The 63,297-nt window shown below is 44.7% G+C and overlaps 5 protein-coding genes across 5 annotated transcripts; 3 read left to right on the plus strand and 2 right to left on the minus strand.

The window, feature by feature from the left end:
* Window positions 1-5,149: 5,149 nt before the first annotated feature.
* On the minus strand, window positions 5,150-11,493 carry PIF1 (PIF1 5'-to-3' DNA helicase; the record flags this gene model as incomplete). Its single annotated transcript, XM_082287550.1, has 11 exons — window positions 5,150-5,206; window positions 5,516-5,707; window positions 6,652-6,797; window positions 7,337-7,424; window positions 8,213-8,319; window positions 8,997-9,136; window positions 9,530-9,636; window positions 9,711-9,825; window positions 10,381-10,534; window positions 10,631-10,937; window positions 11,011-11,493. 11 exons carry the CDS (start codon window positions 11,491-11,493, stop codon window positions 5,150-5,152), a joined length of 1,896 nt encoding a protein of 631 aa, XP_082143676.1.
* A 187-nt stretch (window positions 11,494-11,680) lies between these two features.
* CFAP144 (cilia and flagella associated protein 144) lies at window positions 11,681-14,767 on the plus strand (the record flags this gene model as incomplete). Its single annotated transcript, XM_082287393.1, has 4 exons — window positions 11,681-11,810; window positions 12,536-12,595; window positions 13,521-13,624; window positions 14,649-14,767. The coding sequence occupies 4 exons, from the start codon at window positions 11,681-11,683 to the stop codon at window positions 14,745-14,747; spliced, it is 393 nt and encodes a 130-aa protein (XP_082143519.1). The 3' UTR covers window positions 14,748-14,767.
* A 38-nt stretch (window positions 14,768-14,805) lies between these two features.
* Window positions 14,806-20,198, minus strand: EBNA1BP2 (EBNA1 binding protein 2). Its single transcript, XM_082287617.1, has 9 exons — window positions 20,095-20,198; window positions 19,928-20,011; window positions 19,513-19,670; window positions 18,261-18,384; window positions 16,952-17,041; window positions 16,638-16,713; window positions 16,285-16,375; window positions 15,791-15,971; window positions 14,806-15,446 (listed from the first exon to the last, which is right to left on the minus strand). The coding sequence occupies exons 1-9, from the start codon at window positions 20,173-20,175 to the stop codon at window positions 15,396-15,398; spliced, it is 936 nt and encodes a 311-aa protein (XP_082143743.1). The 5' UTR covers window positions 20,176-20,198; the 3' UTR covers window positions 14,806-15,395.
* Window positions 20,199-20,266: 68 nt separating this feature from the next.
* On the plus strand, window positions 20,267-42,499 carry CFAP57 (cilia and flagella associated protein 57; the record flags this gene model as incomplete). Its single annotated transcript, XM_082287394.1, is given in 23 exon segments — window positions 20,267-20,423; window positions 20,498-20,814; window positions 21,710-21,993; window positions 22,162-22,327; window positions 23,278-23,430; window positions 24,459-24,598; window positions 25,277-25,442; window positions 25,842-25,955; window positions 26,451-26,663; window positions 27,307-27,480; window positions 28,710-28,871; window positions 29,314-29,469; window positions 31,528-31,621; window positions 32,291-32,481; window positions 33,468-33,641; window positions 34,755-34,913; window positions 35,320-35,463; window positions 36,559-36,675; window positions 37,736-37,870; window positions 37,953-38,096; window positions 41,871-41,997; window positions 42,281-42,417; window positions 42,419-42,499. Coding segments are annotated over 23 exon segments (3,705 nt in total).
* Window positions 42,500-51,675: 9,176 nt separating this feature from the next.
* On the plus strand, window positions 51,676-52,338 carry TMEM125 (transmembrane protein 125; the record flags this gene model as incomplete). The annotated part of the gene is made up of 1 exon (XM_082287632.1): window positions 51,676-52,338. The coding sequence occupies one exon, from the start codon at window positions 51,676-51,678 to the stop codon at window positions 52,336-52,338; it is 663 nt and encodes a 220-aa protein (XP_082143758.1).
* Between the last annotated feature and the right edge of the window lie 10,959 nt (window positions 52,339-63,297).

Consider the following 63,297-nt stretch of genomic DNA (forward strand, 5'->3'; position numbering starts at 1 on the left):
GCTTCCTTCTTTATTACTAAATTAGATCTGGTAACATCTTTGGTGTCATGCATTATGCATTGACATTCTGGCAATTAATTACTAGCTCATTACTCAAGAATCAAGATCTGTTTTTAAAATTTACTTTGTATTGCCAAGTGTCTGTTGAAAGTACCTGCCTGGTGTTATTATGGTCAAATATTTTATTACAAGATGTTCTAATAATTCAACACAAACAAGAAAGTAACTTACCTGGAGTGTTTTTATGGAACAACTTTAAAACAGGCTGATCACTACATACTCTCTTCCCAGATGAAAGCTTTAGAAGTTGTTTTTTAATCCAAGTTATTCTCATTAATTCACATAAATTTTTTCCATATTTGATTTATTACATTCAGTAAGTCTGTCCAGCCTTCACTTGGAAATACTAAAAGATATGTGATGCCTCACTTTTGTGAATTATTAGCTACTGGAATACCCTTAATAACTTTTACTTATGTTTTTACTTTAATGTCTAGCATTGTCTTCAAATATATCATACCCTCTCTAACCTGGTATTTGATTAGAGGGAGTCACAGATCTTTCAATAAACAAAACAGCATTCAGAATCGTTAAAGACCTGGACCAACTCCTAACCTCCAACTGAAAGTCTGTGCAAATCCCCCTGTAATTCTCAGGGTCTTTATAATAATTTGGGAAAAAAAAAAATTCTGTGTCCTATAAAAAGCTGATATATAGATAGCCCAGTGGCTTAAGAAGAGTAGATGGAAGATGTGGTTTGTGTACACATTCACCTACCTGTTGACAAAAAACATACATTTTGAGAAATAAGAGGGGAAAAAAATATTACGAACTCCATAGCATAAAAAAAATCTTAATTAAAAAATCTTAAGCAAATTTCTCAGAGGCATTTTTATCATAGCTCTCATGGCAGAAATATTGTAATAAACAATTTAGTAAAAACATGTGTTACCTTGGAACCCAGTCCCCATTAGGAAGCTGTTAGTGCCTGCCCAGCTGCCACCCCAGAAGAGCTCTCATGTTCTTTGGAACATCTGACAGCCCCCTGTATCAACACCATAACAAATTCACAAGAAAAAAAAAATCAGATAGTGCAGTATTCAATATTTATAAGTGAAAAACTACTCTTAGAGTTATCAACTTATTTTGCCTCTATAACCAGAGTTCATAAATTATATACTAGTCAGTAGCTCAGCTAAAATATTCCATCCAACATCTTATGATTTGTAATAGAAAGAAGCATAAAATAATCATATAGGAAACAGCAAAATAGAAATTTTACACATCTAAATGCAATCTCTAGCAATTCAGGTCTTTTCTCATGCTAATAACAGAACTGCTTAGATTTAACAGCAGAAGACAATTATATGTCACAGAATGGCCTAATATAAAATGAGAAACTTGTAATATCTGCAAGAAAAATGACATTATTAGCATTCATAGCACAACCAATAATGTACTATATTTCCATTACTTAAGAGTAGCATTTTTTTGATGTATTCAGAGCAATTCTGGATATGAAGGTCTAATTCCTGGACACAATCTTATTACAGCACCCGAGACCTACAGGACTATTGCTGCCTTTCCTGTGCTCACAGGACTTGTGGGCACAGGCTGTGAGGACACATTCATGTTTAATTATAATGAAAATGTCACATAAAGAACAAGAAGGGTGTTAAATCACCATAAAAAGATTTAAACTGGAAGCTGGTAAGGTTTTAATAATATTCTGTTTGTGAATTATGCTTCCAATAACACATAAATGCATTATGGAGCTTTAGCTGGTATAGAGCCGTTTCTTATGGTTTAATGTATTTGAAAAGAGAATGGCTGTACTTTGTGGTAACAGAAATACCAATTATGAATCAAACTCTTAGTTTAATTCACTTAATGATAGCTGCAGTTAAGGCAGATGTTTAAATGCTTAAATGCTTTCTCTTCAGTTTGTGAAGAGAGACAATATTCATTCCCCGTATTTATGGGAGTAGAGTAATAGAATCCCTCTTTTTCCACAGGGATACGACCAAGCCATCGCTGCTCAGCCAAGTGCCCTCATAGAGCCTGTTCTGTCACCTGGGCTCCAGCTTCAACAGGGGCCAGCTCCTGCCTCTGCCCTCACCAGAGAGGCTCCAGCCTTTCCTCTCATCCCAGGACATCCAGCGTGCACTCTGCAGGCGAGGGTAGTGGGGCACTTCGAAGGGTGCTCCCACTCCTGGCTCCCGGTGTTTCAGCTGTCCGAGCCCAGGTGTTGGTGGGAATCTCTGTGAGGAGCAGTCAGGGCTGCCCCATGCCCAGCCTGGCCAGTTCTGGCCAGTGCCAGCACAGCTGCACCACTGAAACAACAGACTGAGGGGGGAAACTGCAGGGTGTGAGGAAAACCGTGGGAGAAATGAGTACCTCGGAGCACCCAGGCTGGAGGGGAGGAGATGCTCCAGGTCCCTCTGCAGTCCCCAGAGAGACCATGGCAGTGCAGACTTTTCCCGAAGGAGCAGAGCCTGTGGAGAAGATCCATGCAGGGCAGGGGGGAAGCATGAGCTCTCAGCTGTGCAAGATGAGGATGGCACAGGTGCTTGCTGACAGTTTCACGGGAATTGTTCCTGCAAAAACCCAACCCGCTGAGCCCACCTTGTCTCAGCAGGTGAAAGCTGATGGCCTCAGGCAGCCTCATGTAAAAAGCTACGCAGTCTTCAGATTCTTCTTCATTTGACTGACTTAACGAAGAGAGGAAGAGGAGCAGCTCTGTTCTTCCAGTACAATCACCACAATAAAAACTTGTGGGTTTTTTTTTTTTTAATCCCATGGTGATGTACTGAGTTCTAGCTCTAGACAGTACCTCTGCAAGAAAAATTAATATGCTATGGAGAATGTGGAAGAAGGGATAATTATTGTATCAAGGGAAGCATTGTTCTGTTAAAAAAAGGCCTCATCATAAACCCAACCAAAGGAGAGCCATGAGAGAGCCTGACAGCTCGGATTTATCCTGACTGCTTCTTTTAGGATTTAAATAGCAGCCTTCAAACTCAGTACCCGTTCCTGTATCTGCTTTAGCTGGAAGTGAGAACATCCAAAATTTACACAGATGGACACCTTTTGGCCTCAGAACCACTGCCAGCCCTTCAAAAGCCACAGCTATTCTGCTCCCACAGTTCCATCACTGAGAAGGCATCCACAATATTTCATGTAGATTTAATACTAGATGAAATATTGATTAACCTTTTCATCTTTAAATTCTGTTTAGCATTTTATCTCAAATTGGCACCAACCCCCCACATACAACTGGAAAGATTTCAGTCACTAAATCCATGAAAGCTGCAGTTAAGTAAGTTGCCTCACAAAATCACAATTAAAAGTTTATTTGCATTGTACATATTCACCTCTCTTACACTCTAAATTATCCTGCAATTACAGGGGTACAGGAACTTTTTAAGAGGTATTAAAGGATTTGAACCTGCATTATCTCATCACTCTTACCTAATCAGTCAATAAATCAATGCATTTTGTATGACTGGGCATGCCTGGCATATTCTTCATGGCTGTCTACCCCAACAGTAAAACTCACTTTAACATCCTGGGCATTTCGGATCCCACACTTAAACCTCCAATGCAAAACACAGCCCTCACACTGCAGCATCCCATCTTTAAAAGCCCACAGGAGTACTAACTGAAACCAGCCCCCTGGCCAAGCACATGGTTTGGGATTTGCCTTCCATAGGCTCCAGCTCCACCTCCAGGTACTTTAATCCACTCCCCACCAAACTCCTTTGAAGAAACAATGTGCTGATACATTAAGGACCTCTCTGAATAATAGTCACACTTCTGTCTTAGACTATTGCTTCCTCCAAGACTCTGCCTTCTCAAGCCCACAAAAAAAAACAACACAACAAACACACAAACAAAACAAAAATCCACTAAAAAATACACTTAAAAATAAATTTTGAAATCTTATCAAAGTCTGTTTTCTGTTATGTTAACCACTGGCTAGTCAACGTCCTTTCCTGGCTTTAAGGAGAGCAGCTGCCAAGAAATGGCCTTCAACTTGCTTACACTGCAGAGGCTTTTTTAGAGACATTCCCCTGCAAGAGACCAGTTCCAGCTGGATGTTATTTTATGTTATTCCCATATGTAAAACATCATAAAATACACAAGTTACTTTAGCTTTAAGCAAAGTGCTAAAATACAAAGACCAAAACTTCTCCTCTATTAAGAGGGCAGTATATTAGTTCTGCTCATCTCTGCTTTTACTGAAACAAGTGAAGTTACAGCTCACTTCACATGTCCTTAGTCATTATTCTCTATTGCACATTCAAGTTCCACCTTATTAGTCCAACACATTTTTTCCAGGAGAAACTCCCATCTGAATGGGAACCTCACATGTTTAAACAAGAGGGAGTCCCACCAGCACCCATCTCCTCTCACCCCCTTCTTGCTCATGGAGTAATGAATCCTCGCAGTTCTTATAGTTCCATAATTATGGGTATAAGATGTAGGACTTCCTCCTATTTTTAGATAGTGACAGCTCATCTCAAAAGGTTAAAAAAAAAAAAATCACATCTTATTGTATGCAACACCCTAATAAAAATGCTATGTATCAGCATAACAGGCAGTGTGCAACTCTGACAGTTCTGCTTGTGGAAGGAGTTATGCAAAGCCTCCTGGTGTCAGGCAGCAAGAACAGCTCTTCTCTTGCAGGAGAATCAAGTATTCCAGATATTTAGCACTGCTTTCCCTTGTGTCAGCAGCTTCTGTGAACAGTCCATGCAAGCAAAGGAGACATACACTTTCCATCTCTCAGCAGTGGTATACTTGAAGAAAGGCACACAGGTTTCAGTCTGTATGTGCAGAGAATAAAACACAATTAGCAGGCAGGAGAGAACTGTAGAAACGTCTCTCAGGCATATCCTTGTTCAGTCATTTTGTTTACTAGAGTTGCATTTGTGACACAGGAGTACTCAAGGCTGTGGGCTCTTCAGAAGCCTTCCAAATTCCAAAGGCATGAGATGGGGATAGTTCTACATGTCCAGAGTTATCTGAATGAAGCAAACATCTAAAAAATTTCCTTTGACTTTGTCTATATCATCAAATATACACAACAAGATCGCTGCATCTCAGCACTCTGTGCTGACACTTCACAGAGACCAGCAGAGCATTCTCAGTTGCACTTCCAGTTCTCCTTCTCATCAGCATCTGAATTGGTGTGTAGTGAATCCTTTGGGGAGTAAGAAGAAAAAAAAAAAAAAGGCAACAGATTTATTTTGTGCTCACTTCTCTTTCATTCCTTCCTGCAAGAGGAGGATCAAAGAATCCCAACCCATCCTTTCACCCAGAGGGCCCAGCAAGTGTTACACAACCCCAACACTACAGTAGATATTTTGTCACCAAGAGCTGCTCTGCAGTTTCATCTCTCTTGCCACTGCAAGTGTTGATCTTGCTTAGGAAGAAAAAGAAACACCTCGGTGCGAACATGTCTATCCTGGTTGCACAAGGCAGGCTTTGCTAGTGTGAGATTTTTCTTTACCTGGCTTAGAAGCTGATGACGTCTCAGCTGTCTGTAGAATTGCAGCACAGCAGGATCAGCTCTCACTACTTTTGGGTCAAAATCCAGAACACGGAGACCTGCAAGGCTTCGGGCTCGGGAGAGGGCTACATAAGCCTGCCCACTTTCAAAGACACGAGACAGGGAGATTTCCACACAATCCAAAGACATGCCCTAGCAAAGGCACAAAGAGCTTTGTTACAGAGCAAACAAACAAGAACATTGTGCTGTACTAACACTAACCTAAACCGTGAGTCTGTACAGGGTACCATCTTTGGTATAAGGTTTTGATTTTAAAAAAGGGAATCAGTAGAAAGCAAAGGCAGTTTTCCACTGTCAGGAAATTGCTAGTAGATAGTAGGATCCACTAACTGACTCCAGTGAGCCTCTTGTTGTGTGAAACTCCATAAATCCCATCTAATCAACACAGCAGGGAAAGAAATCCTGCTGGTTTCACTCCTAGTAGTTAACTGGAGCAGGCACCATTCTCAAGCAGTCCTCAGACAGACCTGAGAGAGTTTGGGTAAGGCCTGGCCAGCCCTGTCTCATGGGTTGTCCCAGGTGCAGCAGAATTTACAGAATGGCCTGGTTTAAACTGTGGCATGGGAACAAACTCGCAGGTCTCTAAGACCAATCATGAAGTCTTCTGGAAAGGAAGGAACTTTGAAAACATTACACTGTTACATTGAAAGTTATATTGAAAAAATCCCCACAGCACAGCGCCAGAGGGCAAGTCCAGCCCAAAGAGCACAGCTGTGGCACCAGCAGCTTCCTCAGTTATGCTGCAGAGCTCAGGGTCTCTAATGCTGGTGACTCTCAGGGAAACTCTACTGTCATCAGCCCACAGTGGTAAATAATGCTGCTTTATAGTCCAACACCAACTCTGCAGATGGCAGTGCCCTTACAGAAACCCCAGTAGTACTGACAGCCCATCTGTGACCCTACAGGCAAGCATCACAAGCAGAAGAGATGCTATCTCTCTGCAGCTAGACACATATTCTAGAGTTCCCCTCCAATAAGGGCCTTTCAGCTTTCCCTCCTGTTTCACCAGCAATGCAAGCTCACCCAGGAAATAATGTTTATAATGGTGTAAAAGTCTAAAGACAGCTGACACCCACCTGGCTCTTGTGAATGGAAATGGCCCATGCCAATTTTAAAGGCAATTGCTGACGACTCAGATGAATTCCTGAGGGTCCTTTGAAGACCCATTTCTCCATTTTTATGAGCTGTGTGACCCCACAGAGAAACCTCACTTTAGGCAGCCCTGTAGGAATGGGAGCAGGAAAGAAACAGGGATGTGTTCCTGATGCTCAACAGCCAGGATGTCAGCATCTTAAGAACACCTTTTTTCTGCCTAAACCAAACCTAAATCCACAGACAGTATATAGCATGTCCTGAAATGATGTTTGACACCTACTTAAGCAGAAGAATTTAAGTCAGGTATTTTAGCAGTTGAGATGCAGAGAAAAATATGTTTTCCAGGTACCAGAACATTATTCTTTGAGAAAAACAAACAAAAATCCATCAAAACTTGCTTCAACAGAACAAACAGGAAATTGAAATGAGCATACACATTTACATACAGAATACAGAAGAGAGAACACAAGAGGCCTACAGATAGCTACAGCTGATGCAGTGCATGACATCACAGCTCGTGAGAGCCCCAAGCTTGCAGAGATCTCCCTGCTTTCCCTCAAATTATTACCAAGCTGTAAACAAAATTAAGAAGTCATCAGCCACCAATGACAAACTGTTTTGCTATTTTCCCACTTCCTTCAACAAAAGATCAAAAGGCTTACTTACCCTTCTGTTCACTTTCAAATCCTGCAACAACACCTCGTGCCCCATTCACCAGCCCTCGAGACACATCCAAATTCTTTGCTAGCATCACCTACAGCAAAAAAGAAAAATCTTTAATGCACTGGTTTTACTGCCTGTTCAGCCACCTGCAGCTAAACTTCTTGCCAGAAAGCATAAGCACATCAGGCTGATTTGGCCAAATCATCCTATCCTGCCTATTGCAGCACCATCTCCAATTTGATTGAAATTGTTTCACAGCCTTTCCTTCCTAGGATTCCTAACTATATCATTTTACAGCACTGAACACTTTACTTGAGCTATTTCTGTCCACAGCTGTGAACTCAGATCCAGGGAGCAGTTTCCCCTTCCCCAGGCACCAACCAGCCTATGCATATATAGAGTCTGGGAACAACTAAGGAGCAAGTTTCCAAAGCAAACAGTGCTATTGCTAAGTACAATCCCACATCCTTTCCACTCTGACAGCCCTAGCTCAGAGCAAGGTGCCCAGTCCAGCAAACATGGCAAGCTGTGCTATACCTTTACAGGCTGGGACTCCTGCTGTACCTGGAGCTGAGACTGCAGGCAAGGACTACTTGTGCTCTCTGCTACTGGAAAGCTTCCAAATTTGATGGGACATGTCTGTCAAAGCCACAGCAATCACCACTGTCCGCAGGACATGGACCTGTACTCATCCTCTATCTGGGTAAGATTCTAAGCAGAAAAGATACAAAGATTGGGAGTCTTCTTTTGGCCTGGCACAGACATTCTAGATTGAATTTGCATTCTATATATTAATCTACTCTATACATTTCTCTGACATTCCTTTATTTTTCTTATGCCATTTGATCTGGTCTATCATACATGTATGTACACACTTACCTGAGCTCCGAGCTTTAGCTCAACTCTACCACCCACAGGACACTGAGCATCGATTAACTTCCCTAGCATTGGGTCACTATCCAAAGCCTCAAACACATGCACTTCTCCTGTTAAGGAAAGAAAGACAGAAATTGCAACCATTGAACATATTCTACACAGCATTTCAGGAGGTTCAGCATTTATTTCTAACAGCAATTCCTCTTTTAATATCCATTTTGCTCTGCTGCTAGGACATCCTCACACAAACCTTGTCACATCTAACAGCAGAGAGCTCACTATTGCCTCTCTTCCCTATATAACTTCCAGAGCACGAGAAGGCACAGGAATCAAAGGTCAGCAGTAAATAAGATCTGGGCAGACAGCATTTTGGGCAGTTTCACTTACTACCAACACCAGATCTCTAAAGCAGAGTAAGGAAGAATCCAAGAGCCAGCAAGGGAGGCAAAAAATTAAGTAGCCCTTAATTCAAGTCATGGCTGGAAAGAGCATGGCCTTTCTAAGATGCTATAGAAAGAAAAAGCAGGGGTGTGGAGGCAATAAATTACCCACCCCTACCTCAAAGCAAGCCATGAGATTGCTGTCTGTTACAAACCAAATAGTGACATTGTGGATTTTTAAACAAAAAACGGTGAACTTTTTCCCCAGACCGCTCAGCTCCAACGCACAGAGCTTGGACTGGTGCTGTTGTGCATGACAGAACACTAGTTCCACCTGACACCCAGGACCCCCATTGCATCCACGCAGAGCTCAGCCCCAAAGCCAGCAGTTTCCTCACAGAGTTCACCTGGTAGCTGGTGCAAGCGTCTCTCATTGGTTATTTCTACATCATCTTTATGGGTGCAGAGCCGCGTAGCCAGGATCCCATCACGCTCAGACCTGTGAGCAGCCGTCTGCATCAGCTGTCTGGTGACCTCCTCTGTGCACCTGGTAGGCAGGAAAAGGGAATTATTCTTTAAAGTGAACAGATTTGAGCAGCAGTAACCTCCACACAGCTGGATTAGTCTGTGCAAGCTGCAGGCCTCCAGAGAGGAAAGAGAAAGATACCTGCATAAAGTCAGACAGCAGAGCCAGAATGTGCCCCAGCCGTGTCCTGCCAGCTCAGGATCCTTTGAACTCATAGAAATTGTAGAGATACCCTAAGAAGAGTCTTTGCTTACCAGAGCAGCATATATGAAACCCATCTACATTAACTAAAGCATTTATAGGTTTTGCCCACAGCTACACATTCCTGATGGAACACATAAAAGTGACAAACTGCTCCTTCCTCTGCTCCATCAGTGGAGAGCAGGGATTACAAAGAGAGGAGCTTCCCCTCACCTGCCCAAACGGACTGCATTCAGGAGCGAGACAAAGGTCTTGTCAGTCTGTCTCCGCACTTCAGTCAGCTCCATGTTTATGTGGATGCATTTTCTCCAGCTTTTTGCCTGGAAAGATCATTCTCTTGTTAAGAAAGAGGCAGATGTGAAGTACAAGAATGAGTTTAGGAACAGTTTTGTACCTGGAAGCAGAACTTGGTTTCTTCATTAGCCTTGCAGACTGGGGGTAGCTGTAAGAAATCCCCACAGATAATTAGCTGAATTCCTCCAAAAGGTTCATCCCGTTTTCTGACTGCCCTGAAAGGGATGGAAGAAAAGTTTTGAATGTCCTCCAGAACCTGGACATAGTCAGGTCCCAGAAGTTACTTCTTAATCTATCAGTATATTCAAACATAGACCACCTGCAGTGAAAGATGTTTATCCCCAGTTGTGTCAGAAGAGCTCAAATAATTAAGCAATGCTAGTAGTGCAAGACATTAAACTTGCTTTGCTTACCTACCCCCGAGGTCATTTACCAGACTTGGTTGCTTAGTGGCTGTCATACTACAGCTACTTCCCTCTACAAGAGGGACCTTCTGGGCACAGCTGTATATTCTGGACTCAGCTCTATAGACAACACTTAGCTCACAAGATGAGGAGAGCAACCCAAACAGCCACAGCTGTGAGTGAGGAGGGGACATGACCAAAACCTATCTCATGGTAAAGGTCTGCCCAGATACTATGATTTCATACTTCGTTACAGTCCTGTACCAGCAGCTGCCTTGTATCCATTCACAAAACTAAAGAAAGGAAGCAGCCTGGAAGTTTAGGGAAACTCATTTCCACTAGTTGTTTGACCTGACAACTGCTCACCTTGCCACTGCCTCCAGCTTGTCAAAGAACTTGCCATCCACCATTGAGATCTCATCGATAATTAAGTGCTGGCAGGCCAGCCAGTGCTGGCGCACCCCCGGCCTCTCTGCCAGCTGAATGCACTGTTCCAGCGGTGCCTTCCCAGAGCCAATCCCTGTCAGAAGAGAAAAAAGTAATGCTTTAGGATGCTCCTGATTCTTTGGGAAGGGAGTGAGAGCCCCCAGCCCCTTGCTGTCGGGCAGGCCATCACCTGCAAAGGCATGGAGAGTAGTGCCACCGATGTGACAAGCCGCCACTCCCGTGCTGGCTGTGGCGTAGGTGATGTTCGGAGGGAGGGAGCCCACGATTTTCTTTAGCAGGAACGACTTCCCAGTCCCTTCGAGGGAGAAGCAACAGATCAATGGCCAGGACTTTCCCCGGGGAGCCGATGAGAGTCTCCAGGGCCCCTCACCTGCAGAGCCGGTAAAGAAGATGCTCTTCCCGCTCCTCACGGCGCCCAACACCGCCTCCTGCTCCGCCGAGAGCCTCGCCGGGGGCCGCCTCTCCGCGCGGGGCACCTGCGGGACAGGCGGGGGTGCGCTGTGAGGGCAGGGCCGCTACCCGGGGCGGCCCCCTCGCCCCGGAACTCACCTCCGCCGGGCGTTCCCCCGGCTCTTCGCCGGCGCGGCGGCGGCCGGGGCCGCACAGCAGGTCCCGCTCCTGCACCGGGCTGATGACGGAGAAGGACGGCGGCGGCCGGTCCAGCAGGCGGGGACGGCGCGGCTCGTCCCGCGACCCGGCGGCCACCTTGAGCCGCAGGAGGCGGAGGAAGCGGCGCAGAGCGTCCGGGGGACAGTCGGACAGCAGCACCTGGGCGCCGTCCGGCCCCACGCGCACCGCCGCCCGCCCCTCGCCCGCGAACCGCGTGAAGAGCCTCACGGCGTCACCGACCAGCGCGAAGCTCAGCACCGCCGCCGCCGCGCCGCTGCCGCCGGCCACCCGCAGCACGGGCTGCCGCAGCTCGTTGCGGCCCAGCAGCACGGTCGCATCCCGCATCACACGGCGGCGCGGAGCGAGTCCCCCCGGCAGCGGCTGCTCCACGGCCGCCGTGCAGCGCAGCTCCGCCGCCTCCATCGCCCCGCCGGCCGTTCAAACGCGCCGCGTGCGCCGCCGCCAATCAGCGCCGGGGCTTTAACTCGACGGCCAATAGCAGGCGCGAAGAAAGGGGCGCGAGGCGGAGCGCCGGGCGGGCCAATCAGCGGCCTCGCCGGCAGCACGTGGGCGTTGCCATGGGCGCGGGACGCGCGGCGCCGGCGCGGCCATGGCCGATCGCAGCAGCGACAGGGGACCGCCGGACGCGCTGCAGAACCGCTTCCACAGCGAGCGGGCCAACAAGGAGCGGCAGTGGCAGCTGGTCTTCACGAAGTACACCGTGAACCCCCTCCGGCCCGGTGAGGCCCCGCGGCCACAGGGAACTGGCGTAAAGCCCCGGGCAATACAAGCGGTGAGGGGAGCAGGGAGGGCGAAGGCAGGCCCGCAGCGCTCAGCTGCACGCCGGAGACAAGCAGCTGCACCCAAGCACGGCAGCAGTGGCCAGGGAGAGGGGTAAAGCTGCAAAGGGCAACTGGTGGTCCTTCCTGTTGCCTGAGGAACTGGTCTGCACACTCAGAACGGAGACATGACCCATTTGCCCAGATGGTGCCTTTAGTAACCACATAGACGTGAGGCAACTGTTTAGAATGTGGAACCTACAAATTCTGTGTAAATACAGAGCCAAGATGGGGTAGAGGACCCCAACACTATACCATGTTCCTTCAGCTCCTGGTCTGCTTCCTCCCTGCCAATTCACAGTTTGTGCTAGTACAGACAGGTGATGTGAGTATTCTTTCAGGTCTAGGTTTTGCAATAAATCAACAAAGGAAAATAATTTCCTGAGACTCAGCACTCTGCAGGCCACCCCTTGGGTGGGGCGGGACTCTGATGTGGTGAGCACAGGCAGCATCCTGTAAAAGAGCCTTTAGCACGCTTAACGCCATTCCCTTCCTACAAGTTGCCATTAGTCAGTATTTGTAACTCATTATCTTCTATTCACATGCAGTTCAATAATACATATTCTACACCTGGCTGTGATGCCAAATTCACATAGAAGTAAATCACCTGCCTAATTTCTTTCCAGTTCACATGGTTGCTAGGAAGCCAATGTCTTGGCATGAAAACGTACATGAGCCAACAGATGGTAAGAAGTCTCTCAAAAGCTTGTGATAATTACATAAGAAAATTAACATGTAAGATTTAATAATTGTAATCAGTCTAAAATATCATGTATGTTTAAACGCCTCTGTGATCATATAAGTAAGTTAAATGCTTTTATGATTGTTGTTTATAAAGCAGGTTTTTTTCCACCTTAAGGCCTTTTCCCATTACTTTCCATTTTCAGCACAAGTTTGCATTCATGCAATTATGCTTTTATTTTTGTTTTTAATTAAAATAAATATATGCTGTAAAATACATTTAATTCCTTACATTCATACTATAAAATTTTGCTTGAGAATCTAAACCTCTCAGGGGAAAACAAAAATACCTAGAAGCATGTTCTATATGTACATGTTGCCTGGCATTGCAGAGTCTACCTAACCACCACACAGGTTAAACTGCTGAAATGGCTGCCCAGTCTTTGAGTACTGTAACGAGAACCCATTTAACAGTTGCTCCCTTATTTCTAACATGCTAATTTTGCCTAAAAATCTTAATGGGTCAGGTAAGGTTGGCCTGTTCTAGTCAAGGACTGAGGAGGGTAGAAAACCAAACCAGGGAAAGACTGCAGGCAACTGAAAAAGTCAAGAGCTGTCATGGAGCACTGGTTTGTACTAGATGTGGTGTAGGAAAAGTAAGATGGTGCAGTACAGTAGACAGGGATACCAGAATTAACAGGACAGTATTGTCAGGCAAATCTTGAAACTTCCTCAGGAGATATTCAAGTAGAAACGTCACCATGCATTCTGACAATATCATCACAGCAGCACAGAGGCTGCCTCTACCTTGGCTTTCTTGTTATGGCTTGGAGAGCGTTAAGATTCTAACACATTCTAACACAGGTGCACAGGTGACTGATTTTTAAACACGCTTTCTTTCATTTGTATCTGTGTCTCGTAAAACAACAGACGAATTCCTGAATCTTCTTCACCGTGCAGTACTGGTGCCAAGAAAGAAATATGCAGAGCCACAAACTGAAAGCCAAGAAATTGGCTGGAACACAACACCTTTGGTGAGTAGGGTGCTTAAAGATACAGCTCGTTACAGGATTCAGAGATGTTAAGCCTGTCACACTGAAAAATACTCATGCAGGAAAACAATTTGTGACAAACAAGGAAAATAAGAATTATTAGGAATCAGCAGAGCCATTCACAGGTAACAAATTTTTAAAGTTTACACCTAAAAGGACTCTTCACACTGGCACAGACTTGTGAACAGAGAAGCAGTACACTTCCCCTGAGAAACCCGAATGCAAAACATCTACGGTGACAGTGACAGCGCACTGCCAAATGCCACAGGTGTACTCAGGGCTGTTTATTAAAGCATTCAGCCATGAGAAATGGTGTAGTGAGCAATGTGAAGTAATGTACAGAAGTACTGTGAAAAGAAACGTGCTGCTGCACAGCGTCTTTCAAACAAATTGCAAGCAGAACCATAAAATTAATAATCACATAAGTATACCCAAAGCAGATACACCAGCGAGGATTCATCTGGGGAAGTGTGAATAAACAGGAAGAAAAGAAATACGATTAACAAGCTGAGACATCAATCATATCTGACAAACAGATGATCACTGACTTTGTAGATTAGTGTTTTGAGAAAGGCAAATTTTGGCCTGTTACAAAGAAAACTAAGATAAATAAGAAAATAAGACAGTCTTCACCGACTTCTCATATTACACATCAAGTAAACTAGTTACTCATGACAAGGGTAGAGACAGACATCCCCGCCGGGCTCTATGATATTAAGGAACTGCTGGTAGGATTAGTCTGGCAGGGAAGCTGCAACTAAAATTGTGTGTAGGGGAGCAAGTTCAATTTTTAGAGTCAGGACTCATGATGTTGTTTAATTTGTTAAGTTTTCCTTTTTCAGCAGGTTTGACCATGACAAAGCAGTGAACAGCACAGTGGTACCCTGCTCTTCTGTCATTTGGACATTTCTCAGCAGCAGAACTCTGTGCATCACTCTCCTCAGGAGGGACTACTACTATTAATTTTAGTAAAAGCACATGACTGTTTGTCATTTTTGTTTCCCAGGTTCCTTTGGACCGTACTGACCGCAGATTCTACTTCCCACGCCGGATAACTGAGATTACGATCCATGGCTACCCTGCGCCACGGGGAGAGAAGTCTTAAGGACTACTGTGGGGAAAAAGCCACAGATAGAATGTTAATGACATCTAGTGTGTTAGGCCCTGCTCATTATCTAGCCAGTCTGGCAGATTTCCGGTGAGAGACAATAGAAAAGAGAAAGGAAAACCTCAATCTGTCCAGATCTGCAACCTGACAACAGTGACACAAATAAACCTATCTGCAAGGCTCTGCATTCGTCTCACTGCTGTTTCTATACCCATCTACACAAATAGTCTAAAAAACCACTCTAACATCTCAAAAATTTTCAGACTTCTTTCGACATCGGCAACATGACCCAGAACTCAAGGTCACCAGCTTCATCTTAACAGTAGTGGTGGAAAAAAGCTGTCAGAATGAAGGGAACAAAGGGCAGGCTTCAGCCACCATTCACAGAACAGCTAAATATGAGTTACACATAGTTCTGTGCAAACCATTTAATGCATTCACACACCAAAGATTTAAGTAGAAAACAATCCTTCAACAAAACACACAGTAAGAAGAAATTAGTGATAAGGCACTGGTTTCCACTGACTTCTTTTCCTTGCCATTGTAAAGCATCCAGCTTGCTCCAGAGTTAGTTGCTTCATGACAGCAGAAACACATCTTGCAACACAAAGATACACAGGAACCACACTGGGGAGCATAGTCCTCTTAACGGGCTCGATTCTTCATTTTCTGCCTTGCTCTCTTTCCAGGTCTCTTCTGCAAAAAATAGGACAGATTCAGATCTTTATTTTCATGTTCTCCATCTTTGTTCTAGCTCTATAGCTTGGGGAGGATACCCAGGAGAGAATATTTGTCAGTACATCTGGAGAGGGAGGTTTTGGCATACCAGTAGCAAACAGCACTTTTTAATTCCCCTTCTCATTTTCCTGCTGATACCAAACCAGTCCTCAACTCTGTTAGTAACTGAATTATGCTTAGCTCCCAAAGACAGGCATCACTTCCAGATGCTGGAGGCACCCATCTTGTGCTCATCTCTCCCTGCCAGACATGGCCTGGCTTCCTAGCCAACCAGGATTATGTTCATGAAACATTTTACTTACATTAAGGGCTTTTTTCCCTCCTTTTCCTCCTCTTCCTCCTTTCCCTGGGCCTTTGTTGTGAGCCACTTTTGATTGGAAGCTGGATACATCATTAAAACTCTCCTTTGTGTTCCATTTTGAGCCCTTCTTCTTCCCACCAAAACCAAACTTCTGATTTTTGTATCGTCTTTTGGCATTTGGTCTGAAAAACAACCAACCAGCATCACTGCCTATATTCCTTGTTGCAGAAAGCTCTCGAAACAGACATATATATTCATGGTCTCCCATCAACCATCATAAACCTTTCCCCTCATAACAAAGATGATGCAGAAATTAGCACATTTCAGTCTCTGTTCCATTTTGGCCATAGTTTTCTTCTCTTTAGGGGCAGAAAGCCACCTTGGACTTATTTTAACACTAAGCAGAACAGTTTTCTTGTTCCCCAAAATTATCCCCTGAGAAGACTGAAAAAATCAGACATTCTGTGTTTAACTATCTTTTGTTTCTGGTCTCACCCCTTCTTTGTCCGTTGACTTGCATTGCCTTTCTTATTTCCCTGAGACGATGTCTGCTCTTCATCTAGAAAGTCCAGCTTGTCAGAGAGACCTGCAAGAGTGAAGACATCACAGCTACACCTCAGAAAATACTAATTTTCAATCTAAACAAGTAATAGCAACAGGTCACCCTCACTGAAGAACAGCTGCTTGGGAGGTTTTTTACTGCCACTGGCACACGATTCTGCACAGCAGCAGCTGGCCAAGCTCAGGGCCAAGAAGTAGGGATGTAGTGACCACATCACACTGCCCTACACTGCTCACACACCAATACTGTCATTACACATTTGCTCTCTTAGACAAGCTGACTTTACCTTTCTGGTATTTCTTGACTGCATTCAACATATTTTTCTTCTCTTTTTGTCTCCTCTGCAGAATCTCAACTTGCACCTGAGATTAGAAGCAGAATGTTAGTGTTGTTTCTTGCAGTATCCCATACTTTTTTTTAAGGTATCCTATCTTTTGCTCTGTTTTCCTTCAGAACAGCTAGACAGAAGACTAGACAGATTCTGTATGTTTTAGCCAGACTCCTGTCTGGCTCCTGTGGTCTCGCTTTTGCAATTCCTCACTCAGGCTCTAAATTCTTGTCACAGATCCTTTTGTACATGTCCCTTTTGTAGCTCCTCACCTTCTTGCCATATTTTCTCATTGCACGGAGTTGTTTTGCTTTCTCAGACCTTTCCATTGCTTCCTGTTTACTCTTAAGCTTCTGTCGAATCTGGTAAGGGAATAGAAAAAACAAAATTTATCAGTAACACAAAAGAAAAAAAGGTAATTTTATGATTACTGTACAGTCCCAAAGTCAGGATTTGTGAGCTATCTATGAGTGTAAAAAAGAAAACATCTCTCAATCAGATAATGCCTATAGGCATAACATCCTTTCAGCTCAAGGAACAATTACAGAAATTCCTGAACTGATCTGTAGCCAAAATCTGGCTAAAAAGACAAAACGCACACAAGAGAAGACAAAGCTTTATAATGGACTCTAATGGAACTGAGAGTATCTTGCCAGTCTACTTGGGTGTATAAAGAAGACTTGCGTGTTTCTTTCTTGTCATTATTAAAAGTAAAGCACTGAAGAAAAGTCAACAATCCTGTAGAAAACATCTTTTCCATTCCCTCCTTGTTCACAAACATTTTTCTAAGGATGCTGCATTACGAAGGATTACAAAGATTTCAACACATCTTCATGATTCAGTATGTGACTCCACTAGGAGATAAGAACTGTTCTTCAAATGGAAGTCAGCAAAAGAAGAGAACAGTAATGTGCAAGATTGACTTAAGCCTTAGCACGACCTAATTATTGTTTTTCGTCTTCTCTAGAAAGGTTCCATCAGAAAGCAAAAGTGACCCAGTCATACATGAACCTTTAAACTAGACTCCAGCTCATGTTTGTTTAACTTATACAATGTAGTCTTTTTTCCAAATCTAACCCAAAAAAACAGAGTTCCATTTTGAGCAAAGACTACAGTCAAGAAGCAAGTGTGTGAAAGTCTTATTTCCTACACCAGTCTGATTCTCCAAGACAGATTCATTCAATAACATACAGTTTAAAATCACAGAAAACGAGAACACACTGACAATAAACAAAAGGTGATACTTAAATAGGAAAAAAAGATTGCATTAAAGCCACAGTCAAGTGCAAGTCTTATGACAAAGAGCAAAAACACAGGAAAGTTTACATCCACTGTTACACATACTAAGAAAAAATCTCCTTTTCTAATTTATCATCCAACCTGTTATAAAAATCCCCACATTGCACTGAAATACCTAAACAGAAAGAAATCTCCTGTCACAAAGTTTCAAACACAATCACTGTCACAGGAATCAGAAAAGAGATGAAGGCCACTATTCACACATTACACCTTAAATTTACTCCCTACCACAGGCTAAAACACACACGTAACACAGGAAAGAAAGACATTCATTGCACGTACCTTCTGCATCTGTTGGTCTGATTTGGCCATCTCGGCAAAGTAATCATCCGGCCTCCTCGTAGGAACTTGGAGCTTATGCAGCCTTGGGAGGGCTTCCAGGACAGCTGCCTGCGCCTGCCGGTAGCTGGGAGAGAGCACAGCACAGCTGTCACTGCAGCGGCTCTGTCACTGCACTGACTCTGTCCCCACACCACTCTGTCACTGCACCAGCCCTGTCACCGCACCGGCCCTGTCACCGCACCGGCCCTGTCACCACACCAGCCCTCTCACCACACCGGCCCTGTCACTGCACCAGCCCTCTCACCACACCGGCCCTGTCACCGCACCAGCCCTGTCACCACACCGGCCCTGTCACCACACCAGCCCTGTCACCACACCAGCCCTGTCACCGCACCAGCCCTGTCACCGCACCGGCCCTGTCACCGCACCGGCCCTGTCACCACACCGGCCCTGTCACCGCACCAGCCCTGTCACCACACCGGCCCTCTCACCACACTGGCCCTGTCACCGCCCTGGCACTGTCACCGCACCAGCCCTGTCACCGCACCAGCCCTGTCACCACACCGGCCCTCTCACCACACCGGCCCTGTCACCGCACCGGCACTGTCACTGCACCAGCCCTCTCACCACACTGGCCCTGTCACCACAGTGGCACTGGCACCGCACCAGCACCACTGTACCTGCGTGTCAGGCACCGCACAGTGCTGACACAAACTGCTAACACAAGCAGGCTGATACTGGGATCTGGCAAGCATGGGTCCAGAATTATATCAACATTCTGTCCATGTCCAGTGCTACTGAAAGCAGCTCAGGTGGCAGTACAGTATTAACACTTATATCTTGCACATATACATTTACCTTATTTCCAGCTAAAGTTTTACATGTTGGAATATAAAAGGCTAAGCAAAACAAGAGAACTGTAAGAACACCAAAACAAACCCACAAAGAAAAATCCGTATCTTGTGTTAAAGTCCTGCTATCAAGGAGCTTTTAAAATAAACTTCTCAGCAAAGGATCAAAGTCTGCTATGAAGAGGGAAATTCTTTATTTTCAGTCACACGGCAGCTAAATATACTAGCACTAATTCGTAGTTATTCTGGAAAACATTCAGAGCCATCGAATGCAAAGTAACATAGCCCAAGAGTGCCACAATGACAGCCAGTGTAGCAGTCTGTAGCACACTAGTGAAACATAACTCCAAAACCGAAGCAGCACGCTGGGACACTACATGAATTTTCTCTTTGACACTTACAAACTCATCTCTCTCTGGAAATCGTTCTCAGGGTCAACGGCAGCAGACGTAGAAGCACTCTGAGAGACGGGGTCCGCGACCGGGCCCAGAGTCACGTCCAGCCTTTCCACCCACGCGAGCTGCTGCCTGAATTCGGCCAGGCACTGCTTCAGGCCGTCCTGTGAAAGAAGCACAGCTCTGTACAGCACCGCACGGACCGGTCCGCACGGCTGGCCCGGCTCAGTATCCGCGCCACACCGCGGGCTGCTCTCGGGGCCGCCGGGAGAAACCCGAAATCCCCAGCAGTGCAGGGCACCGGAGCCCGTCCGGCCCCGACTCCCGCGGCCCCGCCGCGCCTCCTGCGCCCCGCACCTGGCGCTGGGCCCGCGGGCCCGGGCCGGGGTTCCCACGCCGCAGCCCGCGCATCCCCGCTCACCGTGTCATTGCGCCGCTTCGGCCGCTCCTCCAGCACCACGTTGAGCCCCGGCTTCAGCGCGCCCCTCGCGAAGGCCTCCTGGAGCTGTGAGAGAGTTCGGTCACTCCGCGCCGCCGGCACCGGGCGGCCCTTCCCCACCGCTCCCGCCACCGCGGCCACGGGCTCACCTCCGAGTCCGAGAGCGAGGAGTCCTCCGAGTCCGAGCCGGAGTCCGAGAAGGACCCACGCCGCGCCACCGCTGCCGCCATCGCTGCCGCCGCCGCCGCTTCCGGCCGCGTGCGCCGCCGCTTCCGGGGCCGCCGGGGCCGCGGTCACCACGGCGACGGCGGCGGCGGCAGCATGGCGGGGGCGGCCGTGCTGCCCGTGGCCGTGTTCGGCTGCCGGCCGCGGGTGGCCGGCGGTGTCTGCTTCTTGGAGGAGCGGGTGGTGCTGCACGCCGCGGGGGCGGGCTGCCTGCGGCTGCACCTCGAGCACAAGTGGCACAACTTCATCTCAGGTGGCACCGACCCCGGTCCCAACCCTGATCCCGGCCCCGATCGCGGCCCGCCCTGACCGCTCTGCTCCCCGCAGGCACGGAGAAGAGCCGGGGCGTTCAGGCGCTGGCCGTCAGCACCAGCCGGCGGTTCCTGGCGCTGTCGGAGGCGGCGGGGGAGCAGCCGGTGCTGGCGGTCTATGAGCTGACGGCGGAGCGGGCGCGGAGGCGGAGGGTGCTGGCCGCCGCCGAGCTGCCGGCGCGGCAGGTGGTGTCCCTCGCCTTCTCCCCCGACAGCCAGTTCCTGGCGGCCGCCACGGCCCCCCCCGAGGGACACCTCACCTTCTGGCTGTGGGAGAAGCAGCAGCTGGCTGCGTCCGTCCGCGTCCCGGCCGCGGGCGATGGCCCCTGCCAGGTAACGGCTCCACCTCCGCCTGCTTCCAAAACTTCCAAACCCGGGCTGTGCCGGCGTCTCGGCGGCTCATTATGAACACTCCCGTTCACAGTTGACTGGTTCTTCGGGAGCATACTTCACTTTTCAAAAAGGTGCATAAAAGGATCAAACTTTAGTTCAACAAGTAGCAGGTGCGAGGTTGGACATACGTTCATCCTTCAGGACATGTGCACAGTGCATTTTCCCGTTGCCACATGGCTTTTATCCAGGGCAAAAGGAGGAGAGGGCTCCATACTGTAGATTTCAGTTTTTCTGACCTCTCTTGCCATCTGCTGCTGGCCACCCTCAGCAACAGGACACTAGGCTAAATAAAGTTTTGCATTGACCCATAATGGACATTCTCACATTTGTATCTGTTGTATCACATGAGATTCTCTTTTATCACATGAGATCTATGTTACGGGGCCAGTACAACAGGCCAGTGAGTGTGCAATGTGCCCCTCATATCCCTGCGAAAGCATACACTTAATATGTTGGCTGTGCTCCGTAGTTGCAACACACTTCTTGGAAGTTCTCAGTGCACCTTTTCCTTCCTGCAGTTTTCTGTGTGTCTTCTGATCCTGCTTTTCAGGAAGCTTGCTACTGGAAAAACTTGCTAATCAGTAGTAAAGAGGTATTTTGGCCTTCCTTTTGTAATTTAATTTTGATAGATACACTTTTGAAAGGTGAAAAACTGCAATATGTAGTTGTGATGGTTAATTCTTGGTCTCTTTGGTATTCCTGTGTGTTTCTATGAACCACCTTCCTTTGTTTGTTTTCCTGTATCTGGTATAGAAAGTCTTCAGAACAGGTATAATACTTGCTTATTTTTGAACATAGTTGAAAAAAAATACTTCGTCTCTTTTTTGTTCCTTAGGTGAGCTTTAATCCTCAAGACAATACCCAGGTTTGTATCACTGGAAATGGCTTTTTTAAACTTTTCAAGTATAGTGAAGGATATTTAAAGCAGATGAATTTACAAAGGGGAGAGCCAGAAAACTACTTGTGCCATGCCTGGCTGTCCGAGGAGGAAGTTATATGTGGCACTGATAAAGGCAAACTTAGCTTGTTTGAAACTGGACAGCTGCACTGGGAAATGAGTTTGGAGTACAGAAAACCACCCAAGGAACTAAAAGAAGATAAAATAAAAGAATATGAGAGGTAAATCTGTTAAATATTATTAGTAACAGTTCCATGCTTTTGCCTGCAGATTAGTTACTTCCTTCTTGTCCAGTTTATGATGTTGACTGCTGCCTAGCCTTTTTTGATTCGTGCTTCTTTATTTTTAAGTCTTTATGTATTTCCTAATTGCATTTCTGGTTTTTCTAGTGGCCTGGCCTTTGAAGATGATGGTTTACAACAGCATTCTCTGCCTCAAATATCTGCAGTTGCAGCATATTCCAAAGGGTTTGCATGTTCACCTAGCCCAGGAGTTGTTCTTCTGTTTGAGAAGAACGAGGAAAAGGAGGGCTATGAGGAGAGTCAAGAAGTCTGGGTAAGGAGGAAACAAGCTTTTCTAAGCAATTATTCAGCGGAGCCTTGTTTAGAGAACTGTGAGTGCTTCTGATTCAGTTATTAATAATAGCACATTGCTAAATTGCATTGTAAGCATTAGCTAACTGTCCTGGTGATGTCGAAAGGAGTTGCCAAAGGTCACACTGAAAGTCAATGATTGATGACCTTTTGCAAGGTAGTTATGTATGTTCCCTTCCCACATGTAAAATGTGCTTTGGGGCTGCTAAACTTCAGGAAACCTTTAAGAAACTTTTATTTGTGGAGGCTTTTGAGACTAAGAAGTAGCTTACATCAGGTTTGAAGAACTAGGCTGCTTGGTTTTTTTCCAAGAAGAAGCTCTTCTCCCCTCAGGTATTTATTACAGCTGTCATGAGACTGGTGCACTCTTAAATAATCCTTCTAACTGTTCTATAGCAAACTGTGTGCATTGATTTACTGCAATCCCTGGATAAGAACGTTAATGAGCTGGTCAAGACTTCATATTCTGGTTCTAAAAGGTCAGATCTTCCCTATGCATGGGACCCTCTAATAAGACTTATCTACCTTAATGATACATTACAAAGAACTGTTTTTCTGAAATCACAATTTTTAGGCAGTTCTCATTCTGACACTTGTTAGTTTTTGTCTTGATATTTTTCTACTACCATTTTAATTCTTGTTTAGTGCAGTACTTCAGATTACTGCTGAAATGTCCTCTGATGTTCTCTGATATAACATTTCATCCGTAATGTTATAGATACTGTTAGGTTGTCCTCTTGTCCTCTATTTCCTGCCTTGTAGTAGTTATGTGCTATTAAATATCCAAGCTGTCTTGCTGATATTATGTATGTGTTTGTTAGAGGAGCATTACAAGGAAAGTTTGTGTGTGTGCATGCCTACTACCAAAACATGGAAACCTGGCACAACCCACAGGATGCCTTTCTTGCGCAGCTTCCTCAGGACCTGTTCAGCACTGAGCCAAAAGAGTCAGGCAGGCAGGACATTACATGTATATGCTTCAGCCCCTCTGAGGAAACGATGGTCGTTAGCACAAATAAAAATCAGCTCTACATGTTTACCATGTTCTCCACCAAACTTGTAAGGGTAAGTGCAGTTCACATTCACAGCTTTCATGCCCAGTATTGTAACGACGGAGGCTACTCAGTGTTGTTTTCTATGATGCATGCTCATAAAATCCTTCAAATGAACCCTTAAAGCTCAAGATATGAAGAAGTGCTGGGTGTGCATCTCTGAGAGTGGTATTTCTGTAGCCCCTTGCTCAAGCATCCCCCCATGTGAATACCTGATGCTATTCAGCAGAATGATAGAGGACACTTAAGACAATTTAAGGGTGCCTGTTACTGCTGAACCACTTCACTGAGGCTTGAACTGAGATATCCTCAATGCAACTGTAGTGCTTTGTGCTCCACTGTAATATGCAGAAACTTTAATGCAATGGTAAAGCTGGAACAGCCATGGGAATCTCATTTGACTGTAAAATGATAGTTGTTGAAGTCTTAGCTAGAAGCGAAACCTCTTTGTGAAATACACACACAATAAAAAACCTTCCCTACTCTGTAGGAGTTAAATAATACAAAGACAAGTGAAAAATGTATTATCATGAAATAGACTTATATGGAATTGAGCACCTAACCTGTGTACAGGCATATGGAAAGATCTTCACAGAAAGAGGGCTTGTAGCTAGGGGTCCTGTTTCCACATGCAGCCTAAAATTTTATTGGTGCTTCACTTCCAGCATGTGGTAGCTAGACATCCTGGTGAAGTTTTCTATCACTCAGCGCTTGACTTTTTTAAAATATCTGCATGACCAGAAGGTGTTAACTGAATTCTTGCAGGTTTATTTATTTATCTAACTTGCCTTTCTTTACATACATACAATATGCTCTCACTGCTCTGCCCTGCACCACTTTTCCTGATGATTAATTATAAACTTAAAACTAACACAGTTAGGTTTTTAACATTATGTTCAGACCAGTGCAGTGAAAGGATTAAGTGGTTCCCTCAAATCTATTCTACAACTGTACGCAAAGACCCATGATAGATTATTTTTATCTGACTTACTCGCTGCAATGAAATATTTGTGATTTCCTTATGTTCTCATTCCTTCTCAGGAGAAGACAGCTTATTTTGCATATATGAATTTCCCATTGCATTCTAATTCAGTCACTGGTCTGGACATGTGTACTTGGAAACCCATTCTTGCTACGTGTTCCCTGGATAGATCTGTTCGCATCTGGAATTACAAGACAAAGTAACGAGTTGTTTGGATTTGTTATTACCTCTCGCTTTTTTGTATATTGTGTTTAGCAGGCAACAGCAGCAATTTCATATGAATGAGAGTGTTGTTCTGGTAAAATTCTTGTGTGGTGTGGGATGTAAATGGTATTACTGACATGATTTGGGGAGTGTGAATATGCAGTGCCTTTAGAACAGGTGCCAAAAGAATACAAAGCTTTTTATATTAAGCTATTTTTGTGTCAGACTTCTTGTGTTTTGGAAAAAACTCTTCAGGAAAGTTTCATTCAGCTTTGTCTTATGATACTGTTGTCCCATCTCCTTCTTCTTAGCCATAGTTCTTAAGAAAAATTACTCCAGCTGTTGAGGTTCCCTGGAGAGAAAAACAAATTTCAAGAGATGTTTGTGTAGGATTGCAATCAGCAATTCATTTGCCTTCTTCATTGTATTCCAGTACACAAGGATTTGCTCTTGCATCTTCCACACTTCTCTGTGAATCAGAAAGTCAAATTTACTTTTGTTTCCTGTAACATCTGTGTGATGATTACTTAACTGAATAACAACACACTTCCTTAAGGACAAGGCAGAGTCAGACTGTAGCTGCAGATGTCCTTGCTGGGCCAGATAATGTCCTGTCAGGTGTGCAGTCGGGAGTTTGTCCTGTTCCATACTGCTCAATGGTTTTCTCTTTCAGCACTTTGGAGCTGTGTAAGGAGTATCAGGAGGAAGCATACACAGTATCACTTCATCCCACTGGCCTTTTCTGTTTGGTTGGGTTTTCTGACAAACTACGATTCATAAGTCTGCTGTACGAGGACATGCGTATTTTCAAGGAGTTTGCTGTGAAAAAATGTAGAGAGGTAAGGAGTGGTACAAAAATGAAATTGGGCAGTTATGGGGAGCAGAGTGGTGAAGAACGTGACAGAAAACAGAAACTTCTCCAATATATCCTCGTAGGATATAGGATATCCTATATCAAAGCATTGAGAAATGGATTCTGACTATTGGAGAACGGGCCCAGAGGCTTATGTGTAACTGTGGACTTGGGAAGCAGCAGAAGGGATAATTTGCTCAGAAATACTCAAAAACTGAATTTTACAGGGCAAAGCATTGATTAAGAAAACTATAAGTGGCTAATTATGTCAGGGAGTTTTCTTTTCATGTAACAATTTGATATTAAAGGATGTAATTGAAATTCAATGCAGGAATGTTTTTATCCATTCCATCTACAGTAATGGGTGGTTATGTTCTTTTTGTAGTGCTCATTCAGTAATGGAGGCCATCTTTTTGCTGCAGTTAACAGAAATGTGATTCAAATTTATTCCAGCATCACCTTTGAGAATGTTACTAATCTGAAAGGACATACTGGGAAGGTTAGTAAACAAATCTTATACAGTACAACTTATTAACATATTAACTAGTTGATAATATGCACTTTGAATAGGTAAAGTACAATTTTGGATCTTGAAATTGCCCCAAAAAGTAACAACAGAAATAGAAAACCCCATTTTCTTTGGTCAGAAGGCAAAGTGTTCATGCACTAGATACATCTGAAAAGTCTGTCCTTAAACTAGAGGTGAAGGATTGGCAGCTGGCTGAACAAAATAAAATATCCCAATAATAAATTACAAAAATAAAATCTACTCAGTATTGCAATGAACTTTTTCCTGACAGTGTGTTCATAAAGTAGTTCTTACTGTTGTTTTTTTTAGTGCTAAAATAGAATTGGTTGAGAAACATCTAGAGGTTTTGCAGTTAAGACTTTGAAGTATGATTCTGAAGTTGTCACAGATTTACCAGTACAGTGACTCCATGCTGTATATCTATAACCTACACATCAAGCTCCTTGGTGTGTTTTGCTTTTGCAGGTTCATGCAATTAAATGGAGTGCAGATGACACTAAATTTGTCTCCTGTGACACACATGGTGCTGTGTATGAGTGGAACTTGTTGACAGGTAAAAAGGAGTCAGAATGTGTGCTCAAGACCTGCATCTACAGCAGCATTTCCCTGACTTATGATGCCAAAATTATCTTTGCTGTTGGATCTGACCAAACTCTCAAAGAGATTTCAGAGTCTTCGGTGAGCTAACAAGCACTCTGGATTTTGTTAAATTCTCTGGGGAGGGTACTGGTGCTTTGGTTTCCTTGGCATCCATTTGGTAAATAGGAATCGGTCTGGTTCTGAGAGCTATGATATTTACTGACAGTTTTGTGTTCTTATGTCCTTTACAATGAAACCTGAGATTTTGTTGTAGTTTTATATTTTTGTAATTTTACTTGGATTTACCTAGAAATTTTCTAATCCAGTTACCAAACTAAATAGGCAATATTGTATCAACTGTTCTGCTGAAATACAAGTGTATCACATCTACCACTGTATCTACAGGACTTTTTCTTTCAGAAAAGTAGTAAATTGTATGTAATAACCATTACATCTTTCAGATCACACCAGCTTGGCTTGAAATTTTAATACTGCATATCTATAATAAATACAGAAGTTTTATATCTAAATATTTCTTTTAAATCTTTTTTTTTTTTTTTTAATGTATAAAGCTTGATACTAATTACTATTCAGGCTATACTTCTATAGGCATATAGATTCTTTTAACTGCATCATTGGCTGCAGGCAGAGGTATAACAATTACTCATGCAATACATAATCAAATACTTAATGTAATGTGAGGGTTTTGTGTGGTGGTTTGTGTTGTTGGTTTATTTTTTAGATCCAGCAAGAAGTGCCTGCTTATGATGTTGTTTATACGACTGTCGCTGTCTCTCGTTCCGGGAGCATGATATTTGTTGGTACATCCCTGGGGACAATTCGAGCTATGAAGTACCCATTAACTCTGAAGAAGGGTTTCAATGAGTACCAGGCCCATGCAGGTGCTGTTACAAAGGTAGCACAGAGTTCTTTCTTTTCCCTGTGGTACCAGCTGCACACAGCTCCTTTAGGGCTGATTCTCCTTCCCAATTCATAGCATAATACATTAAAATTAAGGCTGAGTCTGCACATGGAGAATGAATATTGCAGTATTCGTAGTAGTCCTGTCTCTAGATATGTCAGGGAATAAGCTGTTGGCTAAAAATTGGCTTGCACCAGGTTACAAAACATGGCATATTGGATGAAGAACTTTGATACAGCTCCTTGTGGAAAGAGGAAGGTAATTTTGTCATAGAATTGTTTAGGTTGGAAAAGAGCTTTTAGATCATCAAATCCAACAGTTCACCCAGCACTGCCAAGCCTGCAGTAAACCATGTTCCCAAGCACCACATCTACACGTCTCTTAAATACCTCCAGGGATGGTGACTCCACCACTTTCACTTGTAGATGGGCATCACATTTGCCCATTCCCAGACAGCTGAGACTTCCCTAGTGAGCCAGTACTGCTGCCAAATGACTGAAAGGGCTTGGTGAGCACTTCTGCCAGCTCCCTCAGTGTGCTTTGGTAGGTCCCCATGCTCCAGGAAGCCACATGTTCTGTGTTTTTAAAACTGGTCATAATTTTGGCGTTTTAAGTATCACTGTCAAGTACAGCACCTTGACTTATCCTTGCACAGTCCAACATTAGAATACAAACTTCAGTTACTGTAACTCCACTTTCCCCTCATTTGCAAGCTGCATCATCTCCCAGGTACTCTATGCCAGATCAGGCAGCCACAGGAGGTCTGGAGGAGGTGACAGCAGTTATTACTAGATAGTTCTTGGTAAGCCTAGTTGTAGTTTCAAAAGAAAAAATTTAGCCACCTGTTGCTCATGCAACTTCTCAAAGAAAAACTCTGGAGACCTTTGGAATTGTAATATAAATTGCCTGTCTGAGCTGTAATTGTCTAGAAGGTCTTTTCCGTTTCAGGTTTTTAAAAATCTTCTCTGGCTTTGAGACCAGAAGCAGATCCAGTGTCTACACATATTCTTTCCCTTCCCTTTGTTGTTTCAACCAGGGTGGAACAGAAGTAGAGGATATAATCAAAATGTTGGTAATGGGGCTATGTTACTATTTCAGCTGTTGACTTTCTGTGGTAGAAATGAAGGGAGTATGTGGGTGGGGAGAAAAATGTGGTGTAAAATAAAACCGTGTCTCCATTCTTCGATGTCTTGTCTATTATTTTGTTGTCTCTTCCTTCTAAGATGACAATAACAAATGATGACCAATTTCTACTGACTGCTTCAGAGGATGGCTGTATATTTATCTGGAAAGTGCATGATAAAGAAGGTGGGGGACTGAAAGGGGAACAGGAACTTCAGTATGCTGAGGAAGTGTTGATCATGAGATCAGATATAGACGAGAAGGTAGGAGGAGCAACTTGCAAACATCAGCCATAGGATTTCTGTGAACTGCATTTGCATGATGCTTGTTACCAGCCAGTCCTATATGGCTTGCATGGCTTTGGTCAAAGAGGTTACAGCAAGTTGCTGCAGCAGCTTGTCAATATGCAAGCAGCATTATACAAACAGGGAGTGTGGAGAAAGGTTTAGACTTTTCTCTAATACTTTCCCCAGTCTCTTGAAAACACTTTTAATGGAGTAGAGAAGTAAGAAGATGCATTTTTATAAACTGTCTTGTAAGATAGCAAAGGAACCTTACTTCTGGAACTTCTTGGTCTGTCTGAAGATTCTCTGTAAACGCTGTTGTTCATAAATACATGCACGTAAATAAAACATCCTTAACAAGCTGTTGCCAATGGCAAATATTCTCTCTCTTAAAACTGTTTTCTCGTCCATGTCCTAACAGACTCAGGCAATACTAGACCTGCAGATTTGTGTGAAAGATCTGCAGACAGAAAGTGATTACGAGCTATGTCTCAAGGACATGTACTGTGAAGGAAAAATAAAAGCATTGGAAGAGAATTTCGCTCAGGAAGTAGACTCCCTTAAAACCAAACACCAGGTATGATTCATATTGCAGAACCAAATACTAAGATATCTTTCACTGAAGAGTTGAACTCAAGCTTGCATTACATATATAGAAATGCCATACAGCATCTGAAGTTATTCCTTTCCAGTAAAGATGTTCTTGATATTTGTAAAGCATGAAAGTACCTTGGAGTCAAGCATCTTATAGGTACAAGGGGATGCAAGAATTGTCCTAGGTGGCCTGTAAGTATCTTCACATAAAAACAGCACAGTAAATACTGCCTGAGACTGAGGATCAGTAGTAGAAATGGGAGTGTGCCTTAAAAGCTCCTTTGTGTATAAGGTTGCCTTAATGCTGCCTTCTTCATGTCCTGTCTGCTTAGAACTTTTTAAGAACATCTGCTGAGGTTTCTTGTATGTTTTTTGAAAATAAAAATATATTTTGAAAATAAAATATATTCCCTGGATGTCTTCTGTTTTTGTGCTTATTGACTTCTTTGTGGTTGTGAAGCAGGACTCCCCTGAAAAGCAAAGGCTGTGATAATTCTTCCCAGCATCTTATTTGTCTGTGTCTGATAATGCTATTCTGTCCATCTGTCTGGAGCACACACTGGATTTCTGACCTGTAATTTGTTATATTTCTGGACTTCTTTTAGATGTAGAAGGCAAGGGATCCAGTAGTAATTTCTCTGTCAGTAAAACAACTTGAAGTAAGAGATTATATACACATGATCCAATCCTGTCAACCTCATGTTCTTTTTGAGCTTTTGGGTGAATATTGTCCTGTTCTGGTGATTTGTCAGTGCTTATTTTGTCGAGTTCTGCATAGTCCCTTCAAGCAGTATTTCTGTTTGACTCCATATAAAAGAGTTCACTATGAAAGCTTGCCAAGTTACTTATTAGTTGTAATATTTTACAGGCTTGTAATTTTGAAGTGCTCTTTTTATGCCTTTCTTGTCTTTTGGCCCTACAGTTGCTCTAGCCGGTTTTTGATAGTTATTTTTTGAGGAGGTTTAATTATTCATTTTAATGTTTTCTTCAAGTATTTTTTCAGACTCTTTGGCTTGTCTCACCGTGTTTTTTTCATCTAAATAACCTGAGTTTCAACCTTTCTATTTTTCCTCTCTTTTGTAGAACCTAACCTTGTACAAGAAAGCCATTTCAATTCTTGTGGATCCCTCTACCTCTGTTTTATCTCTGCTGGTTTTTTTCTGAGGTTTTCAGGTCTTCTGATAAGTAGTGCTTAGCTATAAAGTTATAATAATCTCAGCTACACTGAAAATTCTTTAGACTTGTTGATTATTGCAAGCAAGTGCCTTTGAAGGTGAATAAAAGTTCTCTAGGCGGGCAAATGGTACTTCCTGTCCAAGTATCAGTACATGTTAGGATTAAACTGAATGACAGCTTTAGACTTGGGGCTAACCTTTCTGGTTGTATCCATCAGACAAATGGAATATTTCTGCTTATGCAAGACCCATGCAGTTCTTACAAGAAGAAAGTGAAAATATTGTAACTATGTTACAATTCCTAGCTTCTCTGGAAAATTTCTCAGCTGTTTTCTTGCTCCAGTTCTTTGTGCTTTTGTAGAAGGTTAAGTAATTTGTAGTGGCAGTCTGACATTCCAAGCAAATAGCATTCAAAATTCACTCATGCTCAGCTTTATGTCATACTATGCAAATGTCAGCATTTTAGGACCTCAAGGTTGCTTCAAGTGAGACAGAGAGCAGCTTGAACTTTAATATCTGGACAATAATTTATGGAACCACAAATTCTCCTCAAGCAGACATACATAAAGGAGTGGAGGCTTTTGTCACTCACAAACTTTTCTTGTTAGATTAGGATCAGTACCCTGTATTATATGAACTCTGTTTGCTGCTTTTCCTTAGTTTTCATTAGCTTAACTTGTCAAATCAAACTAATACCTGGGAAAACTTGTTTTAGTGACATACGGCATCTCAGTTTTGGTGAGAGATTTCACACATATTTCTGTTGTGTATGTATTCCTCACCAGGGGCAAGCACACAAACATTTTGGACATTACTTTGCCTAGTTTCAAATTAAAATATATTTTTCTTTTTTTTTTCCCCCCCAGATTTTACAGGAAGAGAAAGAAAAGCAGGAGCTACAACACCAGGTTCAACTGTCTGAGCTGATGGATCAACAGGCTAGGGAGGTGCAACGGCTAGGTTAGACTCTAACAAGTGTTTGTAACTAGAAACAGGGGAAATGCTTTATTGATAGCAAATGATGTGACAGGGAGGCATTACTAGAGTAAAGGTATAAAGAAAAACGAATGTATGTCATGTAGGTATTTGGTGCAGACCAAATGGTTGTCTAAACTGCACCACACACATGTGATGATGAGAACATGCACATGGGCCCTGTATCTTAGAGGTTTGGTTCTTGAGATTAGTAATTTCTTCATTATGTTAATAGCTCACTGTGCAAGAACAGTGCAGTCATTCAGTTCAGCAAGGAGGTGCACACAGCCTGGAGAAAACCTGTATTACAAATTCCAGATTTGTAATCAAGATAAAAATACTGCAAATTAGTACCAAAGAGCAAGTCCCCCCCATAAATAAGTCCACTGCCAACTCATACTTTGTAGCAGTTGAGCTTATACAGCTCTGCCATGGTTGTCATCCCAAGGAAATGCCTAAATCAGTTGTCAATTATGTATGGCTACAGAGTCTAAAGCCCCTGTATATCTGATGAAGAAAGTGATGAAATACTTCTGCTTGTAATTTTTTGCAACCAGCTGCCAAAAAGACAGTAAAGAATAAGACAGCTGCAGAAGGATAGGATTCATCCCTCTTTTCTATTAGTTTTATTCATTCCATGTTTCCTGTTAACAGAATCTGACAGTAGTCAGAAACTCTTAATGGAAAATGAGAAATACCAGGAGCTGCAGGTGAAATCCCAGAAGATGGAGGAGGAATACGAGAAACAATTGCACAATTTGGAGGAAAGCAAAAGCAAGGCTGTGGCAGAGTTAAAAGAACATTATGAGAAAAAACTTAAAGATAAAGCTGTTCTGCTGGAAGAGGTAGGAGGCTTGATTTGTCGTTTGATTTGTTGACCAAGTTTATCTTCAACTGTGATAAAATATTCCCTAGGACAGGAGAGGTTGGCATCTTCCATGCAAACCCTAATCTGCTTGTAACCATGGGAAAATATTTTGACAGGTAGAATAGTAAAAAGGAAGACCCAGCTGAGTCACCAACTTTTCAGGGTTTCATACCTTGAGTAACTTGATAAGATTAATATCCTTGGGCTTTCTCAACTTCATCTCCATTTCTCCTACATCCCAGAATTCCTGTTTATTAATGTGACTTAGATGATACATTTACTGTAGTTGAAGAAAGAAAGATTCAATCATGTTGTTCTAGTGAAGAGATAACATTTTGAAAATGGTGAATTACATTCCTGAGCCCTTGAGGTTCTTACCTGCATAATTTGGGGAACAAAGATAAATGTCCTGAATACTTCAAAAATTCCTGTGGTCAAAGACTTGGCTTGACAAATGCCAGCCAGATAACTGATACTTACATATTTAGAGTCAGTAAATCCTATCACCATTACTGTTTGCAGCCCTGTATTGCAATACCAATTTGAAGAGAATATAAGAAGAGAGGCATACAGAGACTGAGGCAAACCCAGGTGTTTATTGGTCCTAATGCATCAGAAACAGCAATTTTAAAAGATCCTAAGTGATACTGGTTTGTTCTGCAGCCAGAACAAGTTTGCTGATGTTAGCATCTGGGCCAGATTCCTAACTTGAAGCATTCAAGTCTTAAGAACTATATATTAAAAAAAAAAATTAAAAATGGAGAACTTTTAATGTGTATGTTATCAGTTTCTAAAGTTACTTTAATCCACTAAGAAGTTATCTTAGATGATATTGCTGCAATTGAATATTCCACTGAATATAGATTCTCCAAGAAGAAACACAGTTACAAATAACCTTTTATTTCTCTCCTTTATTGGTCTCTTACTATTGCCTTCTCTAAGTTTTGTTTTCCTTAACTCCAGGCAAAGAAGAATATGAAGAAGCAGATTCAAGCACAAGAAGAAATGGAGAAACAAATTTATGAAGATGCAGACAAAGAAATCTTGGAAATCAAAGACAAGTATGAGAGAGAGCTCTTGGAAGAAAAGGAGTCCAACATACAACTGAAAGGAGAAATAGGAGTCTTGAATAAAAGGGTATCTTTTATTCTGTGCTAGTATCAGACCTGCACAAAAAGACCTGTAACTGAGGACTGAATGTGATTAATGGCATGTCAATTTATTCCATTAATCTAGTCTGTAAATATGTGGCATTTCATATGAGAACAGTAGCCCATTCTTAGATCAGTTTGAGTGTTTAGAATATTTGGGCAGAAGAAGAAGCTGTCTGCTGATTGTATTGATGATATGATTAGAGATAGATGATAAAGGAGGTGTGTTTTTATTAGTACACTTTGTCTTATCTACATAGTTTTAAACTATAAATAATACTGTTCATCCTATGACAGGAAAGAAACAATCCTTTTAATTTTTCTAAGATCTAATGCTTTGCTTTATTAGTAAAATCCTTATACTGCTTCGTTTGATGTAATAATCCCCGTGTTTTGTTTGCATAATCATTTTTTATTGGCTTTACTAGGATTTTTAAGGAGGCATAAAATCTTTTACCTCTTTTACTGTCTGGGTATTACATTTGCCTAAGGATGTTAGAGGGACATTTTTTCTTTTTCACTTTCTTCAGTGTTTATCTGGAGACAGAGAGGTTCTTTTCATACCCTCTGCTATCATGGTACTGTCTTTAGTTTCTTTGTCTTTTAGACCTCAGGAATTTCTTCCTGTGTCCTTACAGTTTGTCCAGCACCATTCATTGGTTCCAAGTTTCTTGGCTTCACAGATCTTAGTACTAAGGCAGGGATTTTGAGGGTACCCAAGAGCTGTGAACTGGGCACCCTTCCAGTCTTCCGTCTTTAGAGATGTATGGCAAATGTTCACCTTATAAGAATTTTCCATGGATTGAGTGTTATTTGCAGGTGATGCTCAGATATAATATCCATACCCTTCTTGCTTCTGGATGCAATTTCCTTGCTTCCTTGTAGTGCAGTAGGTATTCTTGTCAAAATATACAGAAGAAGCAAAAATGGATAGTCAACCCCCTTTTGAGTTACAGGCATTTAACTGATGTGATGCTCCTTCATCATATCTTAGTTTGATATCCTTTGTCCCACACCACAAGGTATCCCACAGAATAGGGTGGCCAGGTTGTGCACAGCTTTTGGAGACTGTGAAGTTCTTACTTGTTTGCCTCTCTAGTTGAACAGCCTACAGAAAGAGCTCAAGGACCGAAACAGGGATATTGAGGAAATGAGACTGGAACAGCAGAAGCTGCAAGACATCATTAAATCACTGGAGAAGGAAATCACGGCACTAAAGACAGAGGTTAAAGAGAGAACAGACACTATCCTAGAGAAGGTGAGAAACTGGACAATTTGATGAGGTCAAAATCACCTCCCTTAATGAAATAGAGATATTTATTTTAATCATATTTGTTGTGGCAGTATCACGTGACTGGAAACTCAGTTTCAGCTTAAGGAATTTGTGATCTCCAGTTTGGGATTTCGGTATTTAATTGGCATTCTAAGCTTTTCTTGGAGAGCTCAAGTTCAGGATGTTGACTTTCTCATCCCCTGTTCTGGGATCTGTAGATGGTTCAGCATTATTTCCTCCCTCCCATCTAATCTGTAGATTTGCAGCTGAAGTTCAGTCTTCCACAAGATCTGTGACTGCTGGTTTTGCCTTTTCCATGTTTGTGCCTTGTCCTAGAGATCTGTTTGAGAGTGCTGGGTCTGATTTGGATCTCTGTACCCATTTCTTCCAGGAGAAGCATATATATGATCTAAAAATGAAAAATCAGGAACTGCAAAATTTCAAGTTTGTGCTGACTTACAGAATTGAGGAGTTTAAGAAGCAAATAGAGTCACGTGAAAATCATATTGAGACAATGAAGAAACAGATTGATGAGGTGAGTAACGTTCTCATTTGGCCTCTGCTACTAAGCCCATTGTCTGAATACGAAGATGACCCAACAAGTCGATGAAAGATTCCATCCTGTTGGTTCCTTGACTTCATTCAAAGATACACAGTACTGATTCAATATCCTTGCAGCTAATAAAAATATCTGCACACAATAGCTATTTCATTTTCTATCACGTGCTACCAGTAATCAACATAGTTCCTGTATGTAATTCTAGATTTTGCTTAAAAATAGATCTTATCCTTATGTGGTTGCCCTCCATGTGCCCTGAAGCATTTGCAAGATACTGCTTTTATTGATCTGGTGGAAGAGAGTAAATTTCTTCTCTCAGAAATGTTGCAGATTTATGCAAACATAACTCTGCTTAGGGGTTAGGTACATAGACAAATTATATTAATCAGTTGATACATGGGAAATTTGAATGTATTCATACTTAGCATGCAGCAAATTCATTGAGGGAACTTATTTATGATAGAAACTTGCTATGATCTCTGCATAGATGTATCCTTAGCTCAGCCAAAGTAGGACTATGGTGACATAGTCTTTTAAATAAAATTCAAACTAATGAACAATTTGTATGTACTCCAGACTAGCAAGATGAAATCCCTGTTGTCTTTTCTGGTCACCGTCTTGTGCCATAAGTAAATGCGGTAGTACCCTTCTTGGTTTTTTCCTGTGTGTTCTACATATGTACCCACAGTTTTCAATCCATTTGTTTCTTTTCAGTATCAGGTTCTAGTTATTGTTGCCCTTACTCTTTCCAGTATTTACTGTTCATTTCCATCTCATCCATTTTTATTCAGATGGAACAGTAGAGCTCCAGTTCAGCTCAAGGAAATGAAGGGGCATCACATAATTTAAATCACTGTGACTCAACAGGGATTTGCACATTCATTCGTGTGGTATCTGTATATTCTGACAGAGGGCAGTGTTGTTACAAAACTGACGTTTCTCATATTGTCATTCAACCTGAAGGGGGACCTATTCCCTCAAGTCTGTATTTCCAGTTTCTGGTTTTCCTGTTATGTGTTATTTTTTCACGTCTCCTTTTAGCCCTGATTTCCTCCTCCTGCTTCCTTTCAGATGGAGGATGAGCTGGAACAATTCCGCAAGGAGAGCACAGAGCTGAAGATGAACATCACACAACTGCAACAGAAACAAAAAGCAACTGCTCGTGAGGTGCACAGAGAGATGGAGAAGGTATGGGGTACCCCCATCCTGCAGGTCCCATAGAATGACATTGGTGGAGACAGAACACTGGTGAAGCATTCATCTGAGCAAACAGTTACTTCAAGGGTGCTGTGTCCAAGGACCAAGAGAGCCTCTGGTCAGTGGGGACAAAGAAAGAAAACTCCCAAGCCTGCAACCAGCTTAGATCGTTCATATTAAAAAATGTTATTTATGTGTCAACACACATTGTCCTGAGTTTAACAGAACAGTGAGGCAAATGCTGAACTACTTGTTCCTGCCCAAGCCTAAAATCTGGGGACGCTTGGCCTAAACAGGAGCAGCATGTAAGATACCACCTAGGCATTAGTTGGATGATATAAAGGATGGTCTCATTAATGGAGGAGTCAAGGACCCCTTGTTTGACAACATATCAGACATGAGGGAGGAAAAGGGAGTGCAGGTGAAGGTGGAGGAGCTTAGCAGGCAGTGCATGAGTGAGGAAGTAGGTAGAGAGGCCTGGCAGAAACCAAGGGAGAATGAGAAGGCAATCTTGATGTGAAATCAGCAAGCTGTGCATGTGTCTGATATGTTTTGTCTCTTGCCTTCTCTTCTTAACTGTTAGTGTGTTGTTTCTAAATAAGAAGATAGGACAGCATTTGGACAATGCTCTCAGGCACATGATGTGGCTCCTGGGAATGTCCTGTGTAGGGCTGAGTTGGACTCAGTGATCCTGGTGGGTCTCTTCCAACTCAGCATACTCTATGATTCTGTGTTTGGGAAAGGACAGTGGGTGATAGCATAACGAGCCACTGGTTTTCAGATGTCATCTCTGGATGCTGGCACTGATATTACCTAGTGCAAGTATCTTGGCTTATTATTACTGCTAAAATCTATTCAACATAGATTCAACTGCTACTGCTATTCAATATGTAGTGCTCACATCCCCTGTGAGTTTTTAATTAATTTTTTTTAATGAAATGGAAGGAAGTATATGAGAGTTTACACCAGTTCCACTAGACTTTCTAGAAAATTGCACATGATGGAGTGTTCTGATGAACCAAGTAAGAATGTGACTACATCATTCTTGCAGAAGCAAAATATGGAAACCCTCATCAAACGATTTAAGTCAGATCTTCATAATTGTGTGAGCTTCATTGATGATTCCAAAAAAATGAAAGATCGTATCCGTGAACTCTACACCAAGTACGTGCATCAATCAGACCTGGTGAGTCAGGACCTTTGCCTTCTCCTTGTCCATGCCTTGTCTGGTAGTGTAATTACTGAGGCAACATGCTGTGCCCTCTCAGGTGGAGGTTCAAGCAGTAGATGCAGATTTGCAGCAGCAGTACGAGAAACAGCAAGAGTATCACGAGAGGAATTTGGCAGTTTTAAGGAAGAGGGTGATGAAGGATAAGGAAATGCAGCACACTGCTTACATGCGCATCTTGCAGGTAAAAAGCCTTTCCTTGTGGTATGGAGGGGGAACAAAGGAAGTGGCTGCACAAAAGAGACTTTAGTAACCTTGCTGTTATGGTTTCTTAGGACTTTGAAATAGTTTTGGTTGGCTTTCGTTTCAGACATTCCTACATTTTTCAAGTGCCTCCATTAAATTTTCTGAACAAAAAGAGCAAGATCTCTGAAGTCAGAAATGGCTGCTGTTTTGTGGATACTTTTCTTTATCTCCCACTCCCTAAGAGGAGATAGGGAACTTCCGTTGCATGGATGTTTTTAAGGAAATTACTGTACTTACTTTTTATTTCAAACAGTATTTATAGTTGCCATCATAGTCAATTTGCCCTTGTTTGGGTGTCAAGCTGTATCTGCTATGTGGTAATGTTCAGGAATTAATTTTGGAGGGGAAAAAAAAAATTGTCCACATAGTCCCATGCCTACTGGTCTGAATTCAGAAGAACTTTTTGCTTTTCACATCCAAATTTTTCAAGGAAGTTCAGAAATACATGGGGGATATGTCTATTTGGACTAAGATCTCTTGTTCAGAATCCTTGTAATCTCATGACTGCTGGGGTCAAAGATCCAATTTGTTTTCATCTGAAGTGGGAGGACCTAGAGCCCCACAGCAGACATCCTAGGAGGACAGCTTTTCTAGTCTCTTCTTACTATGATCTCCTCCTGCTCAGTCAGCATTTCCTTTTCCCCTCACTAGCCCTTTCTCCACTGTTACTTTATTATGCTTCCTCAGGATCATTAAATCTCAGTCCCCTCCTAAGTCATCTGTTGTTTGCTATTCAGTCATAATTTGCTTCTTCAGGGCTAGACAGCAGCAATCTTCTTCCCTGCCCCGTTTTAATTTTTTTACTCTTTCTGTGAGTTAGCTGTTTCCTTTGGCACAAAAGGAGATAGCTTCAGAAAATAACCTGAAGAATTTCCTTGCTGGAATAGGGTGACAGATGGTGTTCATAATGATAATACTTGATGTCTTGGATCAGTAAGCCTAACATGAAATGATGATTAAAACCAAATTAATAAAACATCTGGAAGATGAAGATATCAAAGATTCTAACCAGCCTGGTTTCTTCAAAGAAAAAGCAGTTCTCTGAAGTCCAGTAGATTAATGAGATTTTTACAGCCAGCAGGAATTATCATGGTCTTCCAGTCTTTCACAGGGGGCTTTTAAGACTGGACAAAGTTCTGTCAGGATTTGCTTTGAAAAAGCAAATGACATCTTGACAGTTTTCTAGCTCTGTATTTTTATTATTCCTCAGTTGTGCTTACATTTTCAGAGCTATTCCTTTCTCTCTGGGAGATTATTCATAGGTACACTCCACTAGTGACTGCTGCAACAGATGATTAGAACTGTCAAGATAATTTTAATTATTTTTACCAGTTGACAAGTCGCCTGTAATTCAACTATTAGTTTTTCCTCCAGCCTTCTGTATTGGTAATGGCTTCTTTGGATACATAAAACCAGAGACACTGAATAACCTTGAAGTAGTGCTGCTTAAACTGAAGCCCATATAGGATGAAGTTTTCTATATGTCCTACCTGTCTCTGACAGTCAGCACTGTAGTGACTTCCTAGGCTGTAGATGGCATCCATGTCATGTGCCATTGTACCTGATGGCCTCATCATCCATGCATTTGATCAGTCCCTTTTCTGAAACAATTAGTTCTTTGCCACAACATCCCATGACAATGAGTTTTCCCATGAACATTTATTTTAATCCATTCTGTGACATTGCATTGCAGTGCAAACATTCTGTCAGAATGCAAATATTGAATTAAAGGCTAATCTGTCTGGAGAGAAGGCCTCTTCAGAAAAATATTATCAGTGTCAACCAACAGCCTTTTAGCACCAAGCAAACCAAACAAGACATTTCTACATAGCCCAGATTGCCTCATACAAGATACTCTGTATTATATTTTCTGATAGACCAAAAGCAAGATCTTCATTTGATAGCAGCAGGCAATCACTTGGACCGAACCTATGAAGGTGCTCATGACTAAAGTACACCTAAATGGAAATGCTGTGCCCTATCCCTGAAAGCTGGTCAAAAGAAAATTACCTTGACTGATTACTGGACGTTACCTTCTTCATGTGTTCTTTCAGGATCAAGCTCTGGAATAAATGCATAGAGTCAAATGTCATCTGTATTTAAAGGCTTGAATTAAACAAGTCAGACTCAACAAAATATTACAGTTCCAGAGCTGCCTGCGCACCCCAACTCCTGCTGCATTTATAGTCCAGCATAACCACTGCAAGAGCAACTCTTCCTGCCCAACAAGTTCAGACCTTAATGAATCTGCCACTCTTCTTCCAGTCAGTGATTTTCAGCTGAGGAGGAAGTAAAGCACAGCTGCTGTACTTGCCTTAGTGCGAAGTATTGATAATCTTGCCACACATGTGCCCTGAGCTTTTGCTGCCAACCTGAACTCCTTGAGTGCAGCCACATACAGAGAGGTGCAGTGAGCTTTGTACTTTGCTATTGACCAGTCTGCAGTTGTGTGGTGCCAATACTTTTACAAGCATACTTGAAGGAACTGAGTCATATGCTTTTGCACAATCTTTTATGGCAACATAATTATCTCTATCAACCAAAATGATCATTAAAACAAAAGTAAAAACAAGATTTGAAGACACCTTTTTCATGGAAATATTTCATTAATCCTTGTTCTTATCTCCTGTTGTTTTAGTGGGTTCCCTACTGCTTGAGACAGGTATTATGTGAGGTACCCTAAGCATGCCTTTTTGCCATCTTTTTAAAATATTGCTACATATGATGAAGTTTCAGGGGTTGGAATGGTGCTGTGTTCCAAAAGTTCTAAAAAAACCACCACGGGTAGCTGAAATAGCTATTCTTAGTTCAAGTATGATGGCAGGTGTTTAACATTTGCCTTAGTTATTGATGTGGTAAGGTATTCACTGTCCTTGTAAGAGGTAAATACACAATTCCACTTCATTCCCTTGAATACAGAAAAAAAATATTTAGTTAAAGGTGCTCCTGTTTCTGAATCATGAGCAGCAGTTTTATCATCCTTCACTAGTATTAACCTATACCGGTTTTGCTGAAGTCTTTGAACCTGTTGCAACAATGGGTAAATTACATTTACTGGCACTTTCACAGCTCTTCAGCAAGATGCTTCATGGTAGGCTACTAAAAACATAGAGGATTGAACTTTTATGGGCTGAAAACCGGCTGAAAAAAGAACAAAAGAATACATTGCTAACTTTTCCTTATAACAGCATGTTAGCAGTAGGTATCTCAAATCTCCAAATGCTTTATATATTTCTCAATTTGGAAGGAGTGTGGAAAAGTGATGTCTGTCAGAACTAATGAGGAGGGCCTTGAATAATTGCAAGGAGATAAAGATCATTTGAGTGAACAAATACACAGTGACAAATGAAAAGCAAAATAATACACACTGGAGGGAGAGATGGGAATTCTTCACATTAATTCTGAATTAATTGGATCAATTTAGGAAGGCCCTGAGCTTCCCTTTGGACTGATACCTTGGAGTGCAGCTGAAGTCAGAAAAGCAAAACAAATAATAGTGTTTTGAGCTAACGTGGTTCGAATACTGTCATGTTCTGTGTCACATCTATTGTGGTCTCACCTGAAATGTTCTGTACTCTACTGACTGCCCAGCACCTTCTGCTTGTGATATTGATTCTATACTGTCCGGTGTCTTTCTCAAAGATATGAAGATACATATTGCTCAGCCAGATAGTACCTGTGCTTTTCCTTACAGAGCATGTTGTTTTTGCAGGAAAATGTGAGTCTGATTAAGGAAATCAATGACTTGAGGCAAGAACTAAGGGTGGCCTATGCCCAAGTGCACGACCTCCGGTCAGCACTGAAATTAAACAAGGACAAAAAGGCAATTGAAGACACAGGTGAATAGTTCTTGTATATTTTCCATATTGTCAGCACTCATTGCAGAAGCCCTTTTTGTCCTTGGTGAGCAATTCTATTACTGTCTGTGTTTCACTCTAGCTTGTCTGCCTGGTGGTACCTGTTATATTCTAATGTTAACTGTAGAAGCTGCTAATTCCTGCAGATTCTTACTGTTTAGATCTACTCCTTCAGCCCTGAAAGATGCCTTCCTTGTTCATGCCAAAGAACTGTATGAGCTGGACCTTTGTTACAGTGCTAAGTCCTCTCTATTTTATATTCTAGCTCCCTCCAGTGAACTTCTGTCCAGCCCAGCTGTCCTAAGGTTGAATCCAGAGATGGAAAGTGAAAAAATCATAGAAATGCAGCAGCTAGAAATTCAATATCTGCGAGACCAAATCCAGGAGAAGGGACAAGTTGTGAACTGTCCAGGTTCAGTCTCTCTTGGTCAGAAATCTTCCTGAACTGAATCTGGAAAGACACCACAAGACAGAGCAACACTGATGTGGTTCAAGGATGCCTTATTATATCCTCCTGGCAAGATCAGAAATGCAACAGCATAGATTAGACTTACATGGTCCTACACTCTTCCACTAGAAGCATTTGTGCAGCAATCAGTGTTCTGAACACTTCTTCTACTTTCCTGAAATCTGCCCTTTTCATGACTTGGGAGCCAAGAGGAAAAAAAAAATTTGTGTTAGTGTAAACTAATCTTTGTGCCTTCATGCTAGGTACTCATCTTTCTCTTGAAAACTAATGTGTCCTAATTCAGAAGAGCTGGTCAAACTGTAAGCCTTTTCTGCTAGAATTCTAGTTTGGTGTAATTGTGCTGCAAAATTCAACATCAGCCTTTTATTTTCCAGTATTAAATTGTCCATGTCCATACAAAGGACTGCTGCTCTTAAGACAGATGTCATTGTTATTCCAAGCAGGTATCCAGTCACAGATTAACAACCCTTGTGAGGGCAACCTTTGACTCAAGTACACCCGGGCTAGAACCCTTGCTCAAGCATCTGCCTCCTGTCTAGAGATGTGTTGCCTCATCTGCTACAATAATTTCAGCAGGACAAAAAAAGTCAGCCCAGTTTCAGGCTCCCAAAATCTGGAATGAAGTTGAAATCTTATGTCATAACTCCTATAACTTTGATTAATTGATTTTTGTTTGTCTTTTTTCCAACATCCACAATCCCTTTAGTTCAGTTTTTCAGTGAAATTCTCCTAATAAGTCACTCTGCAAAGTACTCATACACAGAAAAAGGCAGGGAGTCATTTCTTTAATAATGAGGGGGGGGAAATCCCCTATATTTTTCATCTTTTGTTGTCAGTGCATGGCACGCTGTCCCACTGAGGAGTATTTCATATATATCAGAAGTTTAAGCTACTGGTTGAGCATGGAATGATATGGTACTGTAACAGCCAGTATGTCACTGGTTCATTTCCTATCCTGAATTGTGGAAAAGTGATGAGTGCTTTTATATAGTTCTAATAATACTATACAGAAGAAGGTGGTGCCAGGGCTGGGTAACATGTAAGCTGCATTGCCATCAGGAATACTAGACTCATTTCCAGGGTAATACCATGGCAAAATAGATGGTTCTGTGAGCTCCAATGACTTTGGAGATTTCAGCTGAGTGCTTTGTCCCTGAATGTGGAATTAAGTTTCTTTAGTCTATTTTTTTTTCCATTTTGCATCTTTAAACTGTATGGAGCATAGGTTTCACAGGAGCAAAAGGAAGAAGTTAATAGTTTGTTAATGGGCTAGCTTAACACCCTTTCTTCCTCCTCCCCTCCCCATATAATCATCTTGATACTTCCTGTACAGAAAGAGGATGTAATTAATGTAATTAGTAAATATTTTAGAAACTAGTTCCCTCTAAAATTTTCAGGACACACCCATTTTAATTTGCTAGGCTCTGGTGTGGTATAATTTTCCCCTCTCTCTGTCAGGACAAATGGAGTGCTAGAATCATACAACACACTGCTTTAATAGTTGTGGTTTAGAGAACTGCAATCAACCTCTCTGAAAAAGAAGAATCTTTTCCTAATATGCATATACAGGTAGAGAATTATTTCTAAATGGTGACTGGTAAGCTTAAAAATATGCCCCTATGTCACTCTTGTTAGAAAAATTTTAAAGGCAATACAAGGCCTGTCAGATGAAGCCCAGATAGCTTCAGCTGCCAGACTAGGCTGAAGAGGATTTTGAACTTGATCTTAGTGGCTAACGGGCAGCTAAAACAGTGCTCGTACAGGGGAGCATTAAACATCAGGCACAGCAGAGTGTTACAACTAAAGTTCATCAGACCCGCTCGAAGCAAAATAGATGTACAAGCCCCTTCTATACTGAGAAAATCAGACCAAGGTCAAACTTCCATGCATATACTTTATAAATGTTTTATAATTAAGTTGTAACTGGATTATGGTTTGTGTGCTAATGGTCTTCTAAATTCTCTCAGGGTGCAAAAACATTTTCCCCTTTCATTCTCTCTTGATTTGCATTGTTATGTTTCTCCTTTTGGTACCTCCCTAAAGGAGCTGGTAAGCATCTCATGCTCTTATAAATCTACAGCCCACTATTTAAAATGAGTGTATGGCTATCTGAATAAGGTTTCCCCTTAGATGATTTCTTTGCTAACTAGGCCAACTAAAAGACCAGGTTCTTCTGTATAGGGTCAAGCTCATTGTTCAAAGGTGTTTGTATAGTAAAACCCATCACATTCCATTTGGTTTTTTTATGTTTGGGACAACAACCTTTGGACTGATGATATTTTACAAGTCTCAAAAGATCTATCACATTTTTCTCAGACAAATTCCTGAAGCTGTCACACTACTTGGTTTCTATTTGATTAGCATGTCCTAAGCTTCCCTTCTCACAGCCTGATAAAAAGCAAGCATGTGACTTAAAAACTGAGCCTCCCTTTCCATTAGCCAGGCAAGAGCTGTTGTTCAGTCCCATTCTCTTCTTCCTGCATTTCCCTGGAGATTTTCCAGCTGCTCAGACTAACGGTAATGATCCCTTCTGCTATCATGAAACCCAGCCAGAAAGGAGGGGACATTCCCCTACGAACTTCAACATTCCTGCTACTCCCTTTTTTAATTCTTCAACTCTCGAATGAATCCTTTTCTGTTTCCCTAATTCCTCTCAAAATCACTCTTTTTATTTCTCCAATGGACTACCAGGAAATATGCTCTTCTGCAGCATGGTAAACTCTGCTGGTGCTGCTGTCTCCCAGCGAGGGGGCTTCTGTAGCTCTCTTTTGATGGGAAGATAGCATCACAATGACATCTTCCCTAACCTGAGTGCCTGCCTGAACTACTGCCGTAGAAAGATCAAGCCCCAATATGACTGGATGGCCCTAACCTATACAGTAGGGCAGGAGCTACTTTATTTAATACTAAATATTTGCTGAATGTATCAAATGTCTCCTAGCACTGCCAGCCTGGCTGCAGGCTTCTTCTCACCCTGCTGCCTGGGAGCTGCTCCCTGGCTCTGGCACCCCTTCACCTCCAGCTGGGAGGAAATGAGCCACCTTCCAGGATCGGTGTGTGGCCAGAGGCCAGATCCTGCCCGAGGAGGGAGGGAGGGGTAGCACCTGCACACCGGCGCGGCTCTGGAGCGTCTCCAAGAGCAGCAGCAGGTTTGCTGAGACGCCACCCAGCTGGGGAATGCACCTGCCCGGGCAGGAGGTGACGGCTGCAGCCGGACCTCGGTGCTGCCGCGGCACCAGGAAGGGGAGCCTCACCTGGGTCTTGGCAGACACTTGCAGGAGGAAGGGAAGAGATTTTCCCCGTGGGTTCCCTCGTTAGCTGGATCCAGTGGAAGGAAAACCAGGAAAAACCATTTCTGCCAGCCAGGGGCAGGGAAGTGCGCTGGGTTGTCGCATACGGGCAGTGTCTTCCGCAGGTGAGTGATCCCTCCTCCCTGGGAGCTGTGCGGGAAGGAGCTTCAGCAGCAGCTGCTGACAGGTTTGAGGCTGCTTCAGACTTATTTCTTAAGAGACCCTGCTTCTTGACTCCAATTCATTCCTTGCACCACTGTTTCCTCTCAGCACGTAAGGCTTGGGAGTTTTTTGTTCCCTTGGAATTCCCAGGCCACCCTTGGCAGAGGTGCATCAGGACAGGCTCTGCGGGGTCAGGATAATGGATACCTGTTGTGCATACAGAGAGGAAAGGGAACATGGCATTTTACAATGGAGCGTGCCAAAACTGTCTAGATCTGTGTGAAAGGCAGCTGCACACTGACCCTGCTACAACAAGCCCTCCACCATCCTTAACCCCAGAGCCCCTGGGCTTGGGGAAAAGAAAGGACAGTCCACCATCATCCAGGGCTTCCCTGGGGTTTCCCAAATGGTGTCTCATGGCAGGAGCACTGGTGGGACAGATGCTCACTTCTGGGAAAGCATTATCCATCTGTCTGGGGAGAGAGGGTGGGCTCTCCCCAGAGGTGCAGATTAAACTGCACAGGTTTGCATGGATTTTGAGCAGCCCAGGAAAGGAGGAGCATTGGGAATCGGTGGTTGGCGTGGCAGGCAAAGGAGTGTGGATCTCCTGCTAGGATTTTGGGTGAGACAGATAGATGCCACATAAAAGCCCCATTACTCCCATTGCAGGTTCCTCTATCCCCAGTCCTGAGTTCTCGGAGAAGAAACCTTCCCACATGCTCCCAGGGGCACAGACAGGCCTTGAACACCATGACATTCAGAGCTTCTGGTTTGTACACTGGCAGTGATTCAGGCATAAAACAAGATACATGAGCTTCATTCTCTTTGAGCCTATAGGGAGTTAGAACAGAATCAAATATGCTTAGGAAGCATTTCTTCACTGAGAAGGTGGTCAAACACTGCAACACACTTCCTAGAGAATTGGTTGATACCCCAAGCCGGTCAGTATTGAAGAGGCTTCTGGGCAATGCCCTAAAAAACATTCTTGAACTTGTTCAGCCCTGAATTGTTCAGGCAGTTGGACTAGATGATCTCTTTAGGTCCTTTTCTATTGAAATACAATCGAATAGACAGAATACAATAGACTAGAATACAATAGACAGAATAGAATGTACTGTTTCAGTTGGAAGGGACGTAACAGTTCAGGGCTGACTCTCTTGGTAAAGAAATGCTTCCTAAAGCATTGGAAGTTGAAAAAATTACATGAATTTATGGGAAAATATTTATGCCTATTCTGGACTAAAGATTTTTGTGAGGCACAGAGTGGTGGCAAGTCCAAACAGTCTATGGCCAGACCAGGCCAAGAAGCAAATAAGCTGTGATAGACTGGGAAAGCAGGGGGCTGAGATGGCTTGGATTTGTTTGAGATTGTGAAGCTCTGTTGGCTCTCATCCACGTTGCTCCTGTAAATCATTTTATGTATTGTTATTTTACAGCAAATCTTGTTGGACTCTTTCAGTCTCCGTGATGCTCACGAAGTCCACATAAAAGCTGCATAAAACCCTTCCAAGGCTGGAAGTACAAGGAAGTACTGCAGGAGCCTGTCTCATCCCCAGACTTCCCCTCCTGAACCCTGTGCGTAAGTGCTGTTTCAAGGGGTACCCTGGGTTTGAGGAGAGGAGGGAAGTGAGGAATATTTCAAGAGCTGAATTGTATGTGGCTCTGAAATAAGTCTTAATTCACATACAGTCCATGGTCTGTCTGTCAGATATCACACAGTCAGGCACTAAAAGTTCATAGGTAAATAAATATATGCATGTGTCATTCTGAGGCAATCAGCCAGTGTATATATCCCACACCTGCAGCCAAGAGTGGCCAGAAGCACATTGATGATGACCCTCAATTTCCAGTTAAAAATTGCCAGAGTAGGGAAAAAAAAACCCCACAATGAAAAAGGAAAAACATGAATATTTTTGTTTTCCTGCATTCCCAGTGCCTTCCTGTTCTTCCTCCACAGCTGCCAGCCAGCAGTGGGGAAGGACAGCATGTTATTTTTTCCTGAAATGTGCCCTTTGGGCTTAAAGCACTGTGTGGCTGGGCCAGTCCTCACCTCCTTTTTCTCTTGCGTACAGACATGGCAGCACAGAAGGTGCTGGCTTCAGTAGTGAGTAAATGTAGAGATTAATGACCTGTGATCCACACTATCAAATACACCAATCTGATGGGCCAACTGGCTTGTTATGGTCTGTACCGGACCAGGGAGATCAGGTAGCCCAAAGAACACCAACGGAAGGGACAACAGCTTTGGATGGATGTCCTCCCTCATGGCAGAGCAGGCATCTGTATTCTTCCTTTCTCTCAGTCTGATCTGTGCAAACCGATGTGCTGCATGATGCCAAGAAAGCAGATCAGCAAAGCTGCTGTGAGATCTAGGTTCATCCCTTCTCCAAGGAGTGGTGGGTGACAGCTCAGGGTAGGTCTGCTTTGGTTTAACATATAAAGACAGAGTTTTCTGAAGACAGTGGAAGGCAACCACCTTCTTCAGAAGAATGAGAAACTGTAACTAGATTTAAGGAGGAATGTTTTCATGGTGAGGGTGATTTAACTCTGGAATGATCCCTGAGGGGCTGTGGATCTGCCATCGGCACCTAAATGAATGGGGCCCTGACCTGCTCAGTCTGACTTTTAGGTGAACTCTGCTTTAAGCAGGTAACTTCACAAGGTCCCATCCCACCTTAATTATTCTGTGATTCTAGGAGTAAAAATACTGTTATTAGCAGCACAAACCCTCATGGTCTAGAGAAGCAAGTGTGGATGGTTTTAGAGCAAAGGTTATATTCCCAGAACATTTTCAAACAGACACAAGGAAACATGAAAGCACACTTCAGTGGAAACCTTTGCCTCTGCAAATAATTTGTTTAATAGAGGTTAATGTAACTCTGGGAAACTCTCCAAATAATTTGTTTAATAGAGGTCAATATAACGCTGGGAAATACATACTTGTAGAGGTGATACCTAATTTTGTTCCTTGGCCAGATGCTCCTAAGGTTTTCTTTTGCTCCCTGTCCTTCTTCCGAGTAAATAAAAAACTAAAATGGTTAAATTTTAAAAAGTAACATGAGAATGCAGTGCTGTGGCTTGGTTTTTGATCACATTTTCCCTCCTTGTGGTTTATGCCGTTGAGATTTTTTCGTTTACTGTTTGACTTGCAACTTGTGTGCATAATTTGGGTCAAGCAGCAGAAGGACACAGACTTTGCACTTCTCCAAGCTTTATGTTCCCTTAGTCCAAAATCTCAATCTAATCTACAAGCCTGCTATCTACTAGACTCACCCGGTAAGGAGGAGATAAGGCCCCTCTGTGCTTGGAGAAGGAAAGGCAGGAGGGAGCAGTGTTTAGCACCAAGCTGATTTGCATGGGCTGAGGAAACAACTCCAGACTCAATGTCTCCTCGCCCCTCTCTACTTTAATAGTGCTCCGTGACATCCTCACCTTCCTGGGGACTCGTGTCCTGGGCACACGCGGACAGCACAAGGTATCTGCTGTTCAATGCAAAATCAAAGTGTGTCCCAGCAGGCACAAACCAACATGCTCAACCACAGCTCTTTTCTCTCTCTAATTTATGCTTTCTGATTGTTCTGGCTCTAGCCACGAGCTGTAGGTCTCCCACGGGCCTCCCAGCAAGGGTCCCCCCTCTGGAGCCCGCGTTTCTGTGCCGCAGCCCATCGCTGCCCGGGCACTCCAAGCAGCAGCAGCAGCCGGGCAGGAATAGCCCTGTGCGGCTCCCAGGGCGGGTGGCTCCCGGGCCTGCAAACCCGCCGTGGTCACAGACTTCCTGGACACGTGCTGCCGCTGGCAGCAGGCCCCGAGCCACGTACCAAAGTGACCTCATGCTCCATCACAGCCGGGGAGTGACTCAGGAGGAGCTTGGCCTGACACTGTCAGGCGCTGTCTGGTTCGGGCACTCCCCACACAATTGTCCTCCCTCTCCCCCCGCCCCATGCTGGCTGGGCCCTGATGGAGGGGGTTATGAGGTGTTTGCTGGCAGCAAAGGCATTGCCATAAGGGGATGCAGTCTGTGGAGAGCAGAGACGGGGAGAGCGATGGGAGGAAAGATGCCTGGTGTGTGCAGAGCTGCCATGTGTGGAGGTCATAAATTGTCCCTGCCTGTGTGTAATGAGCCCCGAGTCCCAGCGCCGAGCAGAGCAGGGTACAAACAGAGTGTGTTTGACATGGGCTGATGGGCTCCTGAGAGCCATTTCTAGCAGGAAGGGTGGCCGTCCCCCCACCCAGGAGAACTGACACAGCTCTGACACAAGGGACCTGCGTCAGTTCCTGTCCCTGACATGGGCTCCTGCAGGACTCGGAGGAGTTCATGTGTGTGCCTGTGGTGGTCAAGGGTGCGTTATCCATGAGTAGGAGGTGACCAGAGAGGCTGGTCTTGGGTCTCCAGGGTCTGCTCCATGTCTCCCGGGCTCAGCCATACCTGACGCGTTCCCATGCTGTCCTCCCCAACACCTCTCCTTGGTTTGGGTACTAGCTGTTCTGGAAGGTCTCTGTGGTGCTGTGGGACTGGCTGGAGCACTCACATGCCAGGGAGGAACATTATATGAGAGAAATGCAAGTGGTTTCCACTCTTGGTCTAAAATTGTACCCAAAGAAGCATTGAGGGGGGCCAGGATAGTGGGGACACAAGCCTGGGAACCACAGGCTGTGAGCTCATACAAGGTGCTGTGCCCAAGGGAGCCCAGCTAGGCACAGCACCTCAGAGCCACCACTGCCCTTCCCATGCTCCCCTCCAGTGGCAAAGTGCTTCACAGACCAGCAGTGAGGAGAGCAAAATCTCAGGGTGCCAGCTGTCTGAAGGCTCTTTCCAAGGAAGTGCTGAGACCACTGGAGATGTAGCTACCATATTTCTGTAGGGGACTTGTGTGGGGAAACCACTGGCAGGGCAGGGATAGGGACAGGAACAGGGCTGAGAACATGCAATTATGGCAGCTCTCACTCTTCCCAGCCACTGGAGTGGAAGGGTTAAACCCTGGTCCTGACCCCCACCTCCCGTTCAGGGCAGCAGAGCCAGTTGGTGACAAGAGGCTGATGCTGATGAGGGAGCATGTGAAGCTAGAGCTGTGAATGGGGCTTTATCCCAGGAGGGACCTGCCTCTGCTGCGTCCCTGCCCTGCTGCCAGCACCAGCTGCAGGCAGAGTCCTGCGGGCAGCAATGTGCCAGCAGCCTCTGAGCAGGGCACGCGGCTTTGGGGAGAAAGGAGACTCACCCTTGGGGCAGGCCGGGGTTCCCCACAGCGCGTGGAGGTCTCCCGGGAAGACGAGTGGCTGATTTGTTCTCCAGCACACGCAGCTTTTGTGAGGAAAGTGCAGTAAGGTCTGCAGGCCAGCCTGGAGCAACCACGGCCCAGGGTTTGGCAGGGCATTATTTGGTACAGGGGAGCAGGGTCTCTGTTTAATGATATCTTCTCTTCTTGACTATTTCAGATGAAAGACACAGGAAAGGAAGGACACAGCCCTGGTTGTTCCCCTATGGTGCTGCTCTGGGAATGCTCCATCATGCTTCACAGCCCAGCCTGGGTGGTGGGCTCAACCCCAGCACATAGACCATAGCTCTCCAGGTGGCACCACTGCAGAAGGAAACTCCATCAGGATCCAAACAATGAGACAGAGACATCACTGCTGGAGAAATGCAGCTGCCTTCACCATTGCTGCTGCCTTGACCCTCCATTTGCTGTAAGGGTGTAAATTCATCTGTACCACCACTGTGCCCTCCTCACCCAGCTGCCCATCATGCCAGAGCTGGCAGAGCTGAGCAGCCCCCGCACCCCTGCAGATGTGGACCATATCCAGAGGAATATCTTGGAAGAGCATGTGGAGCTCTGGTGGTTCCAGGATCCCAAAAAGTCCATCCTGTGCTATGGCATGGCCGTGGTGCTGATCCTGGCCTGCGGGATTGGAGGCATCATCCTGCTGTACAGCACTAGCAGCCGGTCTGGAGAATGGCGGCTCGCCGTGGGCACCACACTCTGCCTCCTGGCCCTGCTCGTGCTGCTGAAGCAGCTGCTGAGCTCTGCAATCCAGGACATGAACTGCATCCGCAGCCGGGATCAGATCGAGCTCCTGAAGAGTGGGGGCTTCTCGGACTGCCTGGTGCTGCTGCTGAGTGCCCTGGTGCTGCTGGTCTGCGGGGTGGTGCTCACCATCCTCTCCACCACCACCATGCAGCTCAGCCCCGCACGGCCGCTGGCCAGCATGTTCACCAGCGGGGTTATCCTCCTGACTGCTGGCAGTGCCATCCTCCTCTGCCTGCTGCTATACCTGCTGTGCACCTCCTGCCGCCGGGCTGCCCCTCGGAGCCTGGAGACCGGAGAGATCCGCATCTTCACCATCTCTGGCCGCCTCGCTGGGAACAGGCGGCTTCCTCCCACTTCCAGCATGGCCAACCTGATCTGACCCAGGACACCTCTGCATGAGCCTTAGCGGATACAACCTGTCAGTGATGGCCTTTCCCAAGGAAGGGCGAGAGCTGCAGTGTGCCCTGTGTTCCTGTTGGAGATGACTGGCATTTGCTTTACCCCAAGCTGGTGGCACAGCAGAGACTCGGGGTGCTTGGACGGGCTCTGACCTGGCTGGCATTTTATCTCCACAAAGCCTTCTGTGGCAGCTGCTGCCTGCCCAGCTGTGACCCATGTTACAGAGCGAAGGTGAGCCTGTCCTGTACCCCTGGGGACCCCAGTATTTGCTTGGTTCCTGCAGTTGCTGGAACTGTGTCACACATTCTCCTGGCAGGAGAGGCTGTGATTGTGGGTGGTATAAAACCAACCTGTGCTCTGTGCAGAGCTTCCAGCTCCTGAGTGAAGTAGAGCCTCTAGCAGCTTGTGAATGGCAGGAAATATTCTGTGTGTCAGCAGGCATAAGGGAGCCTGGTGGGAGGTATGGTTGCAGGAGCTGCTCCCAAGAAATCACCTGTGTGTCTGTGGGATTGAGTGGGAGATTTGCATGGGATTGCGTATGGCAGAGCTGCAGCATGGCTGGACCTCACATGAAATGCTGTTCGTGTTTGCAATGCCAGGATCTGTTCCAGTGTTACATTTCTGCAGCCCATCACCACCTGTGGTTTATCAAAGGGGTGATCAAGGGGTGCTGGCGTCAAGGCCCTGATGGGCTATCTGTGCTGGACTGAGTGTTGGGGCTCTGTTATCATGCCAGAGTGCTCCAGCTACATGAGCCACAAACAGCAGAGTGCAGTTGCTGGGGGATGGTGATGGGATGCCCAAATGTTGGGGCTGGGGCTGCTCTCTGCAACCGGGGAGCGCCATGCCCTCCCACAGGAGTTTCCCAAGCAGAGGCACCTCTGCTGCCAGGATCCCTGCAGCTCATCCCAGTCCCTGCTTGTTCCCATGCTGTTTCTGTCTCCCAAGCGCTGCAGCTGCTGCAGGGCAGAAACATTCTTCTACTGTCACCTGGACCTTACCTGGAGCTTTTTTTGTGTTTTATCTCTACAAGGTGTCTTGTTTTTATCACCAAGGTGTCTCTCCCAGAGGCAGACTAACAATTAACCCCAGGAACTTTTCCCATGACTTAAGGCTAATTTACCTGTCAAAATTCTCATTTTCTTCCTAGACCCATTAACCCTTCCACTGCCCTTTCCATAGACATAGATCCCAACCTCCTGCTGAAGATGCTTGTGGCATGACCTTCTCTTCCTCTTAGCCCAGCTGGTCAGAGCAAGGTGCTACCACCATGGTCATGGGTTTGAACCCCATGTGGGCCATTCCCTTAAGAGTTGGACTCTATGTTCCTTCTGGGCACCTTCCAGCTCAGAATATTCTGTGATTCTGTGATTCTTCATCTTCCTGTCTGCTCCCATTTCTCCCTCACCTGAGCTGCTCTGCCCCAGATGTTGGTTTTGCTCATTATTTGCCAAGTTTCCTCTGCAACGGAACAAGACTGAGCTATTATTTTTTGGAGCCTGGTATGAAATTCTTTTGGAAGAGGATGGTAGCTGATTCCCTTACTAACAGCACAAATCACTTTCTGTGTTACACCTGGAGGGAGTGTCAGAGTTCACCATCAGTGAGTCCCCCCAGGTATATGCTGGACAGTGAGGGCTTCATCCCTTCACAGCTCCACACCAACCATCCTCAATGCAGTGGGATCTCATGAGACCACACCTGTATTCACCTGCTCTTGCCCTGCTCCTGCCAACTTTCCTTTGCCTGAAGCCTTGGATTGTTTCCCCCAATGTACAGGTAAATCATTTGGGCTTTTCTCTCTGTATCTCTTATTTCTACATTTTCCTCTGCCACTTTCACATCATCTGTAGATTTTATTAAACTGCTGTTTCCTCTTCTCTCTGCATCTCCTCCCTTAATCTGCCCAAGAGCTCAGACAGTGGTGGTGAGCTGAGATCCTCCTGTACTAAATCTCTTCAAAGCTGAGCTGTTCTTCCCCTCTGGGCTGTTTGGCCCCAGGTCCACCAGGGACCCCTGTGCCTACGCAGGAGGGGACAGGCTAGAGCTGAATGGTTTTGCACCATCACCATTGCTGCTGCTCTGCACGTCTGTGTCAGTGCATGTGCACTTATGCCAGGCTGCACCCCCTCTGCCAGCACCAGTGCTCCAGCAGTGACTGCCAGCTCCCCCAGCCTGCACGTGCTGACGGGCCACAGCTGCCTGCACACCAGCTGTTTTGCACATCTGGGCATTTCTGTGAAGAGGCCTGACTGTGCCCAGCTTGCAGCTCTGTGCTGCCTGCATGTCAATGTGAATCCTGTCCCCCCCATAGCCCCTTCAAAATGTGCCCCAAGTGCCTGTGAATTGTGCCAGAAAAGGGTGACTGACTGTGGGCCACAACAGCAACCCGAGGAGAAAATGGCTGAGAACAGGCTGTGCCTGAAGATGGTGGCTGGGTGTCCAGCTGCCCAGAGGGACAGCCTGTGCTGCCCAATCACTGACTCCCCTCTGCAGCACAGGTGCTGGTTTGTTTCTTGGTTCCTGTGTTGTGTGTGGGAACACATAATAAAGTGTTAGAGAAGCTGATTGTGTTGAAGGCTGATACTTGAGTGCAGGCCTCTCTGCAGAGCGGGAAGTGTCAGGGCTTTGCAGAGTAATCCCAACAGCCCAGGGTCCCTTGTATGGCTGTGGTTTCAGATCACCAATTAGTGTGACAATGCCACCACAGCCCCAAAAATGCATGTACTTCTTTCCTGATACACAACTCCCACCTCCAGCTGCATGTTAATCTCCCTCTGCTTAAGAACCCTGACATATCCAGATCCCCTTACCACTGCTCTGTGAACCTGAGACCTGGCCGTGTCCCTGAAATATGCTCACATGGAGCACACAAAGCCTCCTGAATATGTCAGTGCTGGCTGGTTTGTTTACAGAGAAGCTGTTCCACCCTGTGGCAGGGCTGAGCCTCGTGGCAGCAGCTGCTGCCTGACACGAGCCTGGAACCAGTCTGCCTGCATGCCTGCTCCTGGTCCCGGCCAGCCTCAGCCCCTCCTGCAAAAACCTGACAGCACGGCAGCTTCCTGGGTGGACACCTGGAGAAGGATCCTCCTTTTCTGCTCTGACCCCTTGTATTCCCAGCTCTGCCTGCCAGATGTATTTCCCCCCAAACATGAGTTGCCAGGTTTCACCCCACTTACACTGCAGCTGCCTGAGAGAGGGAGCAGAAAAATACACACAAATACAGACACACACACACAAGAAAACCTGCCATGTCTGCTTGGTTAAAAAATATATGGGTGGGCCTATCAGCAGGGTCAAAGTAGACAAGCCATCCAGCCAGAGTGCTGAGGGACTGGTGACATCCTGGACGAGTAAGCCTGGGCTTTCCTCCTGTCCCTGTTCCCTGTGAGCAGAGCCCGACCCCCCCGGCTGCCCCCTCCTGTCAGGGAGTTGTGCAGAGCCACAAGGTCCCCCCTGAGCCTCCTTTGCTCCAGGCTGAGCCACACCAGCTGCCCCTGGTGCTCCAGACCCTGCCTGTCCCTATGGCCACCAGCAGGATGTCCCCACAGGCCTTACAGACAGGCCCTGACCTCAAGTGACCACCCCACACAAGCAGGAGCCCCCCAGTGCTCCAGTAGCGGGGTCAGGGAAGGTCAGCATTAGCAGCACCTTGAAGAAGCTGAATTTTGGCATAGCTCTAGTTCTCAAAAGAATGGTAACATTCCAGAAATTCAAATTACCTCTTACAGATCCTTTTTCTCCTAAATGTCTCCCCTCCAAGAAAATAAGCTGCTACCTCTGTTCACCCTTAAAAAGAGAAGCTGGAATTTTTCTGTCTTGGTGATACCTGGATTTGGAGCAAAATGGAAAAGACTCTGCACATACAACCAAGATCTCTAATCTCACCTCCTCCAAGGCAGGAAAGGTAGAACCTGCTATGGAGAGTTTACCTACTAAGTCCCCGCTTAAAAAACTGCATCATGAAACCCTTCCTAGCAGCAGCAGGATCAGAAAATAAAGGAGGTTCTCTGTGTATTGCTGTGCCATGTTTTTCACCCGCAGCAAACCCAACTCTTTCATGTGCAGCGATTTCTCAGCTAAGCCCTCCTCTCAGCTTTAACCATTCCTTTCCTAAAAGGCAGAGAGAGTTGCATATGAATTCCTGCCACATCTACAAAGGCTGATTTTACAAACAAAAGAAACGTAAATAATGCACTGCTCAGTTTGTAGTGTCTATTCCACACGGAGTGTCTCATTATTTCCCGACTCCTTCTTAGGCAAGGAGCTGGGAATTTCTGATTTACCCACACCTTGCCTGAGGCAGCACTGGCAGAGCTCAGTCAGAGCTAAAAATCACCAACTATGTTTTGGGGCCTCCACTTCTTTTAGACTGTTGTGAAAAGGAAAACAATACCTGTGGTACTCGCTAAGGAAAAAATATGGAAAGCTAGAAGCTCACCAGGAATCCTGCCCGAGCACCAATGGCTGCAGTGTGTAAATCAGAGCCCAGCTCTCATTTTGCCACTGACATTTTCTTGCCCAGTGTAAGATTATAGCAGAGGAACAGCAGAGAGCAGCAGTTAGGGCAGATAAAAATAGCTTTGCAACACTACTTGCTGCCCTCACACATGAGCTCACATACATTTAATGGCTATTTTAAACTCAAACAACTTTTTAAGCATCCAGTGGCCAGGGTCATCATTTTTTTCCACATTAACAGATATTTAGAGAAACCAGAAAAATAGAATCAGCTGAATGGTTTTAGTACCTCAAAGCTGGTTTTCATTGATGTTGCAGCCTAAATTGGGGCACTTCAGTCTTCTTATTTCAGCCACCTGGAAAGAATTAATTGCTGTTAACAGTCAAGAGCCCAAGACAAACCTCCATTTTTCTCAAATGATGTTATTTCCTTATTGCATATGAAAAGGCAGACTTTATTGTATATAAAAGAGTATAAAATCAGGCAGTAATTACAGAACAAGTGGAAGATGAGGATTATCAGCAAATGACAAAAACAAAGGGAAAGAAGCAAATCCTTTCTCAGCTGACAAAATAAAATGAGCCTCACCCCTTTACACTTCTCACATCCAAACCACAAGAATGTTTAATTAGGAACCCATTCAACAAAGTTTTTCCTCAGTGAGGCAGTTCCAGCCTGCGATGGAACTACAACCCATGGTATGGAAAACAAGAGCAGATCTAGGGAGAGCAGCCTTTATGAAGCACAGTTATATTACAGCTGGATTACTGAACAGTACTAATTTTTATTGTGCCTCAGTGATTTCGTGCCAAGATCATCAATAAGTATAAAGGTATGCCAGCTGTTTGAGAAGGACAAGACTATAAATTGCCTAAAAGCTGCCTAAAGCCGTTCCTGGTTCAGTGTGGCTGCTCCCAAGCCTGGCACTGGGAGGTTTAACATACAAGGGAGTGCACACAGCTGTAAATCCACTCTTCCTGCTCCTTGAGGGGCATCACGTGCTGAGAGACCTGGCACAAGAGAAAGCAGAGGTGAACGAGAGTTCTCTTTATTGGAAAACTCTTACCCAATGTGCTGTGCAGGCAAAAGGTTCAGCACTTGTATCACTAAATGATAAACGTTCATCATATACACTGACAGCTGATACTTAAAAACTACTGTTGAACTTAACAGCAAAATATCCCTAAGGATTAAGCCTACAGTTTATACTGAATGAAGCCTAAATTCAAATTTAAAACCACCTTACAGGATGAGGCTATGGATATCTAAAGTATCAGCAGCAATTTAAATAGGGCCCAGCCTTGCCTGTGTCATGGGACTGCTCTGTTGACAACAGGTTTGAATGAATCCACCCTGGAAAGCTGGGAAATATAAAATAGCTTGGATGCCTCTGCTTTTAAACAAAGAGAGTGTTTCCGAGGGTGGCAGGTTCTGCTGTGCTGGGAATGCAGCACAAAACACAAAAATTCTACAGCAACTCCTGGATCCCACAGCAGGAAGGCCATGGAGATTCCCAGTGGGAATCAGGAATGCAGCACTCGGCTGTGCTCCCACCACTCCCTCAGGAATAGCCAGGTTTAGCTCATTCTGTCTGCCCAGAGAGGGGGGATTTGCTCCTGGATCCCCTGGAATGTTCCAGGCCAGGCTGGACACTGGGGCTGGGAGCAGCCCGGCACAGTGGGAGGTGTCCCTGCCCGTGGCAGCGCTGGCACTGGATGAGCTTTAAGGTCCTTCCAAGCCCAAATCGTTCTGTGAGTCTTAAAGCCCTGAAATTCTCATGACAGAGGTGGAACGGCAAGAGCTTAAGGTCCCTTCCCAAAAAAACCCCATTGCACGGCTCTGCAGCTTCTGGAGCCCTCGGTCTCCATGGAAATGCAGTTTCAGAGGAGCTCCGAGGAAATGGTGTTTTGGGGAGAGCAGAGTGGCTGGAACAGAGAACAGGAACAGTCTCCTGGAGCAAGCCCTTGTGTCTCGGAGAGCGGGATCGGCTCGTTCCTAGTGCACCTGGTGACTCGCAGAGCATGGGATGGAAATGCAGCGCTGGTCCGAAAGAAAGCCTGCCCGGGAAGGCGGGCTGGGATTGTGAGCGGGCTGTGGGAGCTCGCTGTTAAAGGCGATCTTTTGGCTGTACAGGTGCGCCTCTGTCTCTCTGCCGAAGCACCCGGCCGTAGCGCCCTTTTGGCTGCTGTCTCCTGATTTTATGAAACTTTTACGAAACGGTCCCTTTTCTTCAACTTTCCTTCAAATTCTGCAGTGAAGCTCGTTTTGGCAGCGGCGCGTGCGCGGATGGCTGGCGCTGCGGTGCTCAGTGCGCATGCGCGGGCGGGAACGCATCACCGCCGATCCCTCCGCGGGCAGGACTGCATCACAAATAGTCCCTCCTGGCGGATCGCTCCGCCTGCGCATGCGCGTAACCGCTGATCCCTCCGCGGGCGGGCCGCGTCACCGCCGATCCCTCTGTGTTGAACGGTATTGTGATGTTGGCTTTTTGCATGTTCCAGGATTGTTATGAATGGATTGCGATGTTGTTTTTTTCATGTTCCTTAATGTGAGAAAAGCTTTGCCTGGGTTCTGTAATGTAACGCTGTAGAATGGCTGCAGTTTGTGCGGCCAGTTTGGCAAGGATGTGGGGGGGGGGGGGGGGGGGGGGGTCTTCACATTCCTGGAAAACCTTATCAGAAGAAAAGAACCCGAAAGCAGACGGATTGAAGCCAAGGAAAAGATCAGGCTGATAAGATGATACTCAGCAACTCCAAAGAATTAATGAATGGTGCATGACGGTGATGAATAGGCAATAAGCGATGGACTTTTAAAGCCGATCTTTTGGATGTAGAGTTGTGCCTTTGGCTCTCTGCCCAAGCACCCGGCCGTAACACCCTTTGTGCTGTTGTCTCCTAATTGTCCCTTTTATTAAACTTTCCTTCAAATTTTACAAAGAGTGAAACTCGTTTTTCACAGAACCAAGGACACAGTAAATTTGGGAAACAGCAGGTGACAATGTCACTGAATCAGCCTGGGGCTGGTTCTATGATCACACCTGGATTTACAGTTTCTGTCATTTTTGACATAAAATTATTGCCCGGCCACGATTCTACTGCTCAGTGATGCTCCAACAGGACCTGTGAAGATCTTATTTGTGCCATTAAAGAGTCAGACTCACCATGTGGCAATAATGTCAAGGAAAGCTGGCACACAGACCAAAACAAAGCTGGTAGGCTACACTGGATGTCCAATGGGACTGGCAAATAACCTCTATTTCAGTTTACTTACAGAAACGCAAACTTAAAAATAAGATAAACACCCCTTAATCTCACAACTACAAACTGAGTTGTTGCTAGTCAAAAAAAAATACTTTGTTGCAGCATACGAACCATTCCAGGTGGAGACAAAATTCAAACTCATTTTAGCATCCTTTCCTTTCATGTTGTAAAACTAAAGATCATCAGCTGTGGTGCTCAGGTCTCTCCCGTGGCTGGAGAGCACCCTTCAACCAGATCTTAACACCACGTGATTTTAAAGCATTCCTCAATCACATCGTAACCCCCAGGACCAGAAATGCACTTTTCCAGCAGTTTTCTTGGCATTATTCAGCTTTTCTCAGGATAAGGCCACTGAGTTTTCCCCCAGACCTGGCTGCAATCATGAGATGTTCAAGAGTCCCAGCACTTGGACAAACCCACACTTGCAGGAACAAGTTTCCATGTGCTGTTCCTGTTCTGCAGGGCACTTTCTTACCATGAATGAAGTTGTCCATCCTTCTCTTTGAAGGACAGGGAACTTCCAGTCACTTCATATTTACTACGAAGAAAGAGGATTTTCAGAGACTTTTTACTCAGCTACACTGTGGTAACCACCAGGGAACTGATACTTGCAATTACAGAGAAACCCCACAAACCAAGCATCCCTTAAGCACTCCAAAACAAGGCAAACACATCAAAATTTATTAAAACCCAGTGGTTTGCATTTGCTAAAGAAACCCTCTGGTTTTAGTCACCTCATTTCTTGGGACCAGAGGATTTTGCTACTCGGGATTTTGGCAATGCAGTTCTTGCACTGATTTCTTTAGGGCAGCACTGCTAAAATGTAGCAAATATCTGGAATCAAGTTTCCAGGGGCTTTGCCCTCTGTAGATCAACCCCCTGGATCTCTGGTTACATAGCCAGGTGTAGCGGTTTGGTCCAAAATACTCATTACTGTTTATCTTCTGTGAGATAAGAATTAGGAGAAATGCAAAGCAGGCACCAAACTTGAAAGAATATAAAGAAGTTTATTAACAGACCTAAAAGAAGGAAAAAAAAATTATACCATACCTTCAGAACTCTCCTCCTCCCCCCACCTTCCTCCCTTCTCCCACTGACAATGTAAAAAGACAGCCCTTGAGATGTTGTCTGTTTACCACTTCCATAATAACCTTGTTCAGTCCATTTAGAAAGAGAAGTCTCTTCTTGCTCGTGCTATGAAAACATTATCACAACGAGACAGCCGCCCACTTCCAAATATTGTTCAGTCCATTTAGGAAGAGGAGTCTCTCTGCCTGCGTGTGAGTCCCTTCCCCCAACTTGCAGCTTGTTCAAGGCCACACACAGATAGCAACTGGCTTCCCTGCAACTGCTTTCGAGGGTCCACTCTTGGAAGTTTTTTGGGGTACAATTTTAAGGTTGAGCCGTTCAGAAACAAAAACAGAGGCCCTTCTCCTTCCCTGGGAGCAAAGGGTCTTCCTCATCTTCATCGTTAGGACTATCTCTGGGAGCATCTCTAGGGACTGAGGTTTTCTCCTTTCCCGTTTGGAGCAAAAGTCCTCATCTGGTTCATCTCTCCCTGTCCAAACTTCTCATGAAATTACAGCTGCGTCAGCATCTGCCTATCTCAGTGCAGGTGCTTTTGCTTACGAGTTGAACGCTCCACCCTCCATGCATTCATGAAATGACAACGGGATACTCTGATATATCATAGCTTCATGACAGAATTTCAGCTTTAAGCATCTCCTCTCTCTCTTCCCTCAGGTTTTCAGCTCTTCACAGCAATAGAAGGGTTAATCTCACCTAGGCCTTGCAGCTTTGCAGCTGGAATGTTGAATTTTTCTTATCGCAGTGGAGAAGGGGTGAGCCGAGCCGCTCCGGCTGCCCACGGCAAGGCAGTGGGGGGGGTTCCATGGCTGGAACAGGTCCATGGCTCCAGGATGGCCATGGCCCGGCCCGGCCTGGCCCAAGCAGGGCCTGGCCAGGCCCGCTGGCCCCTACACGGGGCCTGCAGCCACCTGTGCCAGCGCCGGAAACGAGAGAGAGCTTGGGGGGGAATTTGTCTGTTCTTAAATGTGGATCACAGAGGCAGTCACAACTTTAAGTGGCTTAGAGAATTGTCCATATTCAAACTGGCCAGCTGATAGGTTCTGTCAGGTCCCAGAGGAAACTGTAAGCACCCCTTAGCAAGGACATCCCTTCCGGGACTATGCTTGCTAACCTATGACACCAGGCTTTACCTGCTGCTCATTTACTACCCACATCTTCCACACCTTTCTCTCCTCCACCTCCCATTTTCCCTGCCTTTTCAGAACATTTTCTGACTTTAGAGCCAATTCTGTCCTAGCACTTGGAATTCCCATGGACAAAATGCTCCAAGGCAAATTCCTGCTGGCAAGGGCAGCCCTTGGGACCCGCTGCTGCAGCTCTGGCAGCGAGCTCAGCTCTGCATGGATGTGAGTGACTGCACGATCCAGGGGAGGATCCGAGACATTCCCGGCCCTCCACGCTTCCCAAAACACCTCATCAGAGCCCAGCACGGCTTTATCCCCAGGCCTTTGCTTCTGGGATGGAGCTGAAGTGTCCACGATGGAGAACTCGGCACTGGAATGCTGCCACATCCCACCAGGCCCTGGCTGCACATCCAAAAACCTGCACAAACTAACTCTTCATCCCAGGGAACAAGTTTCCCAGGCTGCTTATTCACAGTGATCCACAGGGATCCTGCTGTGTGTGCACTCAGGAGTGCTGCATATTCCAACTCCAACCCCTTCCTAGAACAAATTAATAAACCAATGCCTGCTGCTTTTCCATCAGGGAAGGCTGCTCTATCCATCACTTTCAGAGGTGCACACAGCATCCAGGGATGCTGCCAGATGGAATCAAAGTTGAACAGCTGCCACACATCACAAAAGACAAATTTCTACATGGCTTTTAAAAAATCCCAAACCAGTTATTTGCTCCTTTATGCCCTAAGAAGGCAGCAATCCCAAATTATCATTTTTTTTTTCCGAAGAAGTGAGATATTTACAGGCACTGGGGCACCTCAGAATTTGAAATAGCTTACTCTGAGGTTCTACCCTAAGCACCAAGCACCCTCAGCCCCTCTCTCCTTCATGGTCCATGAGGAAGAACATTTGCTACTGGTGTTGGTGTCCCAGGGGAAGAGAATATTTTACGTTTGGAAAAGAGCAAATGTAGGGAAAAGCCTCCCTTTGCAAACTCGACTTCAGCACAC

The sequence above is a fragment of the Coloeus monedula genome (genome assembly GCF_965178545.1).
Source record: "Coloeus monedula genome assembly, chromosome: 9".
In the NCBI taxonomy this organism is placed as follows: Eukaryota; Metazoa; Chordata; class Aves; order Passeriformes; family Corvidae; genus Coloeus; species Coloeus monedula.

Excerpts from the sequence above, each read along its gene's own strand:
- EBNA1BP2 (XM_082287617.1), bottom strand. The coding sequence starts at position 20,175 with ATGGCGGCAGCGGTGGCGCGGCGTGGGTCCTTCTCGGACTCCGGCTCG. Across the intron at positions 16,714-16,951 it reads TGAGAAAATATGGCAAGAAG|GTGCAAGTTGAGATTCTGCA; the intron begins GTGAGGAGCTAC and ends TTCTAATCTCAG. Across the intron at positions 15,447-15,790 it reads GAGGGAAAAAAGCCCTTAAT|AAGAGACCTGGAAAGAGAGC; the intron begins GTAAGTAAAATG and ends TATTTTTTGCAG.